Source organism: Mytilus galloprovincialis, chromosome 1 (genome assembly GCF_965363235.1).
Source record: "Mytilus galloprovincialis chromosome 1, xbMytGall1.hap1.1, whole genome shotgun sequence".
NCBI lineage: Eukaryota > Metazoa > Mollusca > Bivalvia > Mytilida > Mytilidae > Mytilus > Mytilus galloprovincialis.
Window position 1 is genome coordinate 40,313,676 of NC_134838.1, and position 72,089 is coordinate 40,385,764.

The 72,089-nt window shown below is 32.9% G+C and overlaps 1 protein-coding gene and 2 long non-coding RNA genes across 3 annotated transcripts; 2 read left to right on the plus strand and 1 right to left on the minus strand.

Annotated features, from left to right (window-relative positions):
* Nucleotides 1-9,515: 9,515 nt before the first annotated feature.
* Nucleotides 9,516-18,511, plus strand: LOC143060803 (tryptophan 2,3-dioxygenase-like). The gene is made up of 10 exons (XM_076233640.1): nucleotides 9,516-9,599; nucleotides 9,770-9,864; nucleotides 13,063-13,153; nucleotides 13,745-13,815; nucleotides 14,881-14,946; nucleotides 15,682-15,743; nucleotides 16,749-16,824; nucleotides 17,169-17,282; nucleotides 18,227-18,307; nucleotides 18,461-18,511. Exons 2-10 carry the CDS (start codon nucleotides 9,772-9,774, stop codon nucleotides 18,509-18,511), a joined length of 705 nt encoding a protein of 234 aa, XP_076089755.1. The 5' UTR covers nucleotides 9,516-9,599; nucleotides 9,770-9,771.
* Nucleotides 18,512-18,766: 255 nt separating this feature from the next.
* Nucleotides 18,767-22,032, plus strand: LOC143077720 (uncharacterized). The gene is made up of 3 exons (XR_012978955.1): nucleotides 18,767-18,916; nucleotides 20,091-20,181; nucleotides 21,888-22,032. It is a non-coding gene; the product is annotated as an uncharacterized LOC143077720 (long non-coding RNA).
* An 18,409-nt stretch (nucleotides 22,033-40,441) lies between these two features.
* LOC143077824 (uncharacterized) lies at nucleotides 40,442-44,659 on the minus strand. The gene is made up of 2 exons (XR_012978956.1): nucleotides 44,567-44,659; nucleotides 40,442-41,869 (listed from the first exon to the last, which is right to left on the minus strand). It is a non-coding gene; the product is annotated as an uncharacterized LOC143077824 (long non-coding RNA).
* Nucleotides 44,660-72,089: the final 27,430 nt, after the last annotated feature.

The window sequence follows — 72,089 nt, forward strand, 5'->3', positions numbered from 1 at the left end:
TGACAACCATCAAATATGCGTAATTTATGTAATACTAAACTACAAAGAACAGGAATATCCCCTGACAGAACGCATAATCTGTAAAATAGAGATAATTAAAAGCCGCAGGTTAAGCGTTGTGATAGTGTTCCTGTAGCTAAAATTCTTAAGAAAAACTTTCTCTTGTTTCTGAAGGGAAGTGAAAAATATAGTTCCACATTTAATTTGAAAAAAAAAAAATGTTGGTACCTGTAGGCTCTATATCATAAATTGATAAAAGTGTTTTTTTTAATAATACAAAACACATTATTCTTCAGGAACGTAAAAAAGCGGGTCCAAAATGAATTGCAACAACGGAATGCTGAATACTATCGCTTAAACAATCAGCAAGCGTAGTAAATGATAATTCTATTTTACTTTATATTGTACAATTTTTATTCGTGATATTTATGTAATTTTTATTTTATTTTTTGACTTCCCTAATTGGTTCTGTAATACGAACTTGCTAGAGAATCTCACAGAGTATCCATTTCCATACCAATGATTGCAAAGAAATAAACTGGAGTTAAGTAAAACTTGTTTAAAAATGTAGTTAATTGTTTGTTATTTATTAAAGTGAAATTTATAAAATGATTTAAAATAAACACAAGTGCCCGATTCCACAACGTTTACGGATAGTCAGGACGTCCCGTAAATATTTTCTGGTATTTCCGGACATAATCCGCAACGTTTACGGATGCGAAATCTCCGCAGCTTTTGTAAATACGAAAATTCAAATTCCGCAACGTTTACGGATACTTTGTGAATAAGGTCCCAGGACAAATTATCTGTAATAAAACAATATCCAGAACACGTCTCATTCGGCCGAAAGTTCCGCACTTTTTAGAATGTATTTTCACTAAGCTGTTGGTTATGACTCAAAAGAAAATATTCCTATCTACACGTGTGGATATAGTTATTCCAAAGGTGGTGAGAAATATAATTTCTGCCAGACTCATCAATACATATCTTGCATATTATGAAGATCAAACCTGTTTCCCAAACTGCAGATGTTTGGATTATAAGGGGAAAAAGTAGTTCAGTTGAACAATCTAATGGCATCCTCAAATCAACAATTAACGTTTGAAATTGAAGGACACTTAAATTTTGTTAAATATTTGTTTGTTTTGATATTATGACACAGTGATGACTGCTGTACCCATATTTTTTACCTACTATGTCTGTTTTCTTCACGCACGTATCGTTGTAAATATAATGGAATTTGATACGACTTTCATACAAGTGAGAGGTTTAGCGCTATAAAACCAGGCTCATTCCACCATTTTCTACATTTGAAAATGCCTGTACGAAGCCAGGAATAGGACAGTTGTGGTCCATTCGTTTGATGTGTTTTATCAGCTGATTTTGCCATTTGATAAGGGACTGCCCGTTTGGACTTTTCCACAGAGTTCCGTATGTTTGTGATTTTACTTTTTTTTTAAAAGGCAATCACCAAGCATTGAACATTGCACAGTATACAGCTTCAGTGACCCTAAATCAGATGTCAATGTAGTGATTGAATTGCCCTGGCAGTCAAATGATTAGTTCTAGTAAATAAAAACAGTTTATCAAATTGTAGTTAAAAAAAATATTATATTTCAATGTAGTACTCAAATTGCCCTTGCATTCGATTGAAAAACATAATTATTTAACAAATGGGAAAATAACTTCATAAAAGGGTTCAGTTATACTTTACGGGCTCATGTCATTCTTTCACTGACATACTTATGGTAATACAGGACACACATAATTGTTATGGTTGAATGCGACTGCCAGTAAGGAAACTCTACTTTTGAATTACTTTTATAATTGTGTCTACAGTATGTTCGTATAGCAGCTATGCAATTAACTAATAAGTAATCTTGGGGGAAATGCCAATATTAAAAAGATGTAGAATTAATTAATATTCGTAAAAGAGAGGCGTGGTGAATGCGTTTGTTGAGTGAAAATGAATGAAGAAGTTGAATGCAAATTTAATACTTATTTCAATCAATAAAATTTTATGAATGTGAAACCCTTTTCTTTTTGCATTTGTTTACAAACAAAATAAAACATTTTAATAACGTAATTGTTCATGACGAATATGATCTAATACAAATACTTAAATAAACCACCGACCATTGTACATGAACAAGTTAATTTTAATATGCAATGCCGGAGATCTACAAACCGCAGGAGAGATATACAAGCAATTACTTCTTATTGTGCAAACAATAGATGTTATATACCACAGTATAATGATGGAATTGTTTGTGCAATACAGAAATATAAGCATAGTTTGAAGTCAACTTATTGAAAAGGTCGACGATCCTTTAAGACGAAAAACCCTTTACATTACTATTCTTCTCATCCAAAAAGCTAATATTTTTTTGGCAATACAGTAAAGATTTATATGATATGAGTACCTCTATACTAAACAAGGGCGTTACAATGTTATTTAGAAAATATTTCTGAAGAACTGAAACATGATTATGAAAGTAATTATGAAGTTTTGTATTAAACCGCCGAGTAGAAGTCAAAACATCTTTTAACTTATAAGCAAAAACGTTCATTCTTTTCATATATTTTAGTTTGAATATAACATTTCATGACCGTTTATTGTAAAAAAAAAAAAAAAAAAGACATAACAAAAGCATTTTTGAATTTGAATTGATTACTCCCAATATATTGGTTTAATTGTGAATGATAAACTATACGCATGCAATAATGGCGTGATTTTTTTCAAACCTTTTCCAGAATTGTTTGTAGTCTATAACACATTATAACAGTGATGTCATTCCAACCTAAAGTTTTGACTGCAATATAGAAATATGATAATTCCCTGGACTTTTTTTTTGTTCCGAATGTTAATCTCTCCATTTGAATGTTGATGCGCAAAAACACAACCACGTCCTGTTGGAATGACTGGTGAAGATTGGGACCGGATGTCACCTGTTGCAACGCAAATGTTCTGCCAAATCGGAACTCCCGTTCTCAATCATGTACAACATACATGTACCTTATACTTACTACTATTAATAATTTAAATTTTATCTAATCGTAAATAAGCAAGAAATATTTTTCACCGAAGATTAACCAAGCCAAGTCAATTTATTCAACCAGTAACGTAACTACTTGTCTATATTTTTTAGCTCACCTGGCCCGAAGGGCCAAGTGAGCTATTCCCATCACTTTGCGTCCGGCGTCCGTCGTCGTCGTCGTCGTCCGTCGTCCGTCGTCGTTAACTTTTACAAAAATCTTCTCCTCTGAAACTACTGGGCCAAATCAAACCAAACTTGGCCACAATCATCATTGGGGTATCTAGTTTAAAAAATGTGTGGCGTGACCCTGTCAACCAACCAAGATGGCCGCCACGGCTAAAAATAGAACATAGGGGTAAAATGCAGTTTTTGGCTTATAACTCAAAAACCAAAGCATTTAGAGCAAATCTGACATGGGGTAAAAATGTTTATCAGGTCAAGATCTATCTGCCCTTAAATTTTCAGATGAATCGGTGAATCGGTTGTTGGGTTGCTGCCCCTGAATTGGTAATTTTGAGGAAATTTTGCTGATTTTGGTTATTATCTTGAATATTATTATAGATAGAGATAAATTGTAAACAGCAATAATGTTCAGCAAAGTTAGATCTACAAATAAGTCAACATGACCGAAATGGTCAGTTGACCCGTTTAGGAGTTATTGCCCTTTATAGTCAATTTTTAACCATTTTTCATTAATTAAAGTAATCTTTTACAAAAATCTTCTCCTCTGAAACTACTTGGCCAAATTAATCCAAACTTGGCCACAATCATCTTTGGGGTATCTAGTTTAAAAAATGTGTGGCGTGACCCGGTCAACCAACCAAGATGGCCGCCACGGCTAAAAATAGAACAAAGGGGTAAAATGTAGTTTTTGGCTTATAACTCAAAAACCAAAGCATTTTGAGGAAATCTGACAGGGATAAAAATGTTTATTAGGTCAAGATCTATCTGCCCTGAAATTTTCAGATGAATCGGTCAATCGGTTGTTGGGTTGCTGCCCCTGAATTGGTAATTTTGAGGAAATTTTGCTGTTTTTGGTTATTATCTTGAATATTATTATAGATAGAGATAAACTGTAAACAGCAATAATGTTCAGCAAAGTAAGATCTACAAATAAGTCATCATGACCAAAATGGTCAGTTGACCCGTTTAGGAGTTATTGCCCTTTATAGTCAATTTTTAACCATTTTTCGTAAATTAAAGTAATCTTTTACAAAAATCTTCTCCTCTGAAACTACTGGGCCAAATTAATCCAAACTTGGCCACAATCATCTTTGGGGTATCTAGTTTAAAAAATGTGTGGCGTGACCTGGCCAACCAACCAAGATGGCCGCCACCGCTAAAAATAGAACATAGGGGTAAAATGCAGTTTTTGGCTTATAACTCAAAAACCAAAGCATTTTGAGGAAATCTGACATGGGATAAAAATGTTTATCAGGTCAAGATCTATCTGCCCTATAATTTTCAGATGAATCGGTCAATCGGTTGTTGGGTTGCTGCCCCTGAATTGGTAATTTTGAGGAAATTTTGCTGTTTTGGGTTATTATCTTGAATATTATTATAGATAGAGATAAATTGTAAACAGCAATAATGTTCAGCAAAGTAAGATCTACAAATAAGTCAACATGACCAAAATGGTCAGTTGACCCCTTTAGGAGTTATTGCCCTTTATAGTCAATCTTTAACCATTTTTCATAAATCTAGGGGTATCTAGTTTGAAAAATGTGTCCGATGACCTGGCCATTCAACCAAAATGGCCGCCACGGCTAAAAATAGAACATAGGGGTAAAATGCAGTTTTTGGCTTATAACTATGAAACCAAAGCATCTAGAGCAAATCTGACAAGAAGTTAAATTCTTAATCAAGTCAATATCTATCTGCCCTGAATTTTTCAGATGAATTGGACAACTGGTTGTTGGGTTGCTGCCCTCCAATTGGTAATTTTTAAAGAAATTTTGCCGTTTTTGGTTATCTTGAATACTATTATAGATAGCGATAAACTGTAAACAGCAATAATGTTCAGCAAAGTAAGATCTACAAATAAGTCAACATGACTTAAATGGTCAATTGACCCCTTAAGGAGTTATTGCCCTTTATCGTCAATTTTTAACAATTTTCATTAATTTGGTAAATTTATGTAAATTTTTACCAAATATAGTTCTCTGTTACTAATGGGCAAAGTTCATGATAGATATAATTGTAAGAAGCAAAATCGTTCAGTAAAGTAAGAACTTCAAACACATCACCATCACCAAAATACAATTTTGTCATGAATCCATTTGTGTCCTTTGTTTAATATGCACATAGACCAAGGTGAGCGACACAGGCTCTTTAGAGCCTCTAGTTTTATGTTAGGTTTTTATTTTCATTACCTTTATATGCTTAAAATTCATTTACTTTTAAAGGGGTTTTATTTAAATAATCATCCGGTTTGTTAGAAATCTTGATCGATGCATTTTGCATAACTACGTGCATTTGTAAACAAATGACCCCCCCTTTTCTCTCTAAAGACTGTTACGCGTATTTAAATCATACAATTATTTCTCAAGCATTGACAGAAAATTGATATATCCTCTGATTTTCTCTTTTATTTTTGTAAACTGTTCAATAAGTCGGATACATAAATCATTTGGAAATGTTATTTATATGAGGTCGAGTCGACAATATTCTACTTTCGTTTTTGACCTTGATTCTCTGAACACCACGTGGGCTTTGAAAAATGAACTTCAAAAGATACTGTTTTCCAGATTCTGAACAATATGAACTACTACGCTTTCTTTAATTTGACTAATATTATTCCATAACATAAGATTGTCATCCTATCTGATTGTCTTCACGTTTTAAAAGCCAAAAAAAGCCAACGAGTTAATGACCATCGGAACGTCTCTATTGTTATCGTTCAATGACCACCGGAACGTCTCTCTTGTTATCTTTGAAAAGAAACGACGCATTCTGACTTTAAATAGACAACCAATCAGTGACCTGAATTCATGTGAACTATATTTAGCCCAAGGTAAACTCTGACTTTTCATCCTTGTTTATCGTGACCGCGACTTTGCGGCTTTTAAACCAGAAATACATTGTATCTGAAATCTTATTTTCTCTTATGTTTGTGCTACATGTGCTTTTTGTTCATATTCCTTGGTAGGTGCAAGAAAAATATTTCTCTTCACTCACTAGTGAAATGTCTGTTCTCTGCAAATAAATGGATGAAATTTAATCATCACAACAAATTTTCTTGGTTTCTTCTGAATTTTCCTATTGTGACGTCATGAAAAAAGGCGACCATGCTTGATGAGGTCACATTTAAAATTCCAGTCTTTGATTTAGGAAGTTTGAACAAAATTTCTGTAATGTCACTAATATCATTTATGTCTAGAGCTGCAGTTTGAATAATAACCATATTATACATGAATTGTATAATCTCTCATGGTGCTTTATTTTTAGGTTTCTGATTGGACTGGAGCAACCTATCAAGACAAAAGATATTTAGGTATTGGTTTATCTAAGTAGAACGGTTATGTTTTATATAATATTACATGTATTTATCAGATTTGCACCTATTTTTATTAGCTTTTCTCATCACTTGGCGTCCGGCGTCCGGCGTCGTCCGTCGTCGTCCGTCGTCGTCCGTCGTCGTTAACTTTTACAAAAATCTTCTCCTCTGAAACTACTGGGCCAAATCAAACCAAACTTGGCCACAATCATCATTGGGGTATCTAGTTTAAAAAATGTGTGGCGTGACCCGGTCAACCAACCAAGATGGCCGCCACGGCTAAAAATAGAACATAGGGGTAAAATGCAGTTTTTGGCTTATAACTCAAAAACCAAAGCATTTAGAGCAAATCTGACATGGGGTAAAAATGTTTATCAGGTCAAGATCTATCTGCCCTGAAATTTTCAGATGAATCGGTCAATCGGTTGTTGGGTTGCTGCCCCTGAATTGGTAATTTTGAAGAAATTTTGCTGTTTTTGGTTATTATCTTGAATATTATTATAGTTAGAGATAAACTGTAAACAGCAATAATGTTCAGCAAAGTAAGATCTACAAATAAGTCAACATGACCAAAATGGTCAGTTGACCCGTTTAGGAGTTATTGCCCTTTATAGTCAATTTTTAACCATTTTTCGTTAATTAAAGTAATCTTTTACAAAAATCTTCTCCTCTGAAACTACTTGGCCAAATTAATCCAAACTTGGCCACAATCATCTTTGGGGTATCTAGTTTAAAAAATGTGTGGCGTGACCTGGTCAACCAACCAAGATGGCCGCCACGGCTAAAAATAGAACAAAGGGGTAAAATGCAGTTTTTGGCTTATAACTCAAAAACCAAAGCATTTTGAGGAAATCTGACATGGGGTAAAATGTTTATCAGGTCAAGATCTATCTGCCCTGAAATTTTCAGATGAATCGGTCAATCGGTTGTTGGGTTGCTGCCCTTGAATTGGTAATTTTGAGGAAATTTTGCTGTTTTTGGTTATTATCTTGAATATTATTATAGATAGAGATAAACTGTAAACAGCAATAATGTTCAGCAAAGTAAGATCTACAAATAAGTCAACATGACCAAAATGGTCAGTTGACCCGTTTAGGAGTTATTGCCCTTTATAGTCAATTTTTAACCATTTTTCGTAAATTAAAGTAATCTTTTACAAAAATCTTCTCCTCTGAAACTACTTGGCCAAATTAATCCAAACTTGGCCACAATCATCTTTGGGGTATCTAGTTTAAAAAATGTGTGGTGTGACCTGGTCAACCAACCAAGATGGCCGCCACCGCTAAAAATAGAACATAGGGGTAAAATGCAGTTTTTGGCTTATAACTCAAAAACCAAAGCATTTTGAGGAAATCTGACATGGGATGAAAATGTTTATCAGGTCAAGAACTATCTGCCCTGAAATTTTCAGATGAATTGGTCAATTGGTTGTTGGGTTGCTGCCCCTGAATTGGTAATTTTGAGGAAATTTTGCTGTTTTTGGTTATTATCTTGAATATAATTATAGATAGAGATAAATTGTAAACAGCAATAATGTTCAGCAAAGTAAGATCTACAAATAAGTCAACATGATCAAAATGGTCAGTTGACCCCTTTAGGAGTTATTGCCCTTTATAGTCAATCTTTAACCATTTTTCATAAATCTAAGTAATCTTTTACAAAATCTCCACTGAAACTACTAGGCCACAATCATCTTTGGGGTATCTAGTTTGAAAAATGTGTCCGATGACCTGGCCATTCAACCAAGATGGCCGCCACGGCTAAAAATAGAACATAGGGGTAAAATGCAGTTTTTGGCTTATAACTATGAAACCAAAGCATCTAGAGCAAATCTGACAAGAAGTTAAATTGTTAATCAAGTCAATATCTATCTGCCCTGAATTTTTCAGATGAATTGGACAACTGGTTGTTGGGTTGCTGCCCTCCAATTGGTAATTTTTAAAGAAATTTTGCCGTTTTTGGTTATCTTGAATACTATTATAGATAGCGATAAACTGTAAACAGCAATAATGTTCAGCAAAGTAAGATCTACAAATAAGTCAACATGACCTAAATGGTCAATTGACCCCTTAAGGAGTTATTGCCCTTTATAGTCAATTTTTAACAATTTTCATTAATTTGGTAAATTTATGTAAATTTTTACCAAATATAGTTCTCTGTTACTAATGGGCAAAGTTCATGATAGATATAATTGTAAGAAGCAAAATCGTTCAGTAAAGTAAGAACTTCAAACACATCACCATCACCAAAATACAATTTTGTCATGAATCCATTTGTGTCCTTTGTTTAATATGCACATAGACCAAGGTGAGCGACACAGGCTCTTTAGAGCCTCTAGTTACCTTTACAACAAAATAATTATTTATTAAATATGCCTTTCTGCGATATACCTGTAATATTTTGCACTTCGTTTGCGTAAAGCAACTCTTGAACAGTCAATACCTTAATCTGTAAATAAATACTGGATTGTTCAAGAAAAATAAAACCAGTATTGACGAATATTCAGAGACGCTTCCAATTGTATTCCTCTTACATGTAACCATGTTTTATGTTTATGAAAACAACTGTCATAGTTCTGCCATGCTACAGCGGTAAACTACGGTTGCCTTTATTTGCTACATTCATCATTTTATGAAGAAAAATTACTACAAAACAAATTATTAAGCTATCTTTGATTGATAATGTGAAATATCAAAACGGAATTTAATACGGCTTAAAAGTTAAAACATTCTAGGCGTGACATATGACTACAATTTATCGATTAAGAATTAATTCATCTTCAACAATTTTTATCACGTGCGCAATCAGAAACTAATTAAAATCCTTTACTGACTATGATATTCATATATATCCAATGAAATTCACGAGTTGCGGAAAACGGTTGGCCTGATGACTAGCCAAAAACAATTTTGAATGGACAATTTAAAATTGGCGAATGACAAACCTCAGACTTATCACATACTGAAAAAAGTAATATATAAACATACATATTATATTAACTGCATTCAGCACTGTCATCTCTTTAATTTTACATCAATATTTTCGAAAAATTAGTGACTGCATAGGTAAGTAAATTGGTTATGACCTAAAACACCAAATAAATTGTTCCTTCTTTAGCCAAAAGAGAATATTCAACATGATATTCAAAATGAAAATATAATATTTGAAGTTTGATGATTATACCAATTATCATATATAGGCATATATTTTTAAGTAATATATATTTCCTTTACAGGAATGGAAGAAAAATCAAGAACGTCTGCTTCTGGAAAAGTTAATGGTGGAACTACTGAACTGGAAAAGGCAAAGTCATATGAGAGTTATTTTCAAGTAAGTCTGATTATTGAATCGTGATGCACAAAAAAAAAATAATACTCACTTTTACCTAGAATTTGGTTATTTCCTCAGACATGTCACAGCAAATTAATATTCTTACTTGGACATTTTATGAATCTCAGGAAAAGTCACAATTAAAATTTTGTTTTTGAATTGATTGTGGTCATAATGGTGCAACGGTATGGCGTTAATTGTGTTAATTTTCGAGTATACATGTGTTGCATGTCCAATAACTAACCAATGAAAAGAAATTAACAGTGAATAGATCTACCATTACTTTTTATATACATAACATTTTTATAATAGGAAAATCATAATATTCAACCTAGCGATCTAATAAATCGAAATGGTTTAAAACTATTAAGTCTGTATTTTTCTATTTTTTTTATTCATCAAGCGGATTTTTTTCAGCAAAGGAACGCATGTGCTCAGTGTAAATGATATATTACACGTGAAGACGAAAAACGAAATTGTGTTATTTCTCACTATCAAAATTTCATTTTCCTTTAAAACTATTTTCAAATATGTAAATGAGGTCTTTGAATAAAACAATCAGTTAAGAAGTTGCCTTGTCATTTTCTGGGATTTTTGTCAGATTTTCGGAATCCTCTGTTTTTATCCTTTTGAATGCCTTACAATGCCCCTTGGCCCCCATTTTTCTTTTTATAAATCTTTTACATGCATAATGATAAGCCATCTGTAAAAGTCTTATAAATTTTTAATTATTTTTTAACAATTTTTGAGAACTTAAACTTGTTAATGATAAAGCTATGAAAAATCAAGCGAGAATATTTTCCCGCAAAATTTCAATGGCTAATATCTGGAAAATAAGCACATTGCCCTAAATATTTTTTTTTTTGCTTTTTTGATTCATATATATTAATCCCCTATCAATATACACATGTGCTTTGAAAAGTTAATCACTTTGAAACTGAGAAGCGAACTCCCTTAAGTTCAACATTAAAGTACTTACTTTAACTCTAGATATAACAAATAAAAACAAATGGAAAAGTAAATAAGTGTTGCACACCTTTGCTTTTCATAAATGAAGTTATTAGAATAATCTCTGTCTTCTAAATTTGGTTTGAAATATGCACTGACACATATAATTATAACAGAAAATAATGGCAACAGTAGTTTACCGATGTTCTAATCTCGCAAACTGATTTGGAAAAGACATGAAAGTGATTACAAGAAAAAAACCGAGACGGGGTGCAAGGCATAACTGGACATGCGAGTTCAAATTCAGTCAAAATGTTACAATCATTAACATTATAATTAGACGACAATACTAAAATTTTAAATCACGAAAACATGTCGGCTACCAGTTAAAACTCCGTCATATCATATCGGTCAATCAAATCTTGATGGTGAAAGCTAAACTTATAGTCGGTTGACTTATTTCTTTTTCCAAAATTTGTTTCAGCTGTTTAGATGCAAGAGAAAACATTGAATGTACCTACTAACACATGTACTCAGTGGAAATAGTTCTGATAGGTATTCAAGCTTTCCTCACGTTTTCATAACCAAGGTTGATTTTGATAAACTATTTATTTGGTTATTCATTGTAACTGACAAATATATTAAATGGGTACATGTATGCTAAACAACAAATTAGGAATACGCTATAAGTTTGGGTATCTTTACAAAAAAATGGACCATGTCTTGCATTAAAAATGTACATTACTTCACCAAACATATCGTTTTCTTGTTATTTCAGTGCAATTACCTATATTTCATCTTAACATATGTTTAAAATATTCTTTCAATCAATATAAAAAAATCATCTAAGTTCTCTTGAATCAATGCCGACTACTATCTTGGCATAAACACACTATCACTATTTCTGAGATGATTTTTTGTTTGTTTGTTATTCTATCTTTTTTAAATTTGAATATTCCTTAAAGTTCAGTATTTTTGATATTTACTCTTTTAATTAAATATTCCCTCTTAGCAAGCGTACTTATTTAGACTAAAACCATACTACGAAATAAATCTACAAATAAATATATGTTAGAACTACAAACGTACATTATAATGCCTTTAATGAAGTTCTTTTGGATTTTGTAAAGAAAACAATATATATCAAAGCAAAAAATAATTTGTTTAATTCAGTTCTGAATCATTCGAGCAAAAGCATTCAAACATTTTAGCAATTGTAAATATTTATTTTACCAATTGTATAATGGACTTATATGTAAAACGTCAGTAGTTAAAACACTCTTTTAAAGGTTCAAATGAAGAAAATGTAAATGGAGAACTGGGCGTATGAAATTGATTCAGTGTTGATGTCATATTTTGAGTACCACACAAAACAAACATTTGTTTCAATTATAAATGAAAAAAAAAGATTAATAATTCTGTCCTATTAACAAAAGTCAAATTCCAAAGTGAATGCGTCGTGAAATGCTGTATTATGCATATTGAAGGTTAACTAATGATGTAAATGTTTGTATATAGAGGCAGTTCTTTATCGATATTTATATACCAATAATATTAAAAACCCATTTGATTAAACATTGTTTACTCCTCCCTGTAAACCGTGGATTACTTTATTATGTAATAAGATATTTGTATATGTTAAGAATTATATTACAGTCATTATAAATAAAAATATAATGAAGGACAGACTCAAGAGCCAAAAGATTTTCTTTTAATTTCCTATTAAAAATGTACCCATCAGCCAGGGTGACGCGTGGTTTATTTGAGTCAGCATTTTCATACACCAGGTCGAGATCAATTGCGACCCAGGTTCAGGTCATGTAGGCAACAGTAGATTAAAATAGAAGAATAATTCACATTTCATGGTAGTTAGTCAGCAAGTTAATGTTTTAATATAGTCTTGCTCAATTTGATGAGAATTCTTTTTTTCATTTTTCAACAGAATGTTATGAAAAGGAGTTCGGTACGTTGATGTGGTATATTTTCCGCAACTCTTGTGCTATCAAACCCTGTTTTAACTTTGAACCTTAATGTGTCTTTGAATTAGTTATGCTATGTTTATTTTCCCCATCTTTTAACCTGGTGATGGACTTTCATTTTATGAAGTTATAATTTTTTAATTCCTAAAAATCTGCAGTTTTGAATTTAACCATGTCTGGTGGTCTATTTTTGGGCTATTTGTTCCATTGGAGGATTTTCTGTCTTTCATGGTTATAATTATAATTAGCTCAATCATATTTTTTTCTGTAGCTAGAGAAAGTTTTAGGAGGTGTGAGACTCTTGAGTGTAGCTAACAAAGATCCTGTTCATGATGAACATCTATTTATTGTCATTCATCAAGGTATTTATTAATCTTTAAAAGAAATCATACTTATTGAATATTTGAGAGAAATATAAAGGATAATGATGTAACAACGAAGCATAACGTTGTTTAGAACAAACTAAAAGTCGGTCTGAAAAGGCAAGCAGTTTTACCCTTTTATTTCGAAAATTAAAAAAAGAATTGTGAATGCATTGAATGACCACTTTCGAAGTTCACACGAAAAGAGTTTGATCGAAATCCAAATTTTAATTTGAAGTAATGTCTTACAAGGGGCGATATAGTTTCATAATAGAAATATGTCTATACACTATAACATACTCTTAATCGTCGATATCATATAATGGTTGTAAATATAGGAAACGGTTATTTTAACAAAATGTATCAACGCAATCATCTTCACTTAAAAGAAAACATGACAACTAATGAAACTGGTCAGACTCTAAAAATTACAAATTGTTGTACAACCTCAGACACTGAAATCTAGATACGAAACTGTGTAGGTAATTAACGATCGACGAACCATTAAACACTCCGATTGAGTAAAATTTTGTTGTATAAGGGGAAGTTGTCCTTACCACTTTACTATCTAATTGTATTGTCTATTTTAAGCATATGAATTATGGTTTAAACAGATGTTATATGACATGGGATCTATAATTGAAATTTTTGACGGTAAACCGGTAAGTGAAATCTATTTACCAGAAATACATATATCAAAATCTATCATGTTATGTCTTCCTTTTATATTAAAAAGTAAAATAACAAAATAACGAACGCCGAGGAAAAATAAAAAGACCAAATTAAAAGCTCGAACACATCAAACGAATGGATGACAACTGTCATATTCCTGATTTGGTACAGGCATTTTCTTGTGTAAAAATGGTGGATTAAACCTGGTTTTACACTTACAGCTAACTAAATAGTTATCAAAGATACCAGGAGTCGATTTCACAAAAACAAAAATACGATAAAGATTTATCGTTAGTATACTGATTTGTTCATGACTTAAGGTGTCAGACCACCAATTAAAAATCCCTATCTGTTCAACCAAATTTTGCAATTTTCACAGCTTTCTAAATATTTTACCTTAAGTTTAACTTCATAGAAACCAGGTATATCCTTAATTGTACATGTATCAGCTTTCTACATGCCAATTTTCACTATACCTTTAAAGCCTTCTAACAAAATAACTGACCTTCAAACAAAAGTTCTCCAAAACAAAAACCTGGTTTTCTAGAAATCTAAAATTAGTATACTATGGAGCGCATTAATCCTCAATTTTTAAATCAAACTCATAGACAAGTAAATTTTGGCTCAAAATGATCTAGATATATTTCTCTTTCACCAAAAGTTTCATTTCTGCAAATTTGTTGGTTAGTTTAAGTAAACAAGGACATCAAAAGCACTATTTTGTGTCAGAGTAGCGCTACTATTACATACATTCTAAATTGGAGGGAGTAATTGGTGGTCTGACACCGACCAATCTTTTTTTGTGAAATCGACTCCTGGATTATAATTAAATACGCCAGACGCGCTTTTCGTCTACATAAGACTCATCTCATTTGTATAACAGTCGCATATATTTTGTAATAAAAGCGTATTCCAAAACATTAAAAAACAAAATAGAATATCGGTCATCGCTTTATTACAAAAAAATAATTATGTTTTACCTAATAACAAAACCGCTTTCAAAATGAAAATAACAAACTTTAGGTTTTTGTTTAAAGGGGATTTCTTTTTTTCAGGGACGTGAAGAAAAGCACATGTTGACCTTAACTCATAGGTTGGAAAGAATTGTTCTTATATGGAAGGTTGTCATATCTAATTAATTATTGTAGATTTTCTTCACAGAAATGATTTGTTGTTTAATTTTGTCAATGGTTTTTAATATTGATTTGTTCTGCAATATTATAAAAAGTTGCTTGTCACCCTAAGTCCACATTCGAAACAAATAATTTGAAGCATCCTGTCTTTCATTAGCTTGCTAAGCAACTGATTCTCCCTTTGATTGTACAAATAGTAAGGGCTGATTTGTAATATTTTGATAGTGATACACAAAAACCAGTGGACAAACATTCAAAAAGTAGACACTACTGAAGACGGCATCTCTAAAACCAGGAAGTGTAGATTGTCTGACTTAAATAAATTAAACCTTTCATGATGGATTTTGTCATTCTTTTACGTCGCAACAGTATATCTCAATATAAAATAATCTCAATACAAAATAAAACTCGCACAGTTCAACAACCAACGGGATGATCTCGAACTAACGGCACATAATTTCGAGCGCAGGATTAAAATGTCCTCACTTCTAAAGGAGTGCAGCAGTATCTCTGCTCCTGACTTCTGATTTGTTAAAAAGAGAAAACAGATCTTCAAACAGTTCATAAAGTCTGGTGAAATCCAAGTAGTAGCAAATATTCTTTAAATGTGAGAAAACTGACAAATGATAAAATGATCCTTAATAAATCTGTTTTGCTATCTAAACCTGAATTGTGATTATCATTACTTGTGGTGTTGTAACGGCAAACATTTTTATTTCTTAGTTGATGATCGATCAGTTATTCATCCTTGAGACCATTTTACCATCGAATTTCTTAGAAATAAGGTACTTTTATTAATTTGTATGCTTTTGATTTAAATACATAATCTTATTAAATGATATGTTAAATATTTTATGTCCTCCACACGTCTAAAATCTGCCAAATGAAAGACCAGAAAAAGAAATGTGCCGATCACGACTTTACACTGATACGTATTTCTACATGGGACTAGAGAAGTTGATTTTATTTAGACACGACATCAATATAAAACATCGTCATAATTTTTATTATGAGTATGATATATACTCGTTTTTGAACGGTAAATTTGAACTCCATCTTCTTAAATAGGAGTTTCATTGATGTAAACAAGTACAAACGAAATACCGTTACATTGACAAAATTATATCAGAAAAAAGTAGGGTTAATTGACCATAATAAGAATTCACTCGCTTAAACTGTTGAAAATGTACGGCCCAAGAATACAACACAACCGTCTAAAAATTCAAACTGACATACAAAAAGGTTTTAGTAGTTGTTAGTACATACAGTTATATATTATGCTCTATCTGGATAAATAACAAATTACTTAAAGTATAAGGCAGGGTTAAATAAAATGAAATTTACACTGTTAAAACCTCTTGCGTCCGAGTCGCACCTCTGGACACACCTGCACTAGGAAGCCGAAAGAAGAAACAAACAAAAGTTGGATGCATACATACCGATTCATGTATTGTATTATCGATGCAATCAAACGTTATGTGGAATAATTCCTATGCAAAGTATTCCTTTATTCTGTTAAGCAACCCTTATACATCACCACAATAACTTTAAATAAATATCTCTAAATAAACTTTTTGCAAATATTGAAATGATTTGTTGATATTACATTTAAATTGGATTCAAAAGGTCCATTATGTCTAGTCTTGGTCACCAGTCTCATCTTTTATATACGAATATTTTAGGTAATAAAGAACTAATATACTATGTTATCTTTCATTTAGAAAATCGATATTCTGGTCGATTTTGTCAAAATGATTTATAAAAAATATTGAGATTGTATTTATTTTCAGACATCTCCTTCAAACTGCATCTGGATTTCAAAGCTTCCAGTTTCGACTGCTTGAAAATAAATTTGGAATTCGTGAGGTATGTTAATTAAAAAAAGGTTGACGCATTTTTGCTTTTTTATCGAGTTTTAATTTTAAGCTAGCAGAAAATGCGACCCTTGTACCGCTTTTTATAAGTGCCTTACTGTTTTTTAAATTTGTTTGTACGATTGAAATTAAAGCCTTAACACATGCATCTGTTTTTGAGCAGGAATCTAATTTAAGAAACAGTATGTTATTGATAAAAATCAACACTTTATCATATAATAAAATAAAGGTATGCAAGGTTATTGTGGACAGTTATGCACGGAAAACAAATTGAAATTATTTTTATAATGAAATAACTTTCTGGTTAAAAAAACTATGTTATATTTTGATTATCAGGAAGACAGAGTTAAACATGGCAGCAAAAATTATATTGACATGCTGGAAAAAGAGAGTGCAAAAGAAGCACTGAGACAATCAGCCAAAGATAAAACATTGTTCAGCGTTGTACAGGTTTGGCAATTTAAAAAAAAATTACATTTGATTATTTTTTTAATTTTTATGAAATTAAATACTGAGTGAAAACAAAACAGTAAAACGTATATCAAAAGATTAACAAAAAACTTTTAAATGAATATTTCTGACTTTTTAGAAAGGTAATTAGTTTTGATTATCAAAAAATAGATACTTGCTGTAAATATGATGTAAGTACTCTTAATTATCAAACATACAATACAGTACGATTGATACGAGTTTTGTTTTCATGAGACACGCTAGTGGCGCTTAAACACTTTAAGACCAAATCATGTATGTAATCACAAAAATACTAAACTCCGAGGAAAATTAAACGTAAAGTCACTACTCCAATTACAGAATCAAAATCTCAAACACACAAACGATTGGATAACAACTGTCATACTCTTGAAATTGTGTAAAGTATATTAATGCAATTCAAATGTGTTTGCTTATCTATTCATCCCTCTCAGTTTTACACACATAAGGGATGTTTGCAACGTAATATTTAGTCAAACAAGTTCTAAAATTATATTGCACATTTATCTTTTCCCTGGGTTTCTTTAATATATTTTTTTGGTGCTTACTAAGTCACAAATATTAAATGCTATATGTGTCAGTAAAATGAAAACGGTTTTCCTAACTTATTGCAAATATTTATTTAGATTTTCCTGTAGTCTCGACCGAAAAGTCCCGTCAGTATAATTACTATAAATGGCTACTTGCATTGACATATAATATTATCATACCACCACTCTAAGGGATATATTGCAACCCTACCCCACTCTAAGGGCTATATTACAATCCTACAGACATTTATTCAATTCTCGTTTTTCGTCACACTTTTGATTGACTTTGACTAACTAATCAATATTATTTCCATTTGTTTTCGAGACGAAAGCAATCGCTTTGATTGATTTATTTAGCCTTTATATTTTTTTCAGGCATGGCTTGAAACTATCGATGATATTGATCCAGACTTCTGGCAACGGTATGTGAAAGCTGCTGAAAAAAGTGCTGACAAAGTAAGTTTTTCTCATTAGCAGTAGGACATAACATTTATTTAGTTCCGAATCAAATAAACAATTAACACACTAACTGGCGTTAAGCAGTATTGTACCTAACCGTTTATCCAATATATTTATTTATTCATGTTAATAAGATGTTTTTAATTGTAGGCATCATTTCAAGGTGTTGTAGACAAAGTCACATATGAAAGTAAGGTTTAATTAGAGTAAAAACAAATAGACTTGTTTTATCAATGGTTTATTGCATAAGACATAACTGTAAATAAGTTCCATAAAGTTAAATGAATTTTTGAAGCACTTCAAAGGGTTCTTCTGAATAATGGTCTTTTACAATAAAACAAAATTACATTTGTAGAAATAAAAAAATAAAGCACTGTATTCTTTAGTACTTGAATACTAGTATATGATTAGTTCCAAATTGATTTAAGCATTTGTGACAAATATGTTTTAAAGGTGATCATAAGAAAGGTATAAGACGACTCAGTCATAAAGCATTCAAAGGTGCACTAAAGATTACTCTTATGAGAGATGAACCTGGTTACTGTTTGCCGTATAAAGTCCTCACCCTTCTTACTGATGTAGATGGTTTGATCATGAAGTGGAGATGTAAGTTTGATTTTTTTTTATTATCTGAACATCTTTTAAAAGACTGAAAATAATTTATTTAGTTACCTCCAGTCTTTTAGTTAATTTCTGACTAGTTATAACTATGATTGGTATTTGTTCCAGGGAAAAGTATACCATACATATTCAGAATAAAACAACAAGGATTTCTAGTAGTCAGACTATCAAACGAAGAACAAAAGTTAAGACTACTGATTGTAAAACAGGTCATTTTGGCTTGTAGTTTTTACATAACCATTTCAACCAGACGGGGCTATATACGTAATAATTCTATATGCTCAGAAAACAAACTGTAACACAAGTTTTACTGTCAATTGGATAACTGCACATATAATGTAGTACTATTCATCAAAGTATGGACATTCTGATTCCTACTAATACACATCCAGTCCATATCGAAATTCCTATATCTACCAGATAAACACGAACAATTGTATGGTCATTTTATAAATTTTCTGTACCAAAACATTGAATTTTCGAAAAACGAAGGATTTTCTTACCCCAGGAATAGATGACCCTAGCCGTATTTGGCACAACTTTTTTTATTTTGATTTTAGGGTCCTCAATGCTCTTCAACTTTGTACTTGTTTTGGCTTTATACTTAATTTGATCTGAGCGTCACTGATGAGTCTTATGTAGACGGAACGCGCGTCTGACGTATTAAATTATAATCCTGGTACCTATTAGTACCATAATGATCTTCGATTGAACTACATTTCTTGTCAATTCCAGGATATTACTCAAAATTGCAGATTGTATGATTCCGAAATGTACTAGATATATTTATTCATTAGAAAACACAAGCTTCTGATTTGTTAACTTAGCCCATTACAATATACTTCAGTGGTCCCCTGTATGTAGTTGTAAAACATCACTGTCTTGTTTGCTTGACACTTATATTTCAATTCAATTGCATACAAGAATGTTAAGCTTTGTTCTTATAATGATTTATCTAGTTTCTACCACAGCCTACAAATATCCCAATTAATACAGAAGATTTTGAAATTTTGATTTGTACCGAATATGAATTCGTCAGATTCAGAATTCCGACTTCCAGTGCTAATAATTACTTTTTTACTTCTTTTTTTCTAAATGTGAACACTTTCATTTTAATGGCATTGCATCTATTAATCATCTTTTATTATTTTTACTAAAGACGATCACGTGTTAATGGTGCATAGAATGATAGGAAGCAAAACCGGAACTGGAGGATCATCAGGCATTCAGTATCTACAATCTACAGTCAGGTACTGTCAAATATTACAAATTCACGTAAAAGATATTCGTTAGCTGGTGTAAATTTTTATTAAAAAAGGACATAGTCTTATGATTATTAAACAACAATTGTTGAGTGATAAAACAAGTATCAAAGCACAATTCATTTGTACTAAAAGATTGTTTGGTGTCGAACTTTGCTATTAAATGCTCCGAAATGACAATGTAAAAAAAATCAAACGAGAGAGAGAACTTACACTTTGATTTGAGTACAAAACATTAACGAAAAACAAATAATATACATCAATAAATGTCAAACACTAATTTGCAAGTTCCTGACTTTAGACAGACACTTACAGAATGTGGCGGTTGCCGAGCCTTCCAATATCCTTAAGCACAGCAGTCCACACAGTGCTTCATCTTTATACCTGATCTAAAAGATTATTTTAAATTGATCGTAATTTATTTACTTAAGAAATAATTCCTTCATGTCATGCTCATTTTAACATGGGTAGGCATTATATTTGTCGATATTTTACACTGAGCGTTAGCGAGGTGTAAAATGTGGTCAAATACAATGCCTACCTATGTTAAAATGAGCATAGAGCATGACATGAAGGAATTATTTCGATTCTAATAGGACAAATACAGTATTTTTATAGGTCGAAGCGTACGAAAAATCCGTAAAAATGTTTAGCTGTTCCCGTTTCCTCCCCGAGGAGTCTGTACATTACATTTCATATTTCATAAGTTTAAAAAATACGAGCAGGGTAAATATATGTTGTTCGATATAACATAAATTATAAAAGTTTATGTAAGCTACTTAAATGTATTTATTTTATAGGATAATGATGGAAATAACTTTAATATAAACAGTAAATTTGTGTGCATGTGTCAAACATATTTTGTGCTCATTAGGACACGGCTTTGTTTACAAAGCGTAATAAGGACGTCATATTATAATTGTTATTAGTACATAACAATACACATAGTATTACGTTAAATGAACAAGGATATGACAACGAAAATGTTTTATCGACAAATGGATCATATATCCGTTGATACACACATTTTAAATACTTTATTTTTAACATTATATTTTTATAATTCTAATTAACCAAAAAAATCAATCATTGTATCATCTGAAATTGTTTTGTAAATAAGGTAAAATTTTGTTAATTGGCCTACATATTGAAGTCAATATTATATAAATAACACATAGCAGGGAGGGTGATAGAGTAGATTGGTACCCCGAGAAAACATTGTAAATCGCGGCGAAGCCAAGGTTTACAATGCTTTTTCGAGGGGTACCAATCTACTCTATCACCCTCTCAGCTATGTGTTATTTAATTTATTATACTGAATGTTTAATCATTATTGTCTTTTACAGATACATTTTATTTTAAAGTATTTTCTAGGAACGTCACGTAAATAACAACGTTACGGGTATAAAAAATCAACAGAAGGGAATCAAGATGGTTTTTTTTATTTTGCAGTCAAATAATAGAATATGAGCTAAAATGTAGAACTTTATCATTGTCTTTAATAACGTGATGTAAATTCAATTCATTGTCCTTTTAATTATCGATTTTTGATTGGTCTAGACGAGAGGGTAACATTAAAAAAAATTGTCACCCTCTCAGCCATGTGATTGAGTAAATTAACACCCTCGTATCAGCCAATCAAAATATGGCATTTTAACGTGAAGTATAATAATACGACATATTTTTATTTTCAGCGACAAGTACAGAGTATTCATCGATTTTTTCAACGTGTCAACTTTTCTAATTCCACGAAAGAATTTAGAAGCTGTATAAAATACTGACAAATCTTGAGATTATATTTTTGTTTTTTTATGAAAACGTCTTACAATAACTTTACTAATCTATAATAATTAAATCTTTTATTTAGAATAAATGTAATTTTTGGTAGATTTGTTATATCATACTACTATCTTTAATATTCTATTGTAGTTCTTTTCTTTCTTTTAATAATATGAATACAAATAAAGAGTTTACAATTATTGTTGTTGTAATTAAAAGGAAATGTCATCTGTCGCGGAACTGAGGAACTTCAAAATTTAATCATAAAAAAAACAAATCTACTGCAATCTGATTGAAATAATGATCATTTGTCTTAAATTCGTTAACAAGGACCCGACAATGTGTCCTGCTTTTGCCCTAATCAATGCAGCTTAAAATAAGGAGACCGATAAGGATGTATAGATACGCGTCCACGTCCGGCTAAAATTGAATAACTAAATTCGATGCATACGGTCTACCTAGAAGAATCTTACATATATATATAAAATGTTAAACCTTTGATGTACACGATGTGTGGATTTTATTGGAGGTTGACCATATGCTTGTACCTCAGAGTACACACATGAAAGTCTATCAGGAAAATAAATCTATAAAAAAAAAAAAAAATAGTCGCCGTCACGTAAAATTGGCACCATGTTTTTTGTTAAAATTTTTTTAAATATCAGCCGCGTTTACTCAAGATGATGTTTTTCTTTTAGCGGAAGTAAAATCCTGTCCAATTATCCACTACTGTCCTACCTTTTATTGTGTTTGCACTGTATAATCCTGACCTTCACATTTTTCAAGATTATTTACATTGTATAACCGCCATCTTGGTTTCTATGAGAGTCCCTTATTCCATAACATTCGTTACTCTCCGGTAATATCATTGTCATTGATGATACAATTTCCCGCGCTTTTTACGTAATGATGACGAAAAGCTCCGAGAGACACACGAAAATGGAGAGCACGTGGAACTCCACGGCAACACTTCCGGTAATAACAATGTCAGATTCCACCATACAAATTAATCTTGGATTAAGTGAAGGTTAGGATTATACAGTGCAAACACAATAAAAGGTAGGACAGTAGTTGATTTTTGGAATGATATTTGATTCCGCTAATTGAAAAACATGATCTTTAGTAAACGCGGTCGATATTTAAGAAAATTTTGACAAAAAACATGGTGCCAATTTTACGTGACGGCGACTATATGATTTTATTATAGTACATCAACAGGGGTGGATAAGAATTGTTTTGTTAAGATTTATTGTTGGTTGCTTACCGTGCAGAAGCAACTATTTCATGCATGTTCAACTAGAAAAAAATAATATTATAGAAGCCGTCTGGGATAAAGGTAAGGGGGAATTTCGAATGCAACTGGAAAATGAAATTGCACGGGACAGAAATATCGCCTTGCAACTGCAGGACTTCTACGAAGGATTCTGAACCTGCAGTGAGAGTCCCACGCTCTACACGAGGATTTAAATTTAACTTACGCATTCTGACTGAACTAGACTGTGTACTTGTAAATCCAACACAGCCAAAGGAACGCCCCACTTTGACAAAGTTTTTATTGCCGTTTGGAAGAAGACCTGCGGTTATCTTAAATCTATTCATAGTCGCCCTTTGATTTCTTTTTTAAGATAGAGGTTAGCACGATTAACACTGCATTTCTCTTCACTTTCAGAGAAAAAGTGAAGTTCTCCTATGTCTCTTCATCTAATCATTTTCTGTTCATGAAGATAATGTATTTGCCGGAACACTTAAACTGCTTGCAATTTGGACCGAGGTTATGCGGACCTTTCTACCTCTAGCGTGGCGTAGAATTATGTCTTTAATTGATTAAACATTAAGTTTCCTCTAAGCCGATAAATCCACTCTACGCGCATTAAATGTACCAATATGTTTCAAATTTCCAATAATAACGAAGAAATGCATAAACAAATGCCTTTTATAACTGATTTAAATGTAGCATAACATGTAAAATACTGAATATTGAAAATGTGTTATCTAGAATCAAACAATTTTGCGTTATGACCAATTAGTTTCAAAGGTTTGTATTGGACATGTTGAATAAACCATATTTCAAAACTTTGAAATGCTGATTCGCCGTTGATTGCTTAGATTGTGTTACAGTTGTTACAGGACAACCATTCATTTGTTACTTTAGCAACTGGTCTGCTCACCTTTGAAATATGACCGGTAAATGTAGTGTTTACCAAATACATTCATTCTTGTTAAATATACTGGCAATCTGTAGAATCTCACAATCCTCTTGTAACGAAATCTTAGTGATATTGTTCTATTTCGGTATCACAGGTTACATAACTTAATACGGTGTCCCTTCTACTTTCTGTAATTCTAATTTAGCTTTCATTGTTCGTTCTTCTTTTGATCTTTACGCCTTGTCGCTAAACTTCAATTTTTGCTAGTCAATAACCCAACCCAAATTAAGATCTAAAATGCATTGATATCCAATAGTTTTTGTGATACCCAAAGTGTGTTTATTGGTTTGTGTTGTCTGAAATTTCAAAAGCATAGCTTTTTTGAAAACATATTATGACAGTAGCAAAAATTTTGCGTTTCTCTTGATGTGAGTTGTAAATTGGGTTTAAAACCGATAGCATGAAGATGAAACTCATCTTTTCTTAAAATGTAAAATTAATAAATCTTTACGTAATCAGTTTGAAAAAGATATAAATAATATATGTCCAAAAAAATTTAAATTGTCCGAAACAGATATATTACAATTACTTCTACCTTTATTTAAGATTATGCAGCTTACTGTTCCCTTCATTAAAAAGTTTCTTGCACTGAGTGGATTGGACACAACACCTGTATAAATAGTACTGGTTTAGCACTTTATATATGATGTTTAATGTGTTATAATTTTTACATTGTGTATAAATTTTAATGGTTTTGTTTATGTGATGCTTGTGTTTTGTCAGAATAAACAGTATTAGTCTAGTCTGTCTACGGCAAATAATGCATAAATCTAAACAAATTGCAACAGAAATGGTTTCAACAGTTTTGTAATACCAAAGCATGACGCAATCATATATTAAAAGTCTAGAAAAATCGTACGATCGGAAATCCCCATTTTTGGGCTAAAAACATTAATTTTAACAAAAAATCGATGAAAATTGTGAAAAAATTAAAAAATCGGAATTTTAGCACTATGTTAGCCAGACAAATGTCAAAAACGAATTAAGATGACTAAAACAACTACAAAGAACATTTCCGAAGTAAAATTTACAATCCAGAGTAAGAACTTATTGGTAGAATTATCCCTTTTAATGATAAAATCACGAAAAAATGCAAAAAAATCGATATATTTGAGATTCATATATGGCTGTTTTCAAACGTTTTACTTTGAAGGCAGCTTTATAGTAAAGACATTAAATCTAATATTATAAATTGCCTAAACTGTTCAATAATTGTTTACTTTGTTTTAACTTGGTTACTTTCGTTATCATCAAAAAGTATAAGAATGGTAAATACAGTTTCTGAAAAATCTATCATTGAAAATATTTGATTTTGTTTCAAATTAACAAAAAAAACAGACAATTTTGATATAAGTCTCCCTAATGTATGGTAAAATGTCTCTGCAATGTACATGCATATTGATGCATTCACCTATCGTCAAGTTCATCGGCTTCTGTAATGTTACTTGTATTGGAACAATTCATTCCACGACATTCCCCACATGCTGGGGAACAGTCTATTCCGTGTTTACGACATGAGCATCGTTTTGTGTCACAATTCAATTTGCAATTACATCTAATTATCCTAAGAAGCTTTTCGGGAGCCGGTGGTAGTAATGCTCTAATTGGAAGCAATTTATTGTCCTCAACATGCCAACCCCAGTCCTTTGGATCTAATTTATCACCTTTCCCAATCCAAACTTGCGTTTGATGATAAACCCTTATGCAATGTAGCTTAGCAGCATCAGATGTTGGTGGGAGAGTGTGCACTTGTACATATATATTTCCAACGCAAACTTTTGAGGCAAATATTCTGTAACGCAGCATATCTAATGTTTCAACATCTAGTAACCCTCCATATAATGCAACAAATATTTGTTCACCTGCTTTATGAATGCTCTCAACATTGGACTCCTGGCAAAAGACAGCTGCATGATCTTGTAATTTAATGTTAGTACTTATTTTCTTGAAAACAGTGCCCTTGCCTTGACCAAAAATACGAGATGTTGTGTCGCATCCGCTAAAGGCGTGTATGAATGGCAAAATATTGCAAACAAGTGGTCCAATTTTTCTCCTTGTCTCTGTTATGTCCCAAATCTTTATTTTGTGAGTGTTTTGCTTGGCTTCTGATTTGAAGTAAATCTTGTTTATGGCATCTTTTGAATGATAACAGAGCAGTATGAGTAGATCAGTGTCCTCTCCTATGACGGTAGTTGTATGTTGTTTCGACTTTTCTATTGCTGTGAGCACAATCTTGAGATCAGCATCATCTTCTGCATGGATAACTTGAACATGTCCGTCTTTTGGACTTTTGGAGATAGGATTCCTTTAGTACGTCTGAAATGAGTTACGTCTTTTGTAGTTGGAACTGATGGATATCCGTCAAACACAACAGTTGCATCTGTATAGTGATTGTTAACATAATTGACGTAAGTCATACATATGGTGTCAACTGTAGCTCCTTTTGCCCATGGCAAACGGTGTATAAGAGAACCACCATCAAGTACAAAGTGGGTTTCAGTTGGTGCTTTTGGTTTAAGTCCAATCAAATTCCACATATATTCGGCAAGGGTTGATTTTTGAGGCTCTCTTGGAAGGCCAGTGGTTTCAAATATTGACGAAGGAACTCCACATAATTCAAATTGAAATATCTCTGAAATATCTTCGAAAATACCATGTGCCGCAGTTGTGCATCTCTGAAAAAGGAGCTGTGAATCGATTCTAAGAGGTTCGCCGTCAAGTTTTGCCTGAACTTTGTTGCCTAGCGTAATGGCTTGTTTCTTTCTCCTAAACGTGTGGTCAGCTATATTCTTTCCTACTAGTTCTTGTAGAATGGAAGTCCCAACCTTTTTGACATCATCCACATTCACGGTTTTATCAGCTACTACTCCTGTCTCAATGTTTCGTAGTGAACGGTCTACCTCTGAATCAATGAATGGATTACGACTTTTCAAGAACGTGAGAAGAGTTTGAATGTCATTAGTGTCCTTCTTTTGTCTTGCATGTGTTTCGTCTTTGTGTTGTTCACTCGAAAAGTATCCTACTCCGGACAAATCCTGCATAGCTTGATTGATCTCAGCACATGCTGGCATGGACATAAGCCAAAGTGAACGCTGGCTTTCAGTCATTCCTCGTCCTCTCGTTAATCCACCCGCTGTTTTCACACTTCTCATTAGAACTTGCTCTATAAATAAATCTGAAGATATTCCAGCCCAGTACCTATTGCTTCGTCTGATGACATGATTCCCATTGATGAAACTAGCATAAACATCAGGATGGTTTTCGTCTAAAGATTGCATTGTCATTAAGTAGACGTATGCTGTTTTCGTGTACAGATTATGTCCAGATGCTGCCAAAAAAGGCAACATTTCTTGGATGCTTTGCAAATGAAGAGGCCAGTTACCGGTTCTCTCTGCTTTGATAAATTGTCTTAAAACCTGGACCATTTCTGAATACTGCAGCCACAACTTTGCTGTACGACTTTGCTTTAAAATTTCCTGTTTTCTATGGACCGTTGCTTCTAGGTTTTTCAAGACATCTGATTCACCCGCTTCTGAAGCTGACAGCTCTCCAGAGGATAATTGAGAATATAATTCATCAATTTCCTTCATTTCAGTTGTTTCAAGGGTTGAATTGGGTTCTTCCAAAAGTTTAGATACGTCAATATTAAATATATCTGCAATCAACAAACAATAAAGTGCTGTATCCACCAACATGTGACCTCTAAACGCTCTAGCTACAGCTTTTCCGCTAAGGATATGCGTGACGGCATTAGGAGCGTATATGAGTTCTAACATCTCTTTCAAACCAGTATTACTCATAAGATTCCCTATTGAGCCAAGGAAGCTCATCTCTGTGTGGAATGGTCCTAATCGTAAAACCATAGACTTCAAGGTGCTTCCTGGATTTTCGTTTTCAACAATTGATAAGGCTTTCCAATACAGAGGTTGATCAAAAGTCAAGATCGCTGTTATGTCATAACGCTTTGCTTGGTTGGCGACGAAGTTCAATGTAGAATAAATACATGTCATGTCCGAAGCATTCAAATCTATCATAGGTAGGAATGAAACTGATGATTTTCCTGGGTAGTCTCCCGTCTGAACCATCTGCATGAAGCCAGACCACATTGGTATTGGATACTTTAAAGGCCAAATAATAACCGACAGCAGGTCAAGACGGAAAGTCTTATCCAGTGTGTTTAGGTTTTTCAACTCAGCATAACTTAATTCAGCCATACGATCTGATTGAGGTTTGTAATATTTGATCTCTATCTTTGCTAATGCCTTTATTTCATCAGTAGAAAAAGCTATTCTAGGAATGGGTTGTGTTCTCTTCGTACCAGGCGTAATTCCAGCTATTATGCCCATGCCATGAAAAGTGTTGAGGCCATCTATCGTTCTTGTGTTGTGGTCAACGTTATCTGCTACAAATTGTACAAAGCTGTTGCTTATATCGCCTGGAAGATCAACTCCTTGTACAGCTGCAGCACTTGATTCAAACTTCTGGACTTCATAGTATGAGGAACAAAATCCTAAGCTGTTCAATGTGGACACAAGAAATCGTGAAGCGAAGTTGTGATGCACCTGTACTCCTAGACCGAGTTGAAGCGGTGTTATAAGTGCTCGAGGTCGTGAGGCTTGCATTACTGCTGGTCCTATGGAAGCTATTTTCACCGATGGGTCTATCTCAGAAAATATGTTAGAAAGAAATAACAGCAGGCTTTCGGGTAAGTATGATAGATTATTATCAACTGATGCGATGTTGGCTGGAGTTGGATAGATAGACTTTGTGGTATCTACAGATCGGATGTCGCTTTTTATCAGTTTGGCAGCTGCTCTGATCAAAGCTCTCTTTTCGCCATCTGGATTTAAATTGCTTGGTCTCTGGTAATAGTCCTGAAGAATACAAGTTACGGTTTCACGTAAAGTTACAACACTTTTTCTACCTGGTATGTCTGTAATAATGATTTCGTCTCCAAAATGTTGCTTCAATCTTTTCTTTAAATACATCTGACTATAAGCATTCCCATCACACATCTCGTCCATTTTTTCAACAAGATCTGATATGGAAATCTGTTCGTCGTCATGATGTTTAAGGAAGTCGACTGTTTTGTAGAAGCCGTCTTCTTGCAAAGCTGGCCTTCCTCTTTTGTTTTCAGGCTTTGCGTCTGGTGATATGGGAGAACGGAATACAGGAGTGTTTTTGCACGTGCGGAAGTTTACACTACATGCCTGGTGATAAACAGCATCCGCTGCATGGAGGTCGCTTACGCTCTCCAGTCTCCCGCGAACCTCGGCTGCCCAATCATCATTCCGAAGATCACAAGCATCTTGTATGCGACTTTCAAAATCATCAGTTCGAACCTGAAATACATTTTTGTCTTTTTTCTTGGAGTCTGTTGCTTCATTTCCACAGAATAAACAATGATGTTTAAAATCAAAATGGGACTTTGATCGTAATTTTGGAGTATTTGTATGAATTTCTCTCAGAACAAGTTTTTCTTTTTTGTATTTCTTTATGTCATTTGGATTGGTATATGTTTTCCTGCAGAGTTGATGGACAAAATTACCCTCTAATGCGGACAAACAGTCTCCTCTTTCCTGGCTAGCTTTGATGATTCCAAGACAACCTTTTTGTCGCAATTTGATCAGTGTTGTTGGGTGGTCATCTTTTAGGCACACAATACATTTCTCCATAGTATAGATGTAGCTGGAAAAAAAAATACACAAATCATTTGTTGTTACATATTTAATCATTATAGTATATGTCATATAACATATCAAAACACATTAAAATATTATTCAGAACAACAAGAATAAACAACATCGACTCTTAATGAATAATGTTTTCTTGTCCGTGTGATGTTTCTTTTTTAGTGTGTCTATACACTGTAATTCATTTGTCCATTTCTCAACATTTTATGGATTCTAGCACTACTGAAGATAATGAATCATTTGAAAAGTGCCAAAAAGGGTGACAAGAAAAGTTGAATCAATAGGCTTAAATTGCGTCCGAGAAAACGAAAAGGACATTAAGACAAACAAGACAAACTATACGAAGTACACACAGAAACGAGCATCTTGAACTTAAGTACAATTTTATTGTAAAGCATTTGAAAAAGTATACTATGTTAAAATTCCCATTCTTGGAAATTTTCGATTGTGGTTTATTGTAACCTATTCCGTACATTTGTTTAGTTGACCATTCATTTTGAATTTGGTTTCAATTGACTTTTGATAGAACAAGATACACATTCAAATATTTTTGACTCGACTGTGATAAAATATTTTCAATAAAATAGGCAATGCAAAAAAATATAATATAGTACCTGATTTAGAAATTATCCGTGTGCTTAACAATTAGCACAGTGACTGTGGTTAGCTCCAATAAAATCATGATGCTAAATCGGACATAGGTTTCGTCAAGTGAAAGCTGAAATAAAATTACAAAATAGTTATTTTCGACAATAATTCATTAAAAAAGGAAGGAAACAATTATTTAAAATTATTTACTTGAAGAAAATGCAATAGAAGATAAGAATAAATGCTTTGGCTATAGTAATTAGTTCAAAATCGACAAAATTGCAATTTTTACTGTCCATTTTTGTTAATTTGGCGTTCCATACTTTTTTGTTTTCGTTAGGGACGAGTCTTACTACGTCCCTTTAAATTATTTTTATTGCTATATTTAGGACTTTATTAGTTTAAATTTGATTGATTTTATGTAAAGGTAGTTGATTTTATTTATTTTCTTTGAAATAACAAAAATATAGTGATCTTTGTCGTTTGACCTGCGTCAAGAACTTTCGTATGTCTAATTCATTTCTTGACGCATTTTTGAACATGTAAATACACGTAAAACATAAGTGTATGTTAAAAAAACACTTACCAGCATACTTTTATAATAATATAAATTTATGTAAGCGATTTTTTCAGTGATATCCGCTTCTCAGTTGGTTTCTATAAATTCACATATGTAAGAGTCTTCTCCCTTTGTCAATATGGCGGACCATTTCTGACATGAATCGGCAGGCACATCACCGATATTTTTATTTTCAATTTTCACCGATTTCCGACCGTACGATTTTGTTAGACTTTTTTAACGGTAATGTGCTATGATAATCTCATATGATACATAAAAGATCTTTTCTGTTGCAATTTGTTTAGATTGATTCTGTAGACAGACTAGACTATATAAAGATACCATTTTGTTTTAAATGAATGGGATAGATTTACTCGCAGAATATATTCTAAGAAATTTCACATTTTGTGGCATGCCAAACCTCGCACTTTAATGGCTATGTTAAATACAATATTGAAATGACAACATAATATTACAGGGCTACAATACAAATAAATAGGAAAACAGCTAACCTGAACAACATCTATAAAGTAATTAATTGTGTTCTACATTTTAAGCACTATTATAGCATCTAGTTATTTTATCTGAACGTTAGTCATACACCACATCTCCTTGTCTTTATATTGTTGTTAAACAGGAATGGTCATTAACTTGAGGGGGGAGGGGGCTGAGCTGCTTCCTGGACTTTCATGATGTTAAAAATCAATTTCAGAATGCCATGCTTGTCAGTCTAGTACAAACTAAAATGATTAACTTGACATGTTCATGTCCTGATATACATGTCATGTTTGCTACTGGACATTAAACCTCAGTAACCAAATCTTCATCATATTTATCATAAAGACCGTAAAGTACAGTTACAGTTACATGTCTGAAACGAAGAAACCATGTATTCCAATTCAGGCAAAGTGCAAAGACATTAACGGTACTTTGCTATCCCAAAATGTATGTGTTAAGTTTTGATCTTACATTTGTAATTCTAATCGGATTTTGTCAAATATCTTGACGTCTTTTCTGTTAAATTCATGTGTTATGGTAAAGAAACTTAGACCCCGTTCACACTAGCATTTTTTTTTTTATCGTTCTAATTTGAATCGATCTAAATAGAACCAGTTAGCGTTCACATTATCTTTACTCCCAACGATCTCTATCGGTCTAATCTGAACCACTGCGTTCACACTACAATTAAAAACGTAATCGATCTGACCTAATTAACCGTAAAACTGTAAACACTGTGTATAAATAGAAAATAATTAATAAAATGTATGTGTTAATACACTGATACACATACTTGAAAAAAAAATGGACGAAGTTATTGTTTCTGTTGAATGTCAAGTTCAAATTTTAATACTTGTGTTCTTCCAGTTTTTATTCATTATAAAGCAAACAAGAGTAGCAAAGAAGTTGCATAATGAAGAAATGCTGCGGTACATAAAAAGAAAAAAAAACAGAAAAACAAAAGAAGACAAAGATTTCGTCAATATATGCTCCGGCGAAGAAAACTTTTTTTCCGTTTGTTTGCACTTGCCTGTACCCGAAGGTCTGTCCACAGAGGAATATGGGTAAAACCAAGAACTACTGATTTATACCGGGAGGTTATGAATTGGACACCAAATGACTGGTATGAAAATATACGTATGTCTCAACAGTCGTTCAATCATATTTGTGATCAGCTCTCTGTGTTTATCGAAAGAAGGACTACGAAATTTCGATCTCCTCATCCAGTTGGAAAACGTGTTATGGTGACACTTTGGCGTCTAGCAACGAATATTGAATTTAGAACATTGGGTCATTTATTTGGGATGGGACTTAGTACAGCCTGTATGATATTTCATGATGTGGTTGATGCAATTAACTCTATTCTTCTCCCAAGTATATAAAGTTTCCAACAGGACACGCCTTGCGGAATACTATCGATGGATTCCGAACTAGATGGGGATTTCCTCAGTGCTGTGGGGGCAATCGACGGGACCCATATACTAATCATCGCACCAAAAGAACATCATGCGGACTATTACAATAGGAAGTGCCATCACTCTGTACTTTTACAAGCTGTTGTAGATTACAACTATCGATTTACTAACATAAATGTTGGACATGCAGGGAAGCATCATGATGCGCATGTTCTTCGTGAATCATCGGTGTTTCTAAAAGCAAGTGCTGGTGAGCTATTACCCAACTGGACTGAAAATTTAGACAATGTTGAAGTTCCACCTTTTATAATTGGAGATCCTGCCTATCCGTTACTAACATGGCTGATGAAAGCGTATCCCGGAAACAATTTATCCCAGGAACAAAAGGTTTTCAACTATCGTTTAAGTAGAGCTAGTATGACCGTCGAATGTGCTTTTGGTAGACTTAAAGGTAGATGGCGTTGTTTCATAAAAAGATTGGACAATGAACTGTACAGTGTGTCGGGGATTGCTAAAGCCTGTTGCACTTTACATAACCTTTGTGAAGTGCACGGAGACTTTTTTTAATGAGAATTGGCTTGAAGATATCGACGACAATGTTAATGTGCCAGCAAATCGGAATGACGACAATGCAAATACTGATGCTAAACAAATTCGAAAAGCCATAACCAACTGGCTCAAAGATAATTAAAACAATCAGTTAATGAAAGTAGTTGTATTCATGCAAAGCTCACATGTCGTCTATATATTAGTATCAATAAACTTAACGTCAAATATTTGTCACTGATCTAAAATGAACTCGATCAAACAATAATAAATTATTTTAATCATATTTTTTTCAGAAAGACTAATGCACAAAAAAATCTTATTAACAATTTTCATGGGAAAACATCAGTATTACTTTTCTTTTTAAATGAGTTAGATAATTGCCCTCCTATGAACATCAGAATTCCATTTGATTTCTCACATTCTGTAAAACATCAGATGTCTGATAATTGCCCATGTTTGATGCTTGCATTGGCTGCATTTCAGTGTAATGTTGTTGATTCAGAGGACTTGCATTAATTTGTGGAGGCGGTGGTGGAGCTTGTTCCTTTTCAATGTAGTGCGGTTGATACTGGTGACTTAAGTTATTAGGCGGAGGCGGAGCTTGTTGCATTCTCATTAAATTCATCTACATTTGCACAAGGTTTGCCATGAATTGTCGGTCAGCATTCCTTTGTCTATCCTCTCTGTCTGCCTCTTCCCTTCTTCTTTTTTCCTCCTGCTGTTGTCTAATTTCAAGCGTTTTTCTTCAAAAACCCAAAACTGTTTTTCTGATGTTTTCTCTAATTCTAAAAATTGCTCCATAATTTCAGCTGGGTCTTGTTTTTTTCGTTTTGTTGTTTTCATTCTTGTTCCTAAAAATTGCAATAGAGTGTAAAAATGTGCTAGTTTGCAAACGTAGTTTAGATTGCATTATCTCAACAATGATTTTTAACGTTTTTAAACAAGAGGCTCTCAAGAGCTTGAATCTCTAGAGCCTGAGAAGATTTTCAAATGTTAGCAAACTTGATGAACAAATTGTGTAAAATTGTCTGTAAAGGGCAATAACTTTAAGGGGTCAATTAACAATTTTGGTCATTTGACTTTTTTTTTAGATCTTACTTTGCTAAACATTATTGCTGTGCACAGTTTACATATATCTATAATAATATTCAAGATATGAAAAAAAACTGGAAAATTTCCTTAAAACTACCAATTAAGTGGCAGCAACCCAAAATGGTATTTGGCCCAGTAGTTTCAGAGGAGAAGATTTTTTGAAATAGTTTACGACGACAGACGACGACGACGGACGCCAAGTGATGGAATAAGCTCACATGGGGATCTTCGGGCCCCTGTGAGGTTAAAAAAGAATCTAAAAAGGATCAAAACAAAATATGCACAAGACAGTTTGTCGGGCTATATTATCACAGCATATGGCAGATCTCTTTTTTTTTCAATTTATTGGCATTACTCCACAGCTGCAGTGATGTTCAAATATAGTGATGGTAGTCATTTTGCAAAGAATGCTACTCAGGCCTGTGCACGGAGTTGTCTCAAATATTTATAGAGAAGTAAGAGTTTTTGCTCCGCGTGGAAATCAGTAAAATGAAGAACAACAATAAAAGCGCTGTTACTTTGCTTTTTGCGATTTTCCCCGTAATTTTTTTTCTTTTTCTCAAGGATGGATAGACCATATCTTTTCTTTATAATTATAGTGCTATAGTTCACCTCTGCTTGTTTGCATTCCAGAAGACCCTGGTCTGGAGGGTGCTGGAGTTTCAGGTTTTGTTGGTCCAGGGAGTTGACTCTCGGGTTGCCTGGACACGTCACTCGTGTGACTGTCATCTTCGTCTTCAAGTTCTGTGTCTAAATATATAAAGTTTCAATTCATTTTATATTGAATACGAAGTGTGTTCATTCATTAGAAATTAACTATTATAGGTCACAGTACGACCTTCAACGATGAGCAAAGCACATATCGTATAGTCAGCTATATAAACTAACGGACTAATGATTTAAGAACAAAAATGAGATTTAAGAACAAAAATGAGATTTAAGAACAAAAATGAACAAAAAACAAATATGAAACACATCAACAAACGATAACAACTGAATGGTAGACTATAGTTAGCCCCTTGTTTAATATTGATTGTATTTATATGTTCAGATGCTTATCCAGTATATATATGTTCAGATGCTTATCCAGTATATATATGTAGCTCTATAGGGGGTCCGGGTAAAAAAATCCACTAGCCCGACGCCCGGGACTAGATCATTTACGCATCGGGCAATTAAAATATGTAATCCGATATGCCCGACGGACTAGTAACAAAAAGTTATTGACGTTTCCAAAATAGAAAGTGAAAAATCCCTTCATCACTATTCTATGTTAGCCAATTCGATTCAATTAAATCATCTGGGATTCCAAGAATTTGAACTGGTTTGTACAGGTCCTGTTGTACATATTTTAAAAATAGAACAAATAACTCTGGCATGTCTGGTTGGTCTGGTATCATGTGTTGATCGCAATTCTCGTACTTTAAATATCGATTTCTCATACCATGGCTTGGGGTATTGTACATTGCTTATCGTGTCGAAATTTTCAATTAACGGTATTTGGGGGTATGATGTATTGATTGGTATTGACCTGTCTTGTTGCACAGCTCTTGAGCACGAAACCATGCAACAAAATATTTCTTAATATTTTAGTACGGGAACCCCAGGAACTTCGTCAGTTTCAAAACGAAAAACGGTAGATGAAAGGAGTAACGAGGCTGAAAATTCATCCCCCAAAAATGCTAAATACGACATGGAAAAGCCGCGGAAAAAAATAAATAGTGTCCAGGACAGAAGGGCTGCCAAGTCTTTAGCGCGAGACTCACACATGTTCATGCTTATTTTGCGGCATTTTCCTTTGAACTATTGTTTTTTCTCTTTGATCTTTACAATTTGGCCAAAAAATCACGAATTCACTTCCTGAAAAGTTGGCAGAACTGGGACACAATGATTCCCCTGGCAAGGTTGGCTGTTGCTGATGAAAAAAAAAACAGACAATGCTCTGTGAATATTGCCGTTAGTTGCCCCAAACACGCAAAAAAAAGGTCTGCTTTGAATATGGGAACAACTTAGTTAGGTGAAGCACCAAAAGAATAAATAACAGATCAACAAAAATTATCAAATACAGTGTATAATGTCTCCTTCAAAACAAAGGACACCCACTTTGTATTTTGCAGCAAACTCTTTATTTTTAAGGCATGCTAGGGCTAGCAGGTCAGTTTTGATGGACTAGCAGTTCTTACAACAGGGCTAGTAAAATCCTGCTGCCAATAAGTCCTGGGCTAGTTAGCTGTAACAAAAATTTTTAACCCCTGATAAAAATCATGCTTGATTTCTCTCAAAGAAGGCTGGTCAAGAGGGAATTTTATTTCGTGCATAAGAGTGTTAACCAAAGAAATTATATCTGAGGATATTATTCCTCTTACCTAAGAACGGCTTATTTCATGGATATCTCCTATCTCGGACAGGAACCCCTCTTTTGCATAGTAGCTTAAAGTTGTCAAAACTTGATGGAAAAGGAGGGGGGTGACGAAGTTTCTAAGTCAGGGGGAAACACATCTACTAAGTCAAAAATACTACGTCTGTCTAAACGGTATCTGGAAATAAGTTCTATGTCACTTAGATTTTCCATAATAAAGGTCATATCTCTTTCCCTCCGCGGTGCCCTGCGTTCATTGTGTCCGAGTTCTGACGCTGCGATTAATCTGCGATAGGTTCAAGTACACACAAATAACGTTCGCGATTTGCACGCAATGTACGACCATCGCAAAGTACGATTGTTTTATGAAACAGAACTTTAGCGTTGCGTTTGGTCAACGATCAAACGTACGCTAACAATTTCCAGTACCGGGTCATGATGACAGTTGTTTTTTCAACTATATCAATCTTACTTTCGTCCAGCATAGAACTGTTTTAGATATGAGGAAAGACTAGTAGTATTAACAACATGATAAACAGATCATCAAGTGTTTTCTTTACAGATATCGTAAAATATCAGACGGCTCAAATTGTTGCTAGAAGCTGATACTTTATGTGTAGAAAACCGATTATGTATACGTATGTATTTCTTTTCCTTTTTCTATGTTTTAACTTTTCCAATGAAATTATAATTATCAATGTTAGACTTGTTTCTTAATTATTCGTTTGTATCTCAAAACAAATCATATTCATAAATACTAATTCAAATTATTATGAAGAAAAACTTACCACTGTTTTACAATAGCTGACTGTATTCACAGTTGTTTGATGTAAGGTGCTGGCAAAGCTTTTAAATAGCTTCCTGGTCATCGCTTCCCTTCCCATGTCCATATTTTTTTGAACTATAATTAACATTACAGAGAGAATGGAGGATGCTCAGTGTGTACAATACAAGCACATGTATATGTCCTTTTTGCTTTAACTTTTTCATTGAAATAGTTGATTCTCTTTTCTATTTCTGATAAATTCAAGGCTTTATCAAATCGAAATTATTGAAAATAACGCATTTTTATCACATTGAAACTAAATGAATACAATTTATGATTCCATTAGAACGAAGTAGGGAATCGCTACTTTTAAAAAGCAACACTGCACCTTTGGAGAGATATGCATTGATGTCGAAATGTGGTTATGAGCATTTTGAATAAGTTTCATAACTTTATATTGAGACAAACTAAAGTAAAAATAAAGAACGGAAAACAAATTTTAATGACTTACGAACGAACGAAGTACAGAAGGACCAGGATAAAACTACAACGGGGGCATGCTCAATTATATTAAATATTTGTGTATTATGCTTATGTATAAAGACATCCATTATTTAAAATATATCTTAGAGTTCTATACATAACAGGTCTGTACTCCATACCGAATTTTCCTCTGATATATTGCTTTGCCATTCTTATTTCTATTCCTGTTGGAGTCCTGCTCATTTCCAGCTCTATCAGCTGCTTGTTTTCCTTTAAACCATTACTTTTTCAAGCATTTTGTTTTATACTGATAAGCATAAGATTGATTACATGTTTAAAAATACAACTGAACATGAATAAAATGCTCCCAGAACGGAAAAAATATATCATTATACATAATATATTCAGGTTTTTTAATTCAAACAAAGTAACATTTTTGCATTAGTTTCCGTCGATATTTTTCGCCTCATGGGCAGCAGGAAAAAAATTAGATATCTTTGCACAAATTAAGACCTGCAAATATTTATGTTTAAATATTGGATGACAACTATTGTAGTGCTTGAGCTGTTCGGTAGTCTGCTCCCGAGACTATTTCTGTTTATTAAAAGAGTCAGATAACATTTCAGCAGCGTGAACATCTTCATTTGCTTGTTTTAAAACAGTAGGAACACATACAACTTGCAATTGCTGAATGGAATGGATTTCAACATGAATGTGAAAACTCATTTATTCGTTACCACAAATCAAGCTAAGATAAGGATGTCAAAGCGCCAGTAAATCTGTAAATTTTTTATACACTTTACACTACAAATTCGCAAATTGTTAATTCATTCTGCACTCGACACAGAACTTGAAAAAGATTAGATGTTTGGTATGAAACTTATTAACATTTACTTAAATGCATGATATTTAAAAGACAAGCCAGGCAATCCATTAATTGGGAATTGCCTGTAACATAATATATGTGATGGACCCATTCAAAGTCGTTAAAAACAATCTAATTAGGATTAGAATTGTTTTCTTTTATAAAGTGACTCTCACCTGAAATTAGGTTTCCTACACACTCCATATTCAAGGAAGTTGAAAGTTGTAGGTATGAAAGATTTTAAGTCTTTTAAACGCGCGTCTGGCGTACTAAATTATAATCCTGGTACCTTTGATAACTATTTCGTTGAATTTTGGAATGAAATGAAAAAAATTCACAATGAAGTATTGGATAAGGACGCCAAATGTTTGCAAAAGTTTAAGGGGATTAAAAGTTGATACCAGTGTAGTGCTGAACACCAATGACTATGTATACAACATAACCAGTCCATATCCATGCAAGCTTTAAACAGGGAGGGGAATATACATCTTACAAGTACAATAGATGAGTCTACAGTACTTTGAATCTTAAATCTGTGCGAGATACGAAGGGACTTTCTATTACTAGCTACATGTATGGAAGATCCTGGTTAAACTTGATTAGTTTTTTATGCTAAAAATTTGTATTTTTCTAAATGTAAACCTACCTATGGCTGCTTTTGTGTTGATGTCATAACTGCCTGTTGGTCCTCTTTTTCCTGTCTGGACCTCAGTGACTGTTGCACAAAGTTCGCATCGAATCATTAGTATACCACTTAAACCATAAAGCTTTTCTCCTACTGTATTTGACAGGTGAAGAGGGGACTTGCAGATACAACAATACATTCCCACTGCGAGGAGATCTAGTTCAACTATCCTCCTCCCCAAACCCCAAGACTGTTGTGTCCCATAAAGTGGGTCAGTAATTTCAGCCTCTGCTGCTATATCTGTGTGGTTATGAAAGTAGTTGGAGTGGTCATTGAATACTCCAACTAGCTCGGGGTCCTTCTGCTTCAATTCATTTGACCATTTAAAAAAATTGGACCTCTTGTTATTCTTTTTTACACTAGCTTTGCCATCAAATTTGCCAGTTATGTCTCTTTGCTGGTTCATTTAAGCGAAAATTTGAAACTATATAGAGATTAAAAGATTAAGGAATAGTACAATAGCCTGATCGTCTGCTCTTAGCAACAAGTAAACATTCTGATCTGGATCTTTAAAAGTCTTGCATATTGCATGTTATTTTAAAACACTGCAATGAAACAGACCAAAGCACAATAGTTATCTTTCTTAGGTGTTCTGTACCCCCTTAAACTACAATGTACACGTGTATCAAGTGAATCATGATTTGAAAAGAATGACGTCACTAGTACGTTGACGTCGCTTTATATACAGAATAACTTCAACGATATAAAAATACGTACAAATTATAATTTATTTAGATAGTCAATTTAATAGAAAGCACCATCAAGAATAAAGTTACATTTCAACCCACATTACTTCAATTCAAATAACCATTTGATACTTTAAGAAATAGTATTGTCAAGTACATTATACAATAAAGTTTGAAAATTAAAATTAAAAAAAATAGATTCAATGTGTCGGTTAAACACATATATCATTCCTCTATTTAAAACATTACAATTCTCCTCATAAGTCAATTGTTGTTTAAGCAGCTACTTGACTTATTGCTCAAGTTTCTACAATTTGTATTCTAACATTAAATTCTTTATATACTTCCTCTAACTATAGCTTAAGGGTGTTCGCTACTCAGTTTTAAAATTACAAGCTTTTTAAAACATTTCTAAATTGATAGTACAAAAATGTATATAGATAAAGGAACTAAAAAAGCAGAAAAAATGAAGGGTTCGTGACCTTGATTTCAAGACACAAGCCATTGAAAATTTGGCGAGAAAAAGATTCTCTCTAGACTTTCGTTCATTGGTACCTTTTACCTTTCCAAAAAGTAAAAATAATAACAAGGATTTTAGAAGACCTTCAACTTCGTACTTTATTTGGCCTTTTTAACTTTTTTGGATTCGAGCGTCACTGCTGAGTCTTTTGTAGACGAAATGCGCGTCTGGCGTATATACAAAATTTAGTCCTGGTATCTATGATGAGTTTATTTTCAAATATGTCTTTTAAAATAATTTGTAATAAATTATGAAAAGAAAAGAAGAAGTTTGTGTGCAAAAAAAATCAATTGCATTGAATGATGGATAAAATTAGAGGATTCCGAATGTCTGGCAAAAACTTAAGAGGAGCAAACATTCTTAATTCTACTGTATACATGAAAACACCCAACCATAAATGTCATTTAAAAAATCAATTTATTCTAAATCTTGTTCTTCTCTTTCTGCATATCAAAGGCATCCATAAATTAGGACCACAAACTGGTCTTATCCCCTTTAACCTATAATGGTTTACTTTTTAAATTGTTATTTGTATGGAGAGTTGTCTCATTGGCACTCACACCACATCTTCCTATATCTACTTATGTCGTAAATTTAACAGTTTCCTGGTACATTCGTGTACCGAAATTGAAAATAAAACCTTGTTCACATGTTGAACAGAACATGAATTATGTTTTGTCAAACCTATAGATTAACATCATATTCGGATTCAATCAGGGTTTTGTCAAAACCTTTGAACTTTAACTCAACACTGCTTGGCCTCTATTTCGCCTTATGCCCTGGCAATAATCTGGCTATAATCTTTAAATCCACATTTTTTCTTAACGCATCAAGCTTCCATTCCTGTGACATACTTCTGGTCAGCTCTCCGCCACAGGATGTTTCTCACACCAGAGTGTTGCTCAATAAGGTGTCTTATCACAGCTGTTTTTCTTGTAGAAAATTTGAAAAATGTTATTAATTAGATCATGTGCAGGGTGTAGCAAGTGTTTTCAATTTCGTCTTTGTTTTCTGTATAATTTTTTTTAAATTTTATGCAAGATGGTGATTTTCTTGTCAAACTTATCAATTTCCTCCACCTTAGTAGCATTATACTAATTTCACATGCATTTAGAATAGATATTTCTCAACTTATTCAAGAGCTTGCAGCTGCTGCTCAGATTTTGTTAAACGTCACCAGTGTCTGAGGAGAAAGATGAATCAGTGGTAAACAATGCATGTCAATACACGTCTCTTCCTTTTCCCCAAAAAATATCATCGGAAGGTACCAATACCTTGTTGATAAATATTCATTATCATCTTCTTAAATGATACAAGAAGGTTCAAAAAATCAATTGATAATTGTAAGCTTAACGTCCAGTGGCAAATATTAACTACATGATCCGGACGAAGCTTTACGTATAGTGTCAAATATTTGCTACATGTTCAAGACAAGAACAAAGTAATAATACAGACGATATGAAAGTTCTTTCAATAAGGCCCTGGAAATTTAGATAGCCTGTCAGAAAATAGGGATATCATAGAGAAATATTCTGCCTTGCAACAGACCCTTTTGTACGTTTCAAAGAGCTTTGTCCTTGATTCTTAATATGGACACAGCGTTGAACTTTCTCTCTACACTAGACATCAGATTGAATATGTTCATCTGACTGGACGTGACTGCGTACTTGGACAACTTGCACAGTCATACGGAACACCTAACTTGCAATTAGATTAGGGATTTACTGTAAGTCAGTAGGAGACTGAAGTGACCATTTGTCTATCCCTCAGCCACCTGTAATGGGTAACCCCCAATTGATAAACTTCATTTTGAGATGTTGATGTTTCTGTCGCACGTTCATTCAATTTGTATATTTCACATGGAGTATGATTTTGTGTTGTTTTCGTCTTATAGTTGATGTGTTTCCCTCGATGGTTTGTAACCCGGATTTGTTTTCTCTCAATCGATTTATGACTTTAGAAAAGCGGTAAACTACTGTTGCCTTTATTTTCTTCACATAGAATATGAAAGCAAGGTTTAGAAAAAAGAACTTAATACGTTTATTGAGGAAAAAGACCAAGTTGCCTTTATTTTCTTCACATAGAATACGAAAGCAAGATTCACTCTACCAAGATTGAGGGTCGGGAGCAAAATCAAAATAAAACCAAACTGTTGGTCTACTGTTTAAATTTAATAACTGTGTTCTAAGATATGAAATTATGTTCGTTCTTGAATAACAACTGTTCTCAAAGGTGGACATTTGGTACCTTGCATACTAGTAGTTGGATGCCTTTTCATTACTTCAATGTGTACAACAAATGTAATTAAATAATTTTAAAAAGTCTACCAAATGCTTGGTTTCTGTCTGAAAGTTTGGTAAATTTTATATAAAAATAATAAAGTACATGTGTATATATGTACTAGGGTTTATTTTATGACGCGGGACATAATTCAGGCACGAGCACATGCAAACATTGAAGATCAATCGACATCTTCAGGATTTTTTTTTTTTATTGTTATTGGTTTTGAACAAGATGTTGGTAGCTGCGACCCCACAATGGTGACTGGGGAAACGTAATATGGTCACTAGGTCTTCTTCTGTGCGGGATGTATCAAGTTCGCAGTCACGTCCGGTCTGAATGGGAACGTTAAATCCGATACCTGGTGTTAAGAGGGTGCCACGCTTTTTGCACGTTTAGAACCCTTGCAACAACTCTTTGAGGGGTCCGTATGTGGCCTGTTGCAATGCAATATTGCTGTCCCTATCCAATATACCCTCATTTTCCAGTGGCAGTCCGAATTTCTCAGACCATCATCCCGAATGGCCTCTTTTATGACAAGACCTGCATATTGTATTTATTGTTAACTTGTTCTCGTCCTGAACATGCATTACATATTTGCCACTGGACGTTAAGCAACAAACAATCAATGGTAACTGCGAGTACTATCATAGCTGAACTTTGTGTCTTTTTGTTGTTGTTGGGATGCAAAAGTACCCCGCCACGTCCACTGTATGTTTTCTTATTCTGTCAATCTGCTGAGTTAATAGTTATTTTGTACTGTTACACCACTGTCCCAGGTTTGGGGAGGGATGAGATCCCGTTAACATGTTTAACCCCGCCAAAATCTGAAACTCAGTGCTTGTCCTTAGTCTTTCGTTCATTATATTGTACATAAATTAAGTTGTTAGTTTTCTGGTTTGAATTGTTTAACATTTGTGTTTTCGAATCCCTATATTTCTGAATTTGCGGTATGGGGTTTTCTTATTGTTGAAGTCAAAACAGTGATCCATAGTTGTTAATTTCTGTGTCATTTGGTTACTTGTGGTGAGTCGTTTCATTGGCAATGATACCACGTCTTTTTTATATATATAAATAAACGAATATTATTAGTTACATAGTGTGTAGTGATCTAATACGGTATATATGGGGTCAGTAAATTCCCTATGGGGTGAGATCACCCCTAATACGGTGTATATGGGGTCAGTAAATTCCATATGGGGTGAGAGCGAAGAGCTCTCACTCCATATGGAATTTACTGACCCCATATATACCGTATTAGGTCATTCGCTCTCACCCCATATGGAATTTATTGACCCCATATATACCGTATTAGGTCACTAGCACACTATGTAACGAATTTATCTTACCGACTATCTTAACTTGTGAAATTTAGACTAGTGTCCTATCAAAATGAGCAAGTCTTCAATACTGTTAGCATTAAGAAACTACTTCCATTGATCTACAAAAACAGATACAACAATAACAACTTGTTAGGTTTAAATGTGTTTTATGAATTTACTTTCTTCGTCTGTTGAAACCTTTACGATTTTTTTCTCAGTACCGTTTTGTTTTTTATAAAGGGACGTAACACCCCTACTAACCGTGTATGAAATAAGCCCCGCCTCCCTACTACCTTATAAGGAATATTAAGGGACCTAACTCTCCACTACTAACCGTGTATGAGATAAGCCCCGCCTCCCTACTAACCTAATATCAAATATACACGGTCTCCACGAGCCTCGGGGCGCTTTTAACCAATCACATTCCTAGAAATGTATAGGAGGTAAGATAAAATATTATAACAATGAACATTATTGACCTAAGTAAATAACATGAATATAATTAATAACAACCAAGTAGTGGAAAGAAAACAGAAATATATACGCACAATTTCAAAGGTCGCTGCATAATAACGCAAGTCGCAGAATGATTGAATTATTAAACACGTACTACAATTTGCACTGTTTGCTGTCCTTTGTTACAGGACACAATTTGCAACTTATAGAGAGTATATATAAACATCTCTTTCTACAACCATCATAAGACAATGTTGTTTTTTTTTTTTATTTTATCTAATTGAGTTGCATAAAAGGAATATATCAAGCCATATATATTACATTATTACATTTATCATCACAATACAAATTAAGTGCCTGTAATCTTTCATTGCTTTTTTTGGTTTTTTTTTTATTGTTTTAAGATACTACAAATGCTGTTTTGGGTTGAACATCTGATATGATATGTATGCATGGTTATCATCAGTGTCCCATGGACACATTTCCCACTTATTTTTAAATAGGACACAAATGTATTTTAAATTTACGAGTTTTGTTTCATTCCCACATACGACTGAATGTGATACGCCTTTTGATAAGGTTTCCAAAATGACCCAACACATCAGCGCTTAAACTTGTCTTCTAATCAGTGCATTGCGCATATAATCCAATTAATATTGTAACGTTCCGGGGATTTCTTGTCAGGATATACACCTGTAGTTATATTTGTGGGCCTCTGGTGAAGGAAGTAATAATAAAAACCATAATGGAAGTTCATAAATTGTATTAAATATTATTATCAATATTCAGCTTTAGTAATTCACAACAGTAACAGTAGTTCACAAAACACATGAACAGAGTTATCTTAATATTAACAAAGATACATTTTATTCCTAACTGCTATATTATAATTCCTAGTGCAAGGAAATCTAATCGGTGCAAAGAAATCTAGTCGGTGCAAGGAAATCTACTCGGCACACAGGCACAGCAAATAATTTCAGATACTGCTTGGTGCAGGTTATATATATTTAACCTCATAATTTTATAAGGATCATAAAAGACTAATATTTAAATATCTAAAAGCTTTCTATTAAACAAAAATACTTTTCACCAAGTAATTCCACTTGGTGCAGCACCGAGCAAATCTGCTTGGTGCCAGCCAAAATGTACTTTGTGCAATATGGCAGACGTAGTTTTTATGATATTTTCCGAACAATGAATTAAATTTTAGACTAAACAATTACCAATCTCTTGCCAAATTTTAAATGATTTTGTCATGTTTCTGCATAAATTTAAATATAATTCGCTCGGTGCAATATAATTTTGATTGCAAGTAAAGTTCAGCGATCGTTCTGCATTGAGGTGAAAAATCCTATTCGGTGCACGCAAACCTTGCTATTTATACTGTGGCCCCGCCTACAAATATGACGTTACGTACACAAGAAAAACATAACATGAGGAATAGCGCCGAAAAGTGAAAGTAACGATAAACTGAGACAAATTTGGGCGACTGCACCGTTAAATGAAGATGATACGTCGATTAAATAGCATCATTAGATAGGTTTAAGTACAAGTAAGCCACTACTCTCATAAAAATACCATACGAGGCGTGCTCGGGAACATCTGCATGGAGAAGTGTGGAACGGAGGCCAAAAATTATACACGATGAACATTTCTTTCTTTAAGTTCTCATCTATTTGGCTTATTTTCCCTCCTGGTCTTACAAGTACATGGGTGAAAAACGTGTCCCAAAAGGACATGTTGTGTTCTATATAATCATATAAACGGTACCCCAGGATGTGCAACCAAATACTATGTACTATGTGTCCAAGTTCAGTCGTGATATGTGACCTGTAAAAAAAAAAGGATAATTAATCATTAATAAGACTAAAATTAAATAATAGTAACACTATATAAATATTATTTTACTTTGATCATATATAAACTCATCAGTTATTATATGTTATGAACAACAATTAGAAATCTGTAAGTAATTGTCAGTACTCATTCATTGTTACTTTGTATACTTAGCGACATAATAAATAGTAGCTACAATTCTTGTGATGAAGAAGTAATGACAGAAATTCTGGTCAATTTTGGAGCATTTTCTTCCTATATCAAGAAACCAATTCCTTTCACTTAGGTCTTCCGCACTTCAATGATACACTTTTACCATCGTTATATACAGACGGAAGCTGCTTATAAAAATTTGCAAGAATAATTGCATGAATTTATAAAGATTGCTTCCTTTGTAAAATCTTCTGCCACTTTATCGCTGGTTTTAAGAACTTTTGGTGAACTAGAATATTCATGATCATTAAATACTTGATTTTCCTCTTTGTTGCATTTGTTTTGTATTTGGTCGAGAATATGCTTGATATGACTCTCTACCAAAATTAAGTTACTGTCGAGATCTTTTTGCTACCCTATTAATTGTTTCTTTTTCGGTTACATGTGATTCACATATTTTCAAAATTCTCAATTTCTGTACCGAATTTTCAAATTGATTTGCGGTTCTAATTTTGATGGAGGACACCTACTTTGATAAGATACTAAACAATCTATTTTTTAAGGCCGTCTCTAAAATTGTTGAAATGTTAATATAAATTTAGAAATTTACATAAAAATAAAAAAGTAGGGTCACCGTAATTGAAAAAGAAATATTTCTTAAATATGGTTAACAATTTGAATTGGCGGTAAAGCATTGCATCAAGTCTAAAAGCACCGTCGAAAGACGTTGGGCCGTTTTCGGCGATATTCCTACAAGTTATGGACAATTCAGTTACCGTTAAGTGGTGTTTTGTTGTTTGTTTGTTTTTAACTACAATAAATGCACATTGATCTATTATGCATGTTGGTACTTAGTTTTCAGTAAAATTTCAAATTCCATTTAAATACATGCATTTCCTAGTTATTTGTACTTAAATTGATTGGAGGTTAAAGATGACCAATAATTTACCTTAAACGAACAATCATCCATAGAAAATGCTTTACTGGTGTAATCTGGTGTTTGCATTGGACTTTGAATTTCCACATCGGCTTGTATAACTTTTACAATCTTCTCTAAACTTGTTACGTCATAACTACAATTCCCTTCCCTTTCATGAATGTGACCTACCGAAATAGACTATTTACCAGATTTGTTATGAAATGAGCAACACGAAGGGTGCCACATGTGGAACAGGATCTGCTTACCTTTCCGGAGCACCCGAGATCACCGCCAGTTTTTGGTGGGGTTCGTGTTCCTTATTCTTTAGTTTTATATGTTATGTCATGTGTACTATTGTTTGTCTGTTTGTCTTTTTAATTATTAGCCATGGCGTTGTCAGTTTATTTTCGATTTATGAGTTTGACGGTCTCTCTGGTATCTTCGTCCTTAACTTGGCACTGTATCAAAGACAAACAAATGTTTAAGATGAATATATTATCAATTTAAACAGATTTACTGCGACTTTTCGCATTTACTCATAAATGAAACTTCACCAACCCCAATGTTTGACAAGCAATTATTGAAGATTCAGATGTTGACTTGTTGATTCTACTTGGTCTTAATGCAATTTCCCACTCCATGGCATATATATGTAGGACTCTAAAGTACGATGGTCACGCTAAAGTGCGATTGCCCGCGAAAGTATAGACGTAATAAACGTACTATGGATTATGACGTGAACGGTCGTTTACACAAACACAAAAATGAACATGCTGTAAGAAAATTGTAGAATATTTGAAACCCTACATAGCATGAATGTTCCTTATGAGGTGCTGACCAAGTGTTGTGACTTTGTAGCCAAATTTTATCTTTTTTTATATGATTTCAAAAACCCATGTAGAGTCAGCTGAGCGATACAGGCTCTTGAGAGCCTCTAGTATTTCATACTGATTACACTTTTACATCATTATACATTAACATAAGATAGGGGCAGGTGGGCGTGAATCTAGAAAAATAACAAATCTGAAATATCTGACGAAAAAAAAATTATGTGATTAGCAATTTAAAAGTAATAAAAACTAGATATTTAAGGATTGAATATTATTTTTGTAACTTCATTAGGCTGTAAAAGCGTTGATGAAGTACAGTTTTTATGAAGCGCTTCATTCTAAAAATGTGCGCACGGTCAACGTTTTTACAACCCTTTGAAGTTACAAAAAGAAGCATTCAATACTTACAATTACATTTTGTTTTTATCTAGAATCATAAAAACACGATTTCTATCAAGTTTTTCTTTAATTTACATATGCACTTTATTGTGGGACCTCGTGTAACAAATGTTAATTTCAGAAGGACGCGAATTTGCTGTTAGCAAATCAAAATAACGATATAATGATGAAACACACATCTACACAATGTAATACAGAAATACAAGTACTATTTATCAAAATGTATGCACATTTCTAGGATAAGCGTCTCATTAGTATTCCTTTGTTTGAATACGGTTTAGGTTTGTTGTTTAACCCTTTCGGTGCCGAATTCAAATTCCCGACGTTAGAAACGTCACCATAAAGATTTCACCGAGTGACGTTCTACAGCCAAATAAAAATAAAATATCGCCGCCGTCGTTGTGAAAACGTCAAAAGTTTATACAAAAACTCGTGTTTTCAAAAGACCAAAACGAAGTCGTTCGTTGACAGAATTTCATGAAATGAGGACCAACAAACACAGAAATGTTTTAAAAATATTTCTTCGCTTTGAAATAATCATAAATCTTTTTTGTTTTTCTTTTAACTTTTAGAGAACACAAAATAATTTTCAGCGAAAAAAAAATCCTTGACTTTTTTTAACTCATTTGTTTAATACAACATGAAATCTTTTTAAAAGATCCTTTATTATTGCACTGTATTTTACATGAATAATATTTCAAAATTCAACTGTTTACTCTTCCTGTCCATATGAATGAAACTCTCTGAAACATCGACCAACACAAAGACCCACGCCACATACAGAACACCATGTTGATATACGGGATTTCCTGTACTTGTTATAACCTGAACACTTAACACATTTTCGCCTCTTGCCATCAGGAATAACATCAAGAAAATGCATCCTTATTGCATTTGCAATAGGAATGTTGTCTGGTCTTCTCCCCCTCCTTCTGTTGCCTCCTCTAAAATCCCCGATCAAACCACGAACTACTGCGTTTTGAAATTTCACATGGTCTAATTTCCTCTGGACAAGAAAACAGTTTCTGTAGCATATATATGCATTTACTGAAAAAATATTAAGTGCAAGTTTATTTGTTTAAGTCCGTGCAAATCTATTATATACATATATATAAATAAGAAGATGTGGTATAAGTGCCAAAGAGACAACTCTCCATCCAAGTCAGTGTATAAAAAGTTAACAATTATAGGTCAAAGTACGGCCTTCAACACGGAGCATTAGCTCACACAAAACAGTAAGCTATATACTTGTAATTAGATAAGAAATGATAACGGGAACGAGTGAAAAAAATCATACGTGGTACTTATATCAACTTATCCTTGTTCAAGGCAATGCATGAAATATTTGCAACTGAACATAAGCACATAGTCTTTTAGTTAGGCTTTGAATTGACAACTAACAGCTTGGAAATGTTTAAGATGAGACATACCTGTAGCTGTAGTAAGAAGGTTGAAGAGAATTTTTCTCCAGAGTTTCACACCTTTAAATTGTGGCTCAAATTTAAGCAAAAGCTGATCCCCAAGATCGACACCGCCCATGGTCTGGTTGTATTTGTGGACAACACTTGGAGCAGACACAACTCTACCTTTACTATTAACTTTTCGCACAGTTCTGAAAAGTATATTAAGTAAGACTTGTTTTATTGTATGTTTACTTTGGTGATATTATAATTTTATTAGCCATGACTGTTACTTCAAGCTTGTATACTTTGTTGTATAGTTAATTTTGACATTGTGTAAGAAAGTATTTCATATATTCCACGATGTAAGTATTTTTTTGACAACGTTGTATTTTAATAACTTTTTATTTTAAAAGTCAAGTATTGTCAAATTATATACCGGGCTGAAGTACGTTCAAATTATATAGGGATTGGCCTATCGGACAAAGCTGGGTTGAAAAACAAGAAACTTACCGTGCATTTTCACTTGTTGTCAGGAAAGTCACATTTCTCCGATCTACGTACAAAATAGCCAAAAGATCTCTCTGTGATTTAACAACAACACTTCCTTTGGGGAGCCGAGCTGTTTTAAAACTTGCAGGTAAGCCCTTCCGTCTTGCTATTACAGTTCCTGTTGCATACGTTCCCCGGTTCCTTAGGTCGTTCATCAGTTTAGGTGATGAAAACCAATTATCCATAGTTACATGATGGTTTTTGCCAAAATGAGGACGTACTAAATCCATTACCGATTTATATCTATAAAAAAAATTGATTGATTGATTGAGTGTTTGTCCAGTCACAAATATTGCATGTATAATCATGACGAAAAAAAATAAAAGGAAAACCGACAATAACAAAATGAAACGATTAGCTAGAAATAGGTAAGAATTAGAACTTTTTATCAAGTCAAAATGTTAAATATGCGTGTCTTATATTCGGCCTTACTTGATTATAAGAAGTAGGCATTTCTTAATTAACAGCGTCATTAAGTTATACCCTGTATAAACCTGGAGATGTGCGTAAATTTTGGTCTACTATCATGGTTGTCATATTCATTCGCAATACAGTCGCCATCGATTTACAGAAACAATCATGTTAATTTGAGTCAATTAAAGCAATATTTTTCGTGTTCTTTTCCGATAAGGTATTTTCATAAAAATTATCTCGCCGATATTATTTTGGCATTTTCGCTAAACCTGAAAATCCAGAGTTACCACCCCCTTTTTTTCACTTACCCTTGTCCATTGGGATGGCGTTTTGTATTTCGTTTCCCTTTGTACACATTTATCTGATGGGTATAACCTGTTCTGGATTCAGCTAAGACGAACAACTTTGCTCCCCATCTGTTTGCCTTCTTGTTTGAAATGTATTGTTTCAAAACATGACGCCCTTTGAAACCAACTATTCTCTCATCCACAACTATGTTTTGAGATAGTCTGAAAATCCGTAAAATCTATTTACAACAAGTCTTGTCTCAATTAAAAAAAAAATACATTAAAAAATAATATGTATATTTTAGAATTTCATAATGAACGACAAAACCAGATTGTACAATTTTGATTACATTGATTTTTTTTACTCTTATCTTTCCCGAAACAAGAGGTACCAGTGTTAAATCAATGACAGTTAGTATGCAGTGGAAAATATGATTAGGACAAAATTCGTCTCAGTTCCAGCAATAAATTATGTTTATTTTTAACATGGAAACATGACCGCGTAATGACTTGTGTATATTTCTATATTTGAGTTGACATTTACCTATAATTAAGTTCGAACACTTCATTGAAGAATTCAACAACTGGATTTATCTTGTGGAGGGGGTCGTATCCTGGCTGACCTCTTGGAACTGCTGTTGTATTGTTGCTGCAATGCAGATATCTCAGTATTGCCTAAAATCTATTTCTGGACATCACATCCCTGAAATTTGGGGTTTCAGAGATACCAGACGCTTCCCAATAGCTTTCAATGGAGGATTTCTTTACGATACCCATCGCGAGAACAAGACCAATAAAGGCTCTCATCTCAGCATATCTAACTGGTGACCATTCGTTTGATCTGGCATGTCTTGTTGGATTCTCTGTAGTTTGGCACTGGTTGGCATACCTGTTGACAAAACCAGTTATATGTTATTGGATATACAGGATTACTGGTGTTTTTGTTGGATGAAAAGGGGGGGGGGGAGGGTAGCAAGAACTTTTAAATTAATATTGTGAAAAAATCTCTTTGCTATCTTTTGGAGCGTTATTTAATTATTAGAATACTTTGAAAATTGATTTGTAGACCGCAATTATATTACGGAAATATATAAAAATACATTCAAAGAAAATTAAGAACGTTATAATTTGAAACATATAAAACCAATAATGTACCTATTTGTTTCATCTACAATGCGATCAATCAAGTCATCATCTTCTGTTTTCAAAAATTTATCAAAGTAATCCACCGGTGAAAAATTGGCTTCAAATCCACACGGCCCAATCCGTTCCTCGAAATCACGATTAACGTCTAGCTCAAACGTTTCTTTGTCTACCACAGAAAACCAAGGGTTAGGCTGTCTTGCAGCATTGTCTGGCATTTCAACATCAGCATCGTCAGAATCTTCGTCGCCCGAAGTTACTATGTCTGTTATGTCACCGTCACTGTCTTCCATAGCTATGTCGGGAACAGTACAGACGATCTTTTGACATTTATGACGTCATATATACTTAACGTATTACGTCATAATGAATTCAAAACAACAATGTATATATTATATACAGTTGGAAAGCAAGTCCTTGGAAACGTCCGTTGTCGTCAAGCTTTATCAGCAACAATAGCAGGGGGGATTAATTAGGTGGCGCTACAGTCGTCCGTAACGTCAAAAAGTCCGCCAAATCAATCGGCTAAAAGATTGACGTTTAAAGTATTTTTTGCAACTTGTCATGCTTTTATTACAATTAAATTTTAAAATTTGTAGGTTTTGTGACCAATATAATTTCTTTACGACATACAAACATTACAAAAAATAGCTTGTCATTGCTATTCCTTTATCCTGTCCGTTGTAAATAAAAATAGCCATCTTTTTTGTTCGCCAAAAAAATCGATTTTTCCTAATTTGACGTTTGCGTATCCAAGTACAGAAAAGAACGGTTATAATCTTAAATAAAACCGGGAAACCTATTTCAAATTTATACACTATTTTGAAGCCATCATTTTTTACTTTTGTACATCAATTTTAGTGACCACCAGCCATGTCAATTTTTATCTGGTTTTAGCTACGTTTCTACTTCAAAAAAGTGAAGTTTAGCTTCTTTTCATTGTACCTGTTTCAAAGTGCTCTAAAATACTGATTTTATTAAAGACATGAATGAAATTTTGATTAAAAGTTGTGGATTTTCACAATTCCATACGATACTTGTATCTTAAAGTAACTAAAACCCCTTTTGATCCCCTACACAAATTGACGGTGACGTTGTTTTCTTTTTTCAACATACGTCATGTAACGTTGATAACAAAATATGTGTCAGGGTCATGTGCATAGTACAAATTTACACATTGGAAAAGTGAAACAACAAACAAGGATCTTCTTTATTGCGTTTAAAGCTAAACATTTTGGAAAATTCTGACAGATCTGACAAATTATTGATAGCCTACTGTATGGATGGACAAAAGCACAAAAATAGCAATAGAAAATGCATTGCAAAGAAAATTCTGTAGGAAAAAACATATGAAAAAAGAAAATGAAGGTCAGTTAATAAAATCTTGCTTATATTATCATCTCTTTACTTAGTATAAGCTATATTTCCATTCTCAATTTTATAGTAATAAGAGCAAAAACTAGCTTATCAAGCCGTCAGCCAAACAAGAAGTTTATTCATAGAGATGTGTTCTTACAAAATTGAATTTATTCAAATGGCAAATTCTTGTCAAATTTAAGCATCTTTGATCATTATTGAAGTAAAATGCACAAAATTTGTCCCACCAGTTTCATTTCATTTCCTATTACTAGTATTCAGGTAAAGTATATATACAATACTTTGTTTATAAATATGTAATTATTTAAAGAAGCTGATACAGCAACCTGTTCAAGAGAAGAAGCCCCATTTTTTCCAAAAAGTTTACTTTCATAATCTATAAAATACCCTGAGAAATAAGACAAAGGGCTACTGTGCAAGCTAATCTAATAGTTTAATTTTACAATAATAATGATTCTGAAATTCAAAATTGAGTCACTTTCACTTATAATTTAAAGCATATTTCTTTACAGAATTTCTGTCAATATTTTTGGTATAAAACTTATAAATCCCTTTTTTGTATTTTACTGTTCAACTAAGAAACATAGGCTTGAGTTTAAAGGCTCTCTTAATTTGAAGAAATTTGTTGTGACTCTTGGTCACACTTTAATATAAAATATATATGATCAGTACTATTTATTTAATAATTATATCAATTTTCAGAAAGATTATTGAAATTGTATAAACTATGTTTTATTGCATTAAATATAATCAGAAGTGTTTAAAAAAAATTCTGCTAGGAATGATCCCACATATAAAAATTACATGTAGTATATTTCATCCACCTGATCTAATTTCTTTCAATATACATGTAGCTAGGTTTTTAATTTTACATGTAGGTGTCATTATCCACATTTCTGAATTGTTTTTTTTTACTGCAGTAATATTTTGTCTTTTAATATTTACATTTAATCCTTCTCTGAAAAATAGGGGGAAGTATCTCTTCTTTATATTATCATAACATAGTTATAAATCGAGTTTCGTTTATTTTCTTTCTACTTTTTGTAAAGTAGAACTCCTTTTTTAATTTTTATGCATTTTGCTGGGTTTTTATTTTTGACTGGTGATATTAAGGGGAGATAACCACTTGCACAAATCGGCATAAAAACCACCGCTTCGGTTTGAAATCAATTTGACGTTTGCGTATCCAACATTCTATTGCCGAGATATTCATATCGAGTGTTTGTCTTAATGAGATGCTTTATTAAATTTAAATTCAGCCCATCATTTTTAGTTTCCTCGTAAATATTTAGATTTTTCGTTCAGGAGACTTGACAATTTTCACCCAAACTCCAAGTTTGCAGATAAAATAAAGAATAAAGGACTTTGATTTGATGTGTGAGCTTTGACGAGAATAAACTATGGATACTCAAGATTAGTTAGGTCAATAAGTTTTTATTACGACAATAGTATTCAGTGAGTTAAAATGAGGTTTGTCTCCTCCGTTTTTTTACTGAATTTTCACGGTCACGTGACTCTATTGTTGCTGATAAACTTGGGGTCAAACCGTGACCTGCTTTCCAACTGTATAAGAATATCAAAAGCATAAAAGACAAAAAGAAATAAAATATGATTGTTTTATTAAAACCAATTAAACGACATATATGTCGCATCGGCAGTCAACCCCCAAACGACATATTTGTCGCTTCGGCAGTCAACCCCCAAACGACATATATGTCGCTTTGGCACCGAAAGGGTTAACCTTACGTTTACAAAGAATAAGTGCTAAATCCACAGTGCATGTAATTTGTGGCTAAAAATAAATTTTAGATTTTACGTTTCCGAGTGATTTGGATTTTTTAAAACAAACTAGAGGTTCTAAAGAGCATGTGTCGCTCACCTTGGTCTATGTGCTGTAGTGCATATTAAACATAGGACACTCTTCTACATTAAAGACAAGAATAAAATTCATGGCAAAATTGTGTTTCGGTGATGGTGACTTTTTTTGTATTATTTTACTGAACATTCTTGCTGTTTACAGTTTCTTTTTCTATAATGATCTTGGTTCATACGTTTCAAAGGAAAACATTTTTGTAACAAATGTTTGCGTTGCACATGATCCGCTATCCTGAACATTAAAATATAGTCAATAAACTGCTCAGATTGTGATCTGTTCAATAGCAGTTAAAACTCTAGACGTATATATCGTAGCAGCACGGAACGACGCAATGTAAAAATTAACGGACGACGACGGACACCAAGTGATGAGAAAAGCTCACTGACCCTTTGGCGCCAGATGAGCTAAATAGAAATGAATTATAATTTTTCAGACAATATTTTCAAAGTTCTTTGATGAGTTTTCATAAAACTTTGGTGAGTTCTTTATATAGAATAAGGTTACCTCCCTTTTAGTTTTTTTAACATTGAGAAATTATTTATAGGTATCATAACGAGTGAGAATGGCTATCGCTTATTATTAACAACACTATTAACAAAAGAAATATTCATTTCACCTAATAGGTCAAATATTCGAAATTTTCCATACAAGTAGAACATTTGACCGATGAAGACGACTCAAATATTTCCATTGCAGTTACCACCCCTCAATTTAAGATCGACTTATCTCGATGGAGTATTTGTACTTAATCATTAAATCTCCATCAAAGAATTTATATTATTAAACATGCTTTTAAAAATAAGGTTTCTCTCGACTTCCGTGAATATATCATTTGATTTAATTATATGTCATTTATAATTTTTTTGAATACCCCTTTACCATCGATTCGCCTCGTCGGCATATTATGTATTCTGGCCGATTGAAATGGGGGCATTGAAATGCATGTGCCAATGGTAATTGCTGCATGAATAAGGTGTGTTTACATAAAATTTAATAATCCTTTCTTTTTATATTTTTTTCCATAATGTTCAATAGTCTACACAGCTGTTACTGTTAGCTGTAAAAGGGGTTATCGTTAAATTATGGTCATCTTACGGCTTGGCTGCGGATAAAATTGAAAAATAAGGGTTACAACCAGACAACAACACTATCATAATCAAGGTACAAACAGAACGTGGTTAGCCAAGTATACTAACCAAGAGATGGCGGTATTTCAAAAAGAAGATGAAAATATAAAAGTTCTTCACCAATGGTTGAATCTTGGCTCTATACCAGATAGAGATAAGGCGGCAAGTTTGAACCCTGTTGTACGCCGTTGTTGGTTAAATTGGCAGAATATAGTACGTGTAGAGGGAATAATTTTTTTTAATTGGCAGTCACAATTTACAGCTAATAGTTCCAGCTATTCTTCTAAAAGAAATTATGATACATTGTCATGACGCACTATTTTCTGGACATTAAGAAGTTGCCAAGACAAAAAAAAATGAGGCAAAATTTCACTTGGTATGGAATTGGGAAGGATGTAACATCCCAAATAAAAATGTGCCAAATAAGCAATAGATTGAAAAATTCTTCACGAAAGCCAACCTCTGATGTATTATAGAGTAGGAAATCCAATGGATCGCATAGCAATTGCTATTACTGGACCTTTGCCTATTACAAAGAAAAAGAAAAGATGTTTCAGTCATATGAGACTATTTTACTAGATGGATGGAAGTTTATCCAATGCCTCATCAAAATGCAGACATCATAGCAGAGAAATTGGTTCAGGAATGTATAGCCAGATATGGAGCAACACTGGAGATCCATACTGACCAGGGAAGGAATTTTGAGTTATTTGCAGAAGTTTGTAAACTGCTAGAAATCTCCAAAACTAGGACCACAGCTTATCACCCATCATCAAATGGAATGATAGAAAGATTCAACAGAACATTAGCTGGAATGATAAAAAGTTTCATTAATTCAAATGCAAAAAATTTGGATTTGTATATTAATCTTCTTTTAGAAGCCTATATAAGTAGTCCACATCCTGCAACTGGACACCTCCCTAATTTTATGATGTTGGGACTGAAATCAATATTTCCAGTTCAATTTTATTTAAAAAGAATATGCCAACGTGGAAATTTCAAAAAAAGGAAAAATGATGTGGACCACTATTTAAAAAGACATTTACCGGAAATAGAAGTTCCATATTTTTGTGTTTTATGTCAATTTAGAGCTGTCAACAAATTCAAATGGGAGAAACATTTACACTCTTTCCCTAAGCATATTAGTGCTGGTAATTTATGACTTACAAGATTATCCGATAACGCATATAACAATTGAAAAGAGCAAACCGGAAGAAAGAAGATAATAGACAGAAAGAGGACTTACCAGGAACCGACAGAAAGGATTCAAAGTGTTGTTGTGATGCCGAAAAGAAGACGTGAACTTTTTTAGTGACAATATTTAAAGAGACAATTAATCGTGATATCAGATTAATCGCCAGAAATATATATATATATACATATATATTTTATTTAAGATAATTGATAGAAATAAAATTACTTTTATACATCTATTTATAAGCTCCACGGCAGGTGCTTATTAAAATCGTTTTATTTAAAGTGCTAATTAGTGAAAATACCACATTTATTTATTGTAATTTCGAGACGAAATTTTGTTTGACGGAGGGCAGTGTTATGAACGTTTAATTATATTTTCATAGTTTTGTTTAGCCAAAAAATATTGCTCCGGGCAAAATTGACAGTTTGCTATTTTGCGATATGAAATTCCGCCAACATGTGGCATTCGAAAATCATCATTTGTTTTTCAGTTGTTGTTAATAGTACATTTCATTAGTAACTGCATTTTACCTGTTTTATATTCCTAAATCGGTGTAAAGTTGGATGAAATTGTCCACTCCTGCAATATAATTCTATGTTTACGTTAATAAACACACTTAACCTTGACCGACAACGAGCTATATTCTTACACTCAAGGATAAGGCGTGCTAAGACCTAAAACATTTGTCAATTTGGGTCTTTTATAGTTTACTATGTGGTATGGGCTTTGCTCATTGTTGAAGGCCGTACGGTGACCTTTAGTTGTTAATTTTTTGTATCATTTGGTCTCTTGTGGAGAGTTGTCTGAATGGCAATCATATCACATCTTTTTTATATGTAATAAAAAATATTCTATTACACTGTCCCACGAAAAAACCTTCATTAATACCAATAAAAATCACATTCACACACTTAATCCGACGAGTTTTCATTCCCATTGACAATAAAATCTGAATTAAATTTCACATAATTATAGTTAACAATGAAATGAATAATTCATCAGCTTAATTCCATATGTGTACGTTCGTCTCAATCCAAATTGTCTATGCTAGGATTATATTGTTATATCGGTTTCATTTACAGACCAGAAGTATCAAACAGTGAATCAAATTACATATGCTAGGATTATATTGTTATATCGGTTTCATTTACAGACCAGAAGTATCAAACAGTGAATCAAATTACAGAGATTTGAAACCAAAAGTATTAACCATAAACCTTGGTTGTATTAATGAAATAGAAACGAATACAAATATAAACTTCAATACAATCTGGATAACTATATTTTATCAACTCAATGCTGATTACCATATTTGATTTATGATTTATCTCGGTTCGTAGAAGGTCGTCTTGCGTAATATATTATTACGGTATAACATTTTCTTTTAAAATCAATATTTCATATAGAAAATTTAGCTTCAAAGAAATATACCTTTTGATCAAGTGCAATTGCTGATATGAGAGTTTATAACTAGGTGAATTTACCCTTATTAAAGATCATTTCGATCTTTTATATTTACTTTTGTTTTACTTGTACTTGTTCTTTTGTTGCATTCTTTTTTTCATTATCAAAGAGCTGAGAGCTTACATCTTATTTATTTCTGTTTTACGTTCTGAATTAATTATCCTTTTAGTTAAATGAATGTTTAACCTCCTAAAAGGTTAATGTTCCTGTAAAAATCCAGACCTCTCCTTGCTAGTTTTTTTTAATTATATCTTGCTGTTTTGTAATAAACGTATATGGTTTGTAACTTATTGTCTAAATCGCTCGTTGATTCACGGCTTCATATATTTTAAGGACGCTTGCCTTTTGATGAACTTCATATATTTACCAATAAATATTTTGTGTCGTTGGGTTGTCGCATTGATGTAAACCGAACAACTTCTTTATATTAATCATGTTCCATTTCAAAAGCATTTTGTTATGTCGCTAACCTTATGATCATGAATTATATGTTTAAGAATTAAAAACGAAATATGTTTATTATCCAACTTCTTTACCGACCACAAGTGAAGGATTACTGGGGAAGAGAAGAATGGTCGCGTAAGGTCTTCTTCACACCGCCAGTAAAGCCCTTGCAAGTCCGGCGTCCATATTGCTGTATGGGATGTACAAATACGTAGCCACGTTAATCCCAATACCTCGTGTAGACAAAGTGATCCGCTCTTTGATCGCGGAGAACATTTCTGTCCGGTGTCAATTAATTGTCCCTATTCTATTAGACTCATTTTTCATTGGGAGTCTAAATTTCCACGACTGTCAACCGGACGGCCTATATTGCAGGAGCTAACTATTGATTTTTTTGGTTAATTTCTTTTTGTCCATAAATTGCATGTAATATTTTCCATCGTAGGTTAATCACCCATCAATCAATATTATCTTCTTTTTTTCGAAGGGACTCAATGAAGTCCTGTATCCAATTATGTGTTTAATCCAACTTTCTTCACTACCCAAAAAACAAAGAATAATAGTTTCTCATTTACTGCCACTGGGTCGCGATCGATACCGCTTATTATAGACTCTTATTCCCTGAAGGAAAGGTCCTATCAACTCAGTAGGCAATACCTCGGCACTGAAATTATTCAAATCATATTCTTATTCAAAAGGTTGACAAATTATAAAGACTAAGGTTGATATTCCTCTGGCAAATATGACTTAAATTAATGTGGCTATCTTGTTAAAAGGTATTACTGCTTCAGGGTATGTTTGAACTCCTGATATATGTTTAAGTATTTTCATATTTTTCATATATATATTCACTCATATATGTGATATTCAAACTTGTTTGTCCTTTCCGAAAATCTTGAGAAATAATCTGAAAAAAAAAAGAATCACCATAAAAAAAACTTCCAAATTAGATCTTTGTCCTAGATATAATTACTCTTTCGAAAAAAAAGAGCTAAATACTAATAGCGAAATATTATATCTTCATTCAATTTTTATAAATATTGAAAAAAAAGATCATATTTTAAATTTTTAATGGTAGCTTAAGCCCCCTTTAAGTAAATTAAAAAAATTAACAGAAATTATTAAATGTAGCAGTATTCAAATGTTTACAGATACTATATTAAAAGATAGAAAGATAGAAATAATACAATGGAATGTGATGAAATTTTGATAACGGGTGACAATATTTGTCAGCTTAAATAAGTGATAATAATAGAATTGATCAATGTTCAGGTCACACGAGGTTAATTAGGTTATCTGCATTTAATATTGTCAGTATGAAGACGTTGTTAATTTTTACGCTTTTAAAAGTTCTGATTTTTACGGTAAGACTTTATAATGTACATTGTTATTTTACATGTTTTATGTATTTCCGTTTATGTTATCTGTATTTTGATAGTAGTGCGAAAATTGTCATTATAAATAAAATTAAAAGTACAATAAAACAAAGATTATAACAACAAATATTTTTAGAAAGAATAAAAAAGAAATTAGCGCTTATGAAAGCTTTCAAATTTTACAGATTGAAAATGTAGCTCGGGACTACAATATAACATGCACTTTGTATTATACATATTTTACAGACGAGGAATAATATTCTTTATTAATAGACCACTTTCGAGTTCATCCGTCACCGGAAAAAACTCGTCAATTATACGCGCTTTTATCACCGTCATTTGTGTGTTTTGGGGCGTCGTCACTTTCCTTCACATGTTGAGCGAGTGGTTGGAAAACTATAATTCTATATTATACGAATTATTCGGCAAATTGAATTTTCAAAATTGACAATCAATACTGCTGTCATTAGGGAATTGTCAGTAAGTACCTACAGAGCAACCATTATTTCTAGTTTATCCTGCACAAAGACGATCACTAAGACGCTTGATGAACGTAAATAGTGCAGGGATACAGGCGACCCCCTCTATCTGGTAAATGACGTCATAAAGGCGTGCATAATTGACGAGTTTTTGCCGGTGACGGATGAACTCGAAAGTGGTCTATTGCTACTTTATTTTTTTATCTTCATGATTTCCACACAGAAAATGTAATGTTTTTATTTTTTATTTACAATATCTTGTAAATTTTACAGACGGGGAATGTTATTCTCGAATATCAACTTTTGTCGTACCACAATGAGAACAACCAGACAGTAGATTCAAATAATATAACACACTGCTGTAATCCAACCGAGCCTTTGTCACAGTGCATATCACCATGTAAACCATTAGTTGAAATCACTATGTAAGTTTGAAATTAGAGCAAATGAATACATCAGCAAATTTAAATTCAAAACTTAATTAAATAAAAAGCACTAATATACTACAGAGGAATGACTATAGTAGTAGCGCAATAGGATCAACAAGTTTGATGACAACATTCAGTTTCCTCCGGGAGATGAGCTATGTTAATTTGAAAAAAAAACTCAATGGGTTATTTTTTATTTTTAACGATCGAGACACAAATTTTTAAAAGCAAATATTGTACATGTTTTATAGCATATAACAAGTTGAGGAGCACACCGTGCAGTCTCAATCGTGAACGGCACCGGAACTAGAGGAAGAAACAACTTTTAAGTTTAAACAATTTCATGTATTACTGTCTATTAATTTAATAGTCAACATGTACCATCTTTAAATCATTACGACGAAATAAAGATTAATTTTTGATAGATGGTTACTATTACAATTGCATTTCTGTTTCGGAACTTTTTCAGATCCGGTAGAAATTCAACTCAATATAATGAAGACATAAAAAATTTACCTCGGATGACAGCATTCAACTTCACAAACCTTTTTCGGTCTCCTTTTGTTGTCAACTTATCAAACTGGAATGTAAGTTGCTAAGTACTAAACGCTTGCTTTTAATGTACCGTAGGAATAAATGAAAACCTATATAAAAAAATTATACAACTCTGCGATTCCATTAAAAGAATGTTTAATGTGTATGCAAAATTATATTTGTTAAAAGATAAGCAAGTCGCATTCTGTAAATAAATACATTCTGATTTAAGCAAATGAATATCTGAAACTAGACATGAACAAGATACTTGATGATTTGATTAACAACAGATTTGAAGCGGACTAGAATAACTAGCTTTATCCGTAGTTAAATGTATAAAGATATGGGTCATGATTTAAAAAGGTTGTTCAAAAGTTGATTTATTGGGAGAAATACTTTTGAAAATATTTTTTTTTTTTAGTTCAAGCATTCAAGAATAAATGTTTTAGTCTACAACAAAAACCGTTCAAGTTTTATTATCAAGGATTCAACAGCTAAATACAGAGTTCCAGAAAATACAGAAAGTAAAGTTTCAGATCACATAGTTACCATGGTGAATCGACAAATTTCAGCAAAGTTGGTTTGATTAAAATTAATACATAAGCTTAACACAAAGCAATCAGCGAAAAGCGGGACATCAATTTTATTTCATCTTTTTGATTTCTTTTGTTGTGGTGGTTTTTTTTTCCGTTTTTTTTTTTTAATTTCTCCAATGTTTGTACATATGATTTTAACAGTGCTAGTTATCATATAGACTTTAGAAAAATCTAGTTAAGTTTGAATTTGAACATTTCATGAACTTAATTTATCCTGTTTGCCATTTTATTTTGTTACACCAAGTTTACTGTATAAATACAACGAATGAAACTCCTAAATTCAAAGATATGTAAAATCTAGTTTGCTTCTTCAATAAATGCAGAGTTAAATCGTTTTACTACAAAGGATAAAATTGAGATTTTGAAATATAAAGTGACCTTTAAATTCTGACTTTTAAGACTGCAAATTGCTTAATCATTAATAATAGAAATATCGTCGGAAATTGCAAAAAAACATGTGTGTTATATCAGGGACTTTCTATACTGACGAGACTGGTCACTTATAACGATGTCTGTACAAATTATTAGACTGTACTCGGCCGTAGCAAATTATTTCACATTTACGAAGTGTTCTTCATAACTTTATGTTCAAGTTTAACAAAAAATCGTTTTTATGAAATTCTATAAATTTTGTCATCGCAAAATGCTGTATGAAAAAAAGACTTCTCGGATCGTTTTTTAAATATTGATCTTTGAGGTATTTGTTCGTTGAATTTTCAGTAGCCACCATCTTGTTTGATATGTAAACAATTTTACACAACTATGGTGTTTTTCAAAACGATACGTCTAAGTTTAATAATTCATCATTCTTTCAAAATCTTATTTTAAGGTTCAAGTTAGCTTGGATGTTATATACCGACCAAGGGTTGACGCCTATCATTGTGGATTTAAAAGATAAAATTTGTTGTGAAAACGGATTCTTGAATTGTATTGACAGCTGGAATGGGAAAAACTGTTCAAGTTATTGTCAAGTGTCAACTAAAAGAAAATGCCATATCAAACCTTTAGAAATTGATGGCTCAAATCAGGAGCGGCTTTGTGAAGCTACTACGCATAGTTCATGCTCAAAAGATGGAAAACATAATTGTAGCGACATATTTTATGGACCTGGTTGTTCCATTCTGTGTAAAAACAATACTTATGGATATTGCACTAACAGTGGTTTAATGTGCAATAAGTTTCGCTTTGGATATGATTGCTCTGTATTCTGTATTGATGAATTTTGCTTTCTCAACAATAAAACTGTAAGTTTTTTGTTCCGTATTAGGAATTTGTTATAATGATAAAATATAAAATCATCAAAAAGGCTTGTATAAATCAGGTTTAAGCTTTTTGAATGTGTAAGCATGTGTAATTTTACAAAGAAACAAGATATTTTATCCAAAACGAATACAACATGTATATACTATTGCGCGGTGTTATAAATATCGAATTCAGCATATGCTAAACTCATTTCAGTATATGCTAAATTCATTTCAGTATATGCTAAATTCATTTAAGCAAATCATAAAATCAATGATAACAATTACCTTAAATCTGCGCAAATATTTCTTTTTAAGCTGAACAATTAAGCATGTGCTAAACTGAGTTTACCATATTACCTTCGCCGTATTTGGCACAACTTTTTGGAATTTTGGACCCTCAATGCTCTTCAACTTCGTACTTATTTGGATTTATAAATATTTTGATATGAACGTCACTGATGAGTCTTATGTAGACGAAACGCGCGTCTGGCGTACTAAATTATAATCCTGGTACTTTTGATAACTACTTGAATCATTTAAGGGTTTGCTTATCAATGATTTAAGGTAATTCTAAAATCTATTTAGCTTAGGTTAAAATCATTTAAGCATACATTATATGCTAAAATATATAATTATGACACTAAATTAGCTCCATATTATACTCCAAAGGATAAAAAGAAAGAGAAAAAGATCGATAAATATACAGTTAACTTTACTAAAACTTTGTAGTCGTGAACAAAACGTTAAATTAACCTGTATTTAAAATTAAAAAAAGGCAAAGTCAAAATTTTGATTTCAGAAACTAATGAACAGATTTGTAACAGTTTTTGTGGAGATCAATAGAACGACATCCTTTACAGATGTTGTTATGAGTCAATGTACGTTATCACTAGTGAGGAATAACAGGTAAAACTTTGAAACAAAACCTTTCATTCATTACTAAAAAAATCATTGATAATATATATAAAGAGTAGATTGAGAGAAACTAGACCGCAATATTTAACAGCAAAATGTCATCTTTAAATAAACCTGTTTGACCGAAATCGTAAGTAGACCGGACCCTCTACTGGATTTTCCATCTTCTACGACCATTTTTACCACTTTTATGGGACGAAGATTACAGTAGAAACTAGATACATGTACATTAAAAATATTAACTAGATACATGTACATTAGAAAAATTATAAGCTTAGGTGACGACCATTTTATTTTCTACTAAGGGTGGGATAGCTGTGCTGGAGAATTTGAAAATGAATAAGCTGGCCTGATAATAGCTTAAAATTAATAACCTTTCATAAGTCCAGATGAAAATGAATATTTTGCAATACAAAATACAAGAAACAAGTTTTTTTGCTATACAAAGTACAGGAAACAAGTTTTATCAACAAACAATTGCATTCTTATAGGAAATAACTGTCCCTCTCTTTTTGCCGACTTGTTAAGAAAATGCCTGTGCCTGTAACAAGTCAGGAATATGACACTTGTTATCCATTCGATTGATGTGTTTGAGATTTTGATTTTGCAAATTGATAAGGGACTTTATTTTTTAATTTTTCCTCGGAGTTCAGTATTTTTTTTATTTTACTTCTTTCTTCATACATGGGCTTTAAAGAACATTATCCTTTGACTTCACTTTCCGTTATATACATGATATCATCTCACTAAATACTTCAGTGTGTTGACATGGTTGAATACATCTACCCAATCGAACTAAAAATAAGGGATACAACAGATGGAGTTAAGGCTGCCTTATATCTTGACCTCTATCTAGAAATTGACAAGGAGGCTCTCGTTTCCTATAACAATTTTTTTTGAAAAAGAGTTGCTGCTTATAAGCTTTCAACAATTTTTCTCGAATATCAAATGGTCTCCATTGAACAGTTCACATGTTTTTATATTTTGAATATAATCTTTAAAGTTATAGATGAGAACAATGATGAGCAGTAAGTCAATTTCTACAAGAAGGTGAACATAACAAAAATGTTTATTAATTTCGTGTGAAGTTGTTGCCCTCCACAGCTACATTTACTAATTGTTCCATTGGAGCTTTGCTCTTCAACATTAACAGACAAAGAAATGAATAAAGACTTTATATTCGACGGCAGGCAATTTAGGTTGCTTGTTGTCAATAGCTATATTTTTTAATCAAAGCAAAAGAAAAAAATTACAATGTACCATATGCATCGAATCGAGGGTACTTGGTATCAGCATACCGTTAACCTGTTCTTCGGTTGTAAAAATTTTGAAATCATTTTAAGTTACAGAAAGTAACTCCCTCAGGTATAGCGTTTTCACTGTTTGTTTTTGAGTGTAGTATTTCATTGTTTAGGACTCGAGCATCACTAAAGAGACATTATTTTTTGAAAATGCACAGCTGATGCACTAAAATGTGCACTGTTATCGTTTTTGGACGCTACAACTTTTTGAACATAATTTAAAACGACGTTTTTACACATAAAGGTTTTCAAATGAATTATTAAACACCTTACTTTAACCATATTAAATTCAATTGAAATTTTGAAGCAAAATATCTTTTTTTTTGTAAGGAAATTTGTCTAGTCGAAACATTAAACACAACTCAAATTGTGACTAATCATATATTTTTTTTAACTTGAAGGGAAGTGTTGGTTATCGGTCCATGTGAAACTAAACAGCTGGGAGTACACCTCGACGACTGGAAGGTAAAAAGAAAACAATTATAGAAAATTGACACAAGCATAATACATGACACTTGTCTTTAATGGTAAAGTTGAAGTCATCCGTTCAAATACTTTACGGACGCAATCACAACAAGTAAATAGATATAGGAATATGAAGTATGAGTGCCAATAAGACAACTCTCCATCAAAATAACATTTTATAAAAGTAAACCATTATAGGTCTAGGTATGGCCTTCAACACGGAGCCTGGGCTCACACCGAACAACAAGCTATAAAGGGCCCCAAAAATTAGTAATGAAAAACCATTCAAACGGGAAAACCAACTGTCGAAGCTATATAAAAACGAGAAACACGTATGAACTACATAAACAGACGACAACTACTGTACACCAGAATGACCGTTATGGAACACATGCGTAGTGGATGATCATAATTAGGTTCAAATTGTTGTACCAACAATCACGTCTTCTTTAAATTTTCTTCTATTATGACCTTTTAACTGAATTTATACAAAATAAGCAACATGACTGGTACCAAATGTTAGGGATTCGCATACCCTTCCAGAACACCCGATATCCTCCCAGTTTTTTGTTGGATTTGTGTTATTCAGTCATGATTTGTTATGTAGTTTTTTGTTGGCTTGACAAAAATGTTTACATCACCATTTCTATGGTAAACTTTCTATTTCATTGTAGCAATGTTCCAGTAATGCCTCCGTATTAAGTATTTCACTTGCAACAAACACAATATTCAAGAGCATGCTATTTTATATCATATTTACCTAGATAGATGCTAGCTATTTAACTGCAAGACATTGAGCTATGTGAAGCAGTTCCTTGTACTTCGAATGCTTCACTGACAGCACCATATTTGGTTGACTGTTATATAGAATACCTTTGTCATAGACGCCCACATATATTTCCAAATTGTTATAGCAACAATCATTCTTTTACACGATTGCAACCTAGCCGACAAAATTTCAAATGCAGTGAGCAACATAACAGTTGACAAATGTTTAAACATGATCTCCTTTAAGAGATAACCCCGACTGTTTAAAATAAGTCATGGTCACTGAGGAGGGTGGACTCAACAACTGCATGATAGATACATATGTACATAATGTTTTGTTCTTTTATTGATTTTTATGAGGTATTTTGTTGATTTATGTTTGCTTTTAACCCCATTGGGTTATAAATGAGCATTTATTCAATAAACAAGTTATAAATAAGTCAAATGCGGTTCATTAAGCAGAGTCAATCCGTGTAGTGTTATGTTGAATGCTATTTTTTCTTCGGGGTTTACCATAATATTATCGGTTTTATTGGACTGGGGCCTTTTCGTCTCCTGTTTGTTTTAACTTCATCATGACAATATTAAATAATGATTATGATTTTCGCGCATATATTTGATTTAACATCCAGTTTTTTTTTCTCAAACAGGTGTCGTCTGATGAAATACAATTACAGCTTACCATTCATCCAACTTTTTCAGTTTCGATACAACTAGTTGGTAACAATACTGAGCCTGGAGCTAATATGTATTCTTCAAAGGCCCATAGATCAATCTACAATTCAACTTTTTTCCATGATACATTGTGAGTAAATGAAATAAAATAAGACCGTTTTTACTGTTTTTAAAATGAATGACGATATTTGTTTTTGGCGTGACATGTTGCGATGTTGATTGTCAGGCTGGATATCGGACTAATTTCAAACGAGGAGAAAGAGCCCAGAAGTTTCAAAGAGGAAGCATTTTGTTAAATTTAACGATGACGAACATCAAGTGATGACAATGACCCATTCTGCTAGCTGAGCTAAATGAAAGCCTTGTGTTTTAAAGTGCAGGCTTTTCTTTTATTTTACGACATACGGTCTATGTTAGCTTATAAGATTGTTTGTGTGCACGTAAATAATCAAGACATGTACGTTGTTTGAAAATTAAAAAAATATTGTACGAGCTTGAGAAGACGAAACGCGAAGCTCACCGAGGCCTTTTTCTGTTTCGTAGCGAGAAAAATATACATCTTATATTCCCGACAATGTACATTTATTGTTTTTTCCTGCCATTTACACCCGGTACTTCAGCGTTGGTTATTTGAATCCGAATCACTGTATCTGATTTTTGAAACGATTATACATTATCATTATAACGTATAGAATGTAGGTACATGTAATTGGGTAATATGAATAAAAAAATCATTATTTGATGCGCTTTCTTACATCTGCATGTAAATATACAGCAACAAAACAGAAAGTCACTAGGATAAATACTATACTGTTATGATCTTCAAAAAATATATTGTTTTTAATTGTCGAATGAGAATTTAATACAACAATACCATTTTGTTCATTTTAAAAAAAATGTCTAAAGCCATTTAGAGACGACATCAAACTAGAGGCTCTTAATTAAATTTCTTTTCGTTGAGACTTGGGTTTCACCCTGTGGTATAGTTATACTATTTATAAGTTCAAGACTGGTTAGTGAGAGTAGTTGTATAACGAGTTCTTGTTTTGGTTATTAATATAGATGGGTAAAATATGCACGTGAAATACTTTGGCGGTTTAAAAGGTGGGGTCCCGTTATATCATATAAAGAAAACTTTGTGGGGGTCATTTATCGAAAGTGCACACAGTAACTACGACAGTTTGCAGTTTATTGTGTCATAAAAATGTATATGATTATACTTTGTTTTATTTCAGTCTATTTAAATGTATTGGACAAATGTGTTTGTACTTATAATATGTTGGTTTATAATGTTATTAAACATTGCTTACTAGAAAAGAAGAAGTTACTGCGAGCAACTTAACCTATATCTAGAGTTTTGTTTTATTTATTATACCAAGGATTTAGTAAAGAAATGTTTTAAATTCGGACGAACATGGCGAGGGAGAATTTAAGAGCCTGTTTCGCTCACCTTGGTCTATGACTCTTATGTGCATATTAATCAAAGGACACAGATTGATTCATGACAAAATTGTGTTTTGGTGATAGTGATGTGTTTGTAGATCTTACTTTTCTGAACATCCTTGCTGCTTACAATTTTCTCTATCTGTAATGAACTTGGTCCTTTAGTTACACAGGAAAATATTTTGTAAAAACTTGCCAAAATTTACCAATTTAATGAAAAGTGTTAAAAATTGACTATAAAGGGCAATAACTCCTTAAGGGGTCACATGAACATTTTGGTCATGTTGACTTATTTGTAGATCTTACTTTGCTGAACATTATTGCTGTTTTCAGCTTATCTCTATCTATAATAGTATTCACAATAATAACCGAAAACGGCAAATTTCCCTGAAAATTACCAATTGGGGAACCAGTTTTCAAATTAATCTGAAAATTTCAGGGCAGATAGATCTTGACTTGATGAACAATTTAAGATTTGCTCTAAATGCTTTGGTTTTTGAGTTATTAGCCAAAATATACATTTAACCCCTATGTTTTATTTTTAGCCATGGCGGCCATCTTGGTTGGTTAGCTGGGTCATAGCACACATTTTTTAAACTAGATACCCTTACAATAATTGTGGTCAAGTTTGGTTAAGTTGGACCCAGTAGTTTCAGAGGAGAAGATTTTTGTAAAAGATTAGAAAAATTTACGAGAAATTGGTAAAAAAATACTATTAAGGGCAAACACTCCTTAAGGGGTCAACTGACCATTTCGGTCATTTGACTTATTTGTAGATCTTACTTTGCTGAACATTATTGCTGTTTACAGCTTATCTCTATCTATAATAATATTCAAGATAATAACTGAAAACGGCAAAATTTCCTTAAAATTACTAATTCAGGGGCAGCAACCCAACAACCGGTTGTCTGATTCATCTGAAAATTTCAAGGCAGATAGATCTTAACTTGAAATACAATTTTACCCCGGTCAGATTTGCTCTAAATGCTTTGGTTTCAGAGTTATAAGCCAAAATGTACACTTTACCCCTATGTTTTATTTTTAGCCATGGTGGCCATCTTGGATGGTTTGGCGGGTTACCGGACACATTTTTTAAATAAGATACCCTTGTAATAATTGTGGTCAAGTTTGGTTAAATTGGACCCAGTAGTTTTAGAGGAGAAGAATTTTGTAAAAGATTAGAAAAATTTACGAGAAATTGGTAACAAATGACTATAAAGGGAAATAACTCCTTAAGGGGTCAACTGACCATTTTGGTCATTTAACTTATTTGTAGATCTCACTTTGCTGAACATTATTGATGTTTACAGCTTATCTCTATCTATAATAATATTCAAGATAATAACTGAAAACGGCAAAATTTCCTTAAAATTACTACTTCAAGGGCAGCAACCCAGCAACCGGTTGTCTGATTCATCTGAATATTTCAGGGCAGATACATCTTACCTTGA

Excerpts from the sequence above, each read along its gene's own strand:
- LOC143060803 (XM_076233640.1), top strand. The coding sequence starts at position 9,772 with ATGGAAGAAAAATCAAGAACGTCTGCTTCTGGAAAAGTTAATGGTGGA. Across the intron at positions 15,744-16,748 it reads TCGAATTTCTTAGAAATAAG|ACATCTCCTTCAAACTGCAT; the intron begins GTACTTTTATTA and ends ATTTATTTTCAG. Across the intron at positions 17,283-18,226 it reads CATTGTTCAGCGTTGTACAG|GCATGGCTTGAAACTATCGA; the intron begins GTTTGGCAATTT and ends TATTTTTTTCAG.